Source organism: Arachis stenosperma, chromosome 3 (assembly GCF_014773155.1).
Source record: "Arachis stenosperma cultivar V10309 chromosome 3, arast.V10309.gnm1.PFL2, whole genome shotgun sequence".
Taxonomy (NCBI): Eukaryota; Viridiplantae; Streptophyta; class Magnoliopsida; order Fabales; family Fabaceae; genus Arachis; species Arachis stenosperma.
In genome coordinates this window covers 46,211,732-46,283,820 of record NC_080379.1, presented here as the reverse complement: position 1 = coordinate 46,283,820, position 72,089 = coordinate 46,211,732, and the positions used below count along the sequence as shown (strand labels likewise).

The window sequence follows — 72,089 nt, the reverse complement described above, 5'->3', positions numbered from 1 at the left end:
AAATATTTTACTACAAGCTATTAAAAATATAACTTTTTTTTACAAGTCCTATATATTGAGTACATAAAAAAAATTATTATACTATTAACATATGAGTTTAATTTTGATGCATTGACATGTAAAAAATGTTATACATTTATATAATCACATTTGTTCTTTTAGATGCCTATTCATGTGGTCAATATAAAAGATAATTATTTTTATTGATGTGATGTTATGTAATTAAATACACGTATAAAATTACTTTACACCGACGATACATTAAAATTAAATTCTTAAAATACATCTTTAAAACATAAAATAGCTAAAAATATAAAATATTTAGAAAACATACAACTTTTTAAACATTAGCTACACACTTAGTCTAAAGATTAAGTGTTTGTTTGGGCGCCATTAAATCGATAAAAAAAAAATTTTTCAATGAAAAAAGATTTTTTTTTTAGTTTTTAGTGTGTTTGGCAAATTTTTAATAGTAAAAGTAAAAGCACTAGAAAAATAAAAAATATATATTTTGAAAAGCTACAATTTACATATTTTAAAAGATATTTTTTTTAAAAAAAACATATTTTTTAACATAATAAATGAATAAAAAAGTATTTTTATCTTATTTTACCCAAACATAGTGCTTGTTTGGGCGCCATTAAATCGATAAAAAATATTTTTTTCAATGAAAAAAGATTTTTTTATTTTTTAGTGTATTTAGTAAATTTCTAATAGTAAAAATAAAAGCACTAAAAAAAATCTTTTTTGAAAAGTTATAATTTATATTTTTTTAAAAGATATTTTTCCTTAAAACAATATATTTTTCACATAATAAATGAACAAAAAAATACTTTTATCTTATTTTACTCAAATATAATTGATAGATAAAAAATCTTTTTACATGAAAAATCAAAATATAAAATTACTTTTATTTTTATAAAAGATTTTTTTTAAAAATTATTAAAAAAGATCTTTTCTAAAAATATCGTCCAAATAAGTCCATAATTGATAAATAAAAAAAATATTTTTATGTAAAATACTCAAATATAAAATTATTTTTTTATAAAAATTAAAAAAAATTTCTAAAAATGACGTTCAAAACAAACCCTAAAACATTCCTTAAAAAAGGAAACTGTTACGATATGGATGTCCATATCCATTCAATGTCTACTCAGCATTATTCTTTCTTCCATTCAGTACTATTGAAAAGTACAAACATTAAAGAATATGCGGTGCATGTTTTTCAACCTTTGAAAAAGTGAAACATTGAACGTGTATAAATAGAGGAATGGGCTTAGGCTTTTGATACAGTAACAATAAACAAAAGCAATTCTCTCTCTCTTTACTTTTAATTTACTAAATACTTCTTTCTATCTTTATATATATGAATCATTATTGAGCTAATTATATTAATACTAGAGTCTTCTATTATACATCTTTATTTTATATTTAGTATATCTTTTATTTATTTTACAACACGTTATTAGCATGAGACTCTGATCAAATTTTTAGGAAGACTCAGGTAACAAATTTTCATTATGTCAAAGCTTTCTCATCTTGAATTTAATGCTCTTGATATATCTGGAAACAATTATTTATCATGAATATTAGATGCTGAAATCCATCTTGATTCAATGGATTTTAGAGATACCATTAAGGCTGAAAATAATGCATCCCAGAAGGATAAAGCCAAAGCCATGATTTTTCTTCGTCGTCATCTTGACGAAGGATTGAAAAATGAATATCTCACATTAAAAGATCCTGCAGATCTTTGGAAAGACCTTGAAGAAAGGTATAATCATCAGAAAAAGGTGATACTTCCTCAAGCCCGATATGAATGGACGCACTTGCGTTTACAAGATTTTAAATCCATAAATGAATATAATTCTGCAATGTTTCGTATCACCTCACGAGTGAAATTATGTGGGGAAAAGATAACTGACCATGATATGTTGGAGAAAACTTTCTCAACCTTCCATGTCTCGAATGTGCTCCTGCAGCAACAGTATCGAGAAAAAAGATTTAAAAAATATTCTGAGTTATTTTCTTACCTTCTTGTTGCTGAATGCAACAATGAATTACGTTTAAAAAATCATGAAGCGCGTCCAGTTGGCGCCGCCCCATTTCCTGAAGTAAATGTGGCAAAATCATTACCCCAGAAGAGGTAAATGACAAGGTTTTAATAATAAGAAAAATTATAGAAGGAAAAGGAATTATATTCAAAAGAAAGGATCTCACCAGAAGTGGGATAAAGAAAGAAATATCGGGCAGAATAAATCAATAGAGGATAAGTGTTTCCATTGTGGTGGAAAGGGCCATTGGTCACGTACCTGCCGTACCCCAAGGCACCTAGTCGATCTTTACTAGGCATCTTTGAAAAAGGACGACAAGGGAAAAGAGTCGAATTTCGTTTCAAATGATGCTGAAAATTTCACCACTCATTATGATGTATCTGATTTTTTTGAGGATCCTAAAGGAAATATTGGTCATTTGATCAATGATGGAATAGTTTAGTCTGTGAGATTGTTAAGTATTGATGTAAATAAATAATGTAAAGAACTTATTATTAAGTTTTATTTTTTATGTATTTAAGTTTCAAATATGATGTATATAAATAATGAAATATTAATGTTTATGAATTTTGAAATCATTAAATATGTCACGTTTTAAAATAAAATTTTAGTATATGACATTATTTTTATGTGCAGTATTTCTTCGAAAAATAATTCCAATCAAGTATTCAATTTAACTGTGCATGCTACTCATTTTATTATTATTTGACTTTGAAGAGAACGGCAAGGATATGTAATGAAGATGTATGCCTTGCGGATAGTGCAAGTTCGCACACTATTCTCAAAAGTGATATATATATTTTACCCACCTTGTGCCAAAAGAACAATGTGTTAATACTATTATTGGCTCAGGCAATGTGATTGAAGGCTCCGGAAGAGCTATAATTTTGTTTCCAGGAGGAACAAAATTCATAATAAATAATGCACTATTGTCTACCAAGTCTCGAAGAAACTTGTTGAGCTTTAAAGATATTCGCCGAAATGGATATCATATTGAGACTATAAATGACAAAAATCATGAGTACTTATGTATCACAACTCATGATTCAAATAAGAAAGTTATATTAGAAAAATTACTCTCACTTTCATCTGGGTTATATTATACCAAGATTAGTACAATTGAATCACATGCCATTGTAAACCAGAAGTTTACTAGCCCAAATGAGTTCATAACTTGGCACGACCAATTGGGTCATCCGGAAACAACCATGATGAGGAAAATTATTGAAAACTCCCATGGACATTCACTAAAGAACCAGAAGATTTTTAAATTTGTGAATTTTGTTGTGCTGCATGTTCTCAGGGAAAATTAATGTTAAGGCTATCACTAGTAAAGATTGGATTTGAGTCTCCTGAATTCCTAGAAAGGATTCAAGGTGATATATGTGGACCTATTCATCCATCATGTGGATCTTTTAGATATTTTATGGTCCTAATAGACGCATTTTCAAGATGGTCAGATGTGTGCTTATTATCTTCTCACAACCTGGCGTTTGCGAGATTACTGGCTCAAATTATTCGATTAAAAGCACAATTTTCAGAAAATCCAATCAAAGCAATTCGTCTTGATAATGCTGGTGAATTTACTTCCCAAGCTTTTGATGTTTATTGTATGGCTAATGGAATAAGTGTTGAACATCCAGTAGCTTATGTTCACACACAAAATGGGTTAGCAGAATCACTTATTAAAAATCTCCAATTAATTGCTAGAACCTTGCTTATGAGAACAAGTCTCCCAACCTCTGTTTGGGGGCATGCTATTTTACATGCTGCAACACTTATTCGTTTGAGGCGAACGAGTTACCATCAGTTCTCTCCTATTGATGAGCGGATATTTTATACGCTTTTTGGGGGTAATTTCATGTATTTTTAGTATGTTTTAGTTAGTTTTTAGTATATTTTTATTAGTTTTTAGGCAAAAATCATATTTCTGGACTTTACTATAAGTTTGTGTGTTTTTCTGTGATTTCAAGTATTTTCTGGCTGAAATTGAGGGAGCTGAGCAAAAATCTGACTTAGGCTAAAAAAAGACTGCTGATGTTGTTGGATTCTGACCTTCTTACACTCGGAATGGATTTTTTGGAGCTACAGAAGTCCAATTGGCGCGCTCTTAATAGGGTTGGAAAGTAGACATCTAGGGCTTTCCAGCAATATATAATAGTCTATACTTTTTGCGAAGATAAACGATATAAACTGGTGTTAAACGCCAGTTCCATGTTGCATTCTGGCGTTCAGCGCCAGAAACAGGTTGCAAGTTGGAGTTAAACGCCAGAAACAGGTTACAACCTGGCGTTTAACTCCAGAAATAGCCCAGGCACGTGAGAAGCTCAAGTCTCAGTTCCAGCACACATCAAGTGGGCCCCAGAAGTGGATTTCTGCACCATCTATCTTAGTTTACTCATTTTCTGTAAACCTAGGTTACCAGTTTAGTATTTAAACAACTTTTAGAGACTTATTTTGTATCTCATGACATTTTAGATCTGAACTTTGTACTTTTTGACGGCATGAGTCTCTAAACTCCATTGTTGGGGGTGAGGAGCTCTGCAGCGTCTCGATGAATTAATGCAATTATGTTTGTTTTCTATTCAAACACGCTTGTTCCTATCTAAGATGTTCATTCGCGCTTCAATATGAAGAAGGTGATGATCCGTGACACTCATCACCATTCTCAACCCATGAACGTGTACCTGATAACCACCTCCGTTCTACATTAGATTGAATGAGTATCTCTTAGATTCCTTAATCAGAATCTTCGTGGTATAAGCTAGAATCCATTGGCAGCATCCTTGAGAATCCGGAAGGTCTAAACCTTATCTGTGGTATTCCGAGTAGGATTCAAGGATTGGATGACTGTAACGAGCTTCAAACTCGCGAGTATTGGGCGTAGTGACAGACGCAAAAGGATCAATGGATCCTATTCCGACATGATTGAGAACCGACAGATGATTAGCCGTGCTGTGACAGAGTATTTGGACCATTTTCACTGAGAGGATGGGAAGTAGCCATTGACAATAGTGACGCCCTTCATACAGCTTGCCATGGAAGGAGCCTTGCATGTTTGAAAGTGAGAAAGCATTATGTTACAGGGATTCAGAAGACAAAGCATCTCCAAAACCCTAACATATTCTCCATTATTGAGTAATAATTACTTATTTTATGCCCTTTCGCTTTTTACAATTGAAACTAATGAACCCTATTGATACCCTGACTAAGAATAATAAGATAACCATAGCTTGCTTCAAATCAACAATCTCCGTGGGATTCGACCCTTACTCACGTAAGGTATTACTTGGACGACCCAGTGCACTTGCTGGTTAGTTGTGCGGATTGCAAAAGTGTGATTGCAATTTCGTGCACTAAGTTTTTGGCGCCGTTGCCGGGGATTGTTTGAGTTTGAACAACTAACGGTTTATTTGTTACTTAGATTAGGAAAAATTTTTCTTTTTTTGGTTTAGAGTCACTAGAATTGCATCTTTTATTATTCCCTTTTAAAAAATTTTTCTTCAAAAATATTATTTTTCGTCATTAATTAATAGTTTTTTCTGAGTCCAGTTTCTTGATTTAAGTTTGGTGTCAATTGCATGCTTTTTGTGTTCTTTCAATTTTTCAAAAAAATAGTTTTTCTCCGTTTAGTTCATGCATTTTTTGAATGTGTCTATTTTCTTGGGAATAATTGCCCCTTTGAGTTTTCTTTGTAAAACCTTTTTCAAAAATAATTTTTCTTTGATTAAAACTTGTGCCAAACTTTAAGTTTGGTGTTTTCTTGTTAATTTTTCTTTAGTTTTCGAAAATTTATTGTGATTTTCTAAAAATTTTAAGTTTGGTGTTCTTTCTTTTGTTCTTGGTGTTCTTGTGAGTCTTCAAAGTGTTATTGAGTCTTCTTTGTGTTTTGATCTTAAAATTTTTAAGTTTGGTGTTCCTTGGTATTTTTCCTCCAAAATTTTTGAAAGCAAGAAACATTAGATCTAAATATTTTAAGTCTTGTGTCTTTTGTGTGTTTTTATCTTTCATCATAAAATTCAAAAATAAAAAATATCTTTTCTAACCATTTTTAAGCAAATTTTTTGAAATTTTCTATAAAAATTCAGATTTCAATTTCAAAAATTTTCAAAATCTTATCCTTTTAAGATTTAAAAAAAATCACATATTTTTCAAAAATATCCTAACCAATTTTTCTCTCCTCTTTTTTTTTTTGAAAATTTTTAAATTTTATTTTTATTTTTTTTAGTTTTTATTTTATTTTATTTTATTATTTCAAAAATTACTTTTTTATAATAAGATAAATAAAATAAATCCACACCATATCCCTTTCTCCATCATGGACCTAAGTGGAAATGAACAGTCCAGAAGGACTCTGGAGTCATATGCTAACCCCACTACTGCTTCATATGGGAGTAGTATCTGTGTACCCTCCATTGGAGTCAGTAGTTTTGAGTTGAATCCTCAGCTCATTATCATAGTGCAGCAAAGTTGCCAGTATTCTGGTCTTCCACAAGAAGAACCTACAGAATTTCTGGTACAGTTTTTACAAATTGCTGACACAGTACATGATATGGAAGTAGATCAGGATGTCTACAGATTATTACTGTTTTCATTTGCTGTAAAAGACCAAGCTAAGAGGTGGTTAAATAACCAACCTAAGGCTAGCATAAAGACATGGAAACAGCTGTCAGAAAAATTTCTGAATCAATATTTTCCTCCAAAACGGATGACACGGCTAAGGCTGAGCATCCAAGGCTTCAAACAAGGAGATAATGAATCCCTTTATGATGCTTGGGAGAGATACAAAGAGATGCTAAAAAAATGCCCCTCTGAAATGTTTTCAGAGTGGGTGCAGCTAGACATCTTCTATTATGGGCTTACAAAGAAAGCTCAGATTTCTCTAGACCACTCAGCTGGTGGATCTATACACACGAGAAAGACAATTGAAGAAGCTCAAGAGCTCATTGATACAGTTGCCAAAAATTAGCATCTGTACCTAAGCAGTGAACCTTCCATGAAAGAAGAGGCTAAAACAGTAACTGCTGAACTCAGTCCTACAAAACAAGTTACTGAATTCAATCAGCAATTAGATTTTCTAACAAAACAGCTAGCCGAATTCAAGGAGATATTGTAAGACACAAGACTAGCTAATATGAATATGGAGTTGCAATTAAAGCAAACAGAACAGCAATTATCAAAACAAATAACAGAAGAATGTCAAGCAGTTCAATTAAGAAGTGGAAAAACATTAAATACCTCACTTCAAGGCAGCAGGAAGCCAAGAAATAAACAAACTGCTACCCAAAATCCCTCTGAGGACAGTCAGAGCCCAGAGAGGAATAATTCTAGCACTCAAACGCCAGAAAAAGGGTGGAGAGCTGGCGTTGAACGCCCAACCTATGCTCAATCTTGGTGTTCAACGCCAGAAACAGGCAAGGAATTGGAGTTGAACGCCCAAAGGAAGCACAATTCTGGCATTCAGACGCTAGAAACAGGTAAGGAGTTGGCGTCTAACGCACTCTAGCTTCCACCCCTGGCAATCAAACGCCAGTGGGGGATCAGACAAATACAAGTGCTGATAGCAACTCCGCTAAAAAGGCTTCTCAAACCACATCTGTAGGCAGTAAACCTGCAACAACTAAGGTTGAGGAATACAAAGCCAAAATGCCTTATCCTCAGAAACTCCGCCAAGCGAAATAGGATAAGTAATTTGCCCACTTTGCAGACTATCTCAGGACTCTTGAAATAAAGATTCCGTTTGCAGAGGCACTTGAGCAAATACCCTCTTATGCTAAGTTCATGAAAGAGATCTTAAGTCATAAGAAGGATTGGAGGGGAGCTGAAAAAGTTTACCTCACTGAAGAATGCAGTGCAGTCATTCTGAAAAGCTTACCTGAGAAGCTTAAAGATCCCGGAAGCTTTACGATACCATGCACATTAGAGGGTACTTGTACCAAGCAAGCTTTATGTGATCTTGGAGCAAGTATCAACCTAATACCTGCATCTACTATCAGAAAGCTTGGTTTGATTGAAGAATTCAAACCAACCCGGATATGTCTCCAACTTGATGATGGCTCCATTAAATACCCATCAGGCGTGATTGAAGACATGATTGTCAAGGTTGGGCCATTTGCCTTTCCCACTGACTTTGTGGTGCTGGAAATGGAGGAGCACAAGAGTGCAACTCTCATTCTAGGAAGACCTTTTCTAGCAACTGGACGAACCCTCATTGACGTCTAAAAAGGGGTAGTAACCCTGAGAGTCAATGAGGACGAGTTTAAGTTGAATGTTGTTAAAGCTATGCAGCATCCAGACACCCCAAATGACTGCATGAGCATTGATATTATTGATTCTCTGGTAAAAGAGGTCAATATGACTGAGAGTCTCGAATCAGAGCTAGAGGATATCTTTAAAGATACTCAGCCTGATCTGGAGGAACCAGTGAGAATAATAGAACCTCTGAAAATCCCTCAGGAAGAGGAGAAGCCTCCCAAACCCGAACTCAAACCATTACCACCATCCCTGAAATATGCATTTCTGGGAGAAGGTGACACTTTTCCTGTAATCATAAGCTCTACCTTAGAACCACAGGAAGAGGAAGCACTAATTCAAGTGCTGAGGACACACAAGACAGCTCTTGGGTGGTCCATTAGTGATCTTAAGGGCATTAGCCCAGCTAGATGCATGCACAAGATCTTATTGGAGGGTGACGCTAAGCCAGTGGTTCAACCACAGAGGCGGCTGAATCCAGCCATAAAGGAGGTGGTGTAGAAGGAGGTCACTAAATTACTAGAGGCTAGGATTATTTATCCCATTTCTGATAGCCCCTGGGTAAGTCCTGTCCAAGTCGTCCCTAAGAAGGGTTGTATGACAGTGGTTCATAATGAAAAAAATGAACTAGTTCCTACAAGAACAGTTACAGGGTGGCGTATGTGTATTGATTATAGAAGGCTCAATACAGCTACTAGAAAGGATCATTTTCCTTTACCATTCATAGACCAAATGCTAGAAAGACTAGCAGGTCATGAATACTACTGCTTTCTGGATGGATATTCAGGTTATAATCAAATTGCAGTAGATCCCCAAGATCAAGAGAAAACAGCATTCACATGTCCATCCGGAGTATTTGCATACAGAAGGATGCCATTAGGTTTGTGCAATGCACCTGCAACCTTTCAAAGGTGCATGCTTTCTATTTTCTCTGATATGGTGAAAAAATTTCTGAAAGTCTTCATGGATGACTTTTCAGTGTTTGGAGACTCATTCAGCTCCTGTCTTGACCATCTAGCACTTGTTCTAAAGAGGTGCCAAGAGACTAACCTGGTTTTAAACTGGGAAAAATATCACTTTATGGTGACTGAAGGAATTGTCCTTGGACACAAAATTTCAAACAAGGGAATAGAAGTGGATCAAGCAAAAGTAGAGGTAATTGAGAAATTACCACCACCTGCCAATGTTAAGGCAATCAGAAGCTTTCTGGGGCATGCAAAATTCTATAGGAGGTTTATAAAAGATTTTTCAAAAATTGTCAAACCTCTGAGTAATCAGCTAGCTGCTGACACGCCATTTATCTTTGATAAGGAGTGTCTGCAGGCGTTTGAAACTCTGAAAGCTAAACTAGTCACAGCACCAGTCATCTCTGCACCAGACTGGACATTACCATTTGAACTAATTTGTGATGCCAGTCACCATGCCATTGGTGCAGTGTTGGGATAAAGGCATGACAAGCTTCTGCACATCATTTAATATGCCAGTCGTGTTTTAAATGACGCACAGAAGAACTACACAACCACAGAAAAAGAGTTACTTGCAGTGGTTTATGCCATTGACAAGTTCAGATCTTATTTAGTAGGATCAAAAGTGATTGTGTATACTGACCATGCTGCTCTTAAATATCTACTCATAAAGCAGGATTCAAAACCCAGACTCATCAGATGGGTGTTGCTTCTGCAAGAGTTTGATATAGAAATAAGAGACAGAAAAGGGACAGAGAACCAAGTAGCAGATCACCTGTCCCGAATAGAGCCAGTAGAAGGGGCGTCCCTCCGTCTTACTGAGATCTCTGAAAACTTTCCGGATGAGCAACTCTTTGCCATCCAGGAAGTGCCATGGTTTGCAGACATTACAAACTACAAGGCAGTGATATTCATACCCAAAGAGTACAGTAGGCAGCAATCAAAAAAATTGATCACGGATGCAAAGTACTATCTTTGGGATGAACCATATCTCTTCAAGAGATATGCAGACGGAGTAATCCGTAGATGTGTGCCTAAAGAAGAAGCACAGAAGATCCTCTGACACTGCCATAGATCACAGTATGGAGGACATTTTGGAATTGAGCGAACAGCCATAAGAGTCCTCCAATGTGGCTTCTACTGGCCTACTCTCTATAAAGACTCCTGAGTGTTTGTACTTAATTGTGACAGTTGCCAAAGATCTGGCAACCTGCCTCACAGTTATGCCATGCCTCAACAAGGGATCTTGGAGATTGAGTTATTTGATGTATGTGGTATTGACTTCATGGGGCCTTTCCCACCATCATACTCAAACACTTATATTCTGGTGGCAGTGGATTATGTATCCAAATGGGTGGAAGCTATTGCAACACCCACTAATGATACTAAAACAGTGCTGAAATTCCTCCAGAAACACATCTTCAGAAGATTTGGTATCCCTAGAGTACTAATCAGTGATGGGGGCACTCATTTCTGCAATAAACAGCTTTACTCTGCTTTGGTTCGATATGGAGTTAGCCACAGGGTGGCCACTCCATATCATCCACAGACAAATGGGCAAGCTGAAGTCTCTAATAGAGAACTTAAAAGAATCCTGGAACGGACTGTGATTAACCGTAGAAGGGATTGGGCAAGAAGTTTGGATGATGCTCTATGGGCATATAGAACAGCATTCAAGACTCCTATAGGGACCTCTCCATACCAGCTTGTGTATGGAAAAGCCTGTCACTTGCCAGTGGAATTGGAACATAAGGCCTACTGGGCAACCAGATTCCTAAACCTTGATGCCAAATTAGCTGGAGAAAAACGATTGCTCCAGTTAAATGAGCTAGAGGAATTCAGACTCAATGCTTTCGAAAATGCAAAAATTTACAAAGAAAAAGCAAAAAGATGGCATGACAAAAAGCTATCATCCAGAGTCTTTGAGCCAGGACAGAAAGTTCTGTTGTTTAATTCCAGGCTCAGATTATTCCCCGGGAAATTGAAATCCCTGTGGAGAGGACCATATGTGATTACAAGTGTGTCACCATATGGTTACGTAGAGCTTCAGGATAATGATTCTAACAAAAAGTTCATTGTTAATGGACAGAGAGTCAAACATTATCTTGAAAGTAATTTTGAGCAAGAACGCTCAAAACTGAGACTTGATTAAAGCTCCGTAATAGTCCAGCTAAAGACAATAAAGAAGCACTTGCTGGGAGGTAACCCAGCCATTAACAAGGCTTAACTGTTAATTAATTTATTTTTATAGGTTTATGTCAATTATCTTTAAGGTAAAATAGCAATTACTTGAGTTCACAGAGTTACAGAAGGATTCAGAGGATAAAACAGCAAAAAAGAAGCTCACTGGTGCGAAAAAGCCAGTAAGAGCTGTTTTGGGCGTTGAACGCCCAAAAGAAGCATCTACTAGGCATTCAACGTCAGTAGAGATAGCCATCAGGGCGTTAAATGCCAGAAAGAAGCATCTTCTGGGCGTTAAATGCCAGAAAGAAGCACTTTCTGGGCGTTGAACGCCAGATTTACAGCGTCCTGGGCGTTCAGAAAAACGCCCAGTGACGAAGAAATTCCTGGCGTTTAACGCCAGCCAGAAGCAACAGCTGGGCGTTAAACGCCCAGGAGAAGCTACAGATGGGCGTTAAACGCCGAAAACATGCAGCGTTTGGGCGTTTAACGCCAGGATTGTGGGGAGGAGGTGAATTCGTTTTCAACTCAAATTTTTTCCATTTTTCACGTTTCAATTCATGATTTCTTACATAATCATGTTACAAACTCCCACCTTTCAAACTTCAATTCCAAAAATTTTTAATCCTAATTTCCAAAATCCCTTTTCAAAGATATCAAATGTATCTTAATTCATAACACAAATTTTTTTTAATCCTCCTTAATTTCTTTTCAAATCTTTTTAAATTCTTTTCAAATCTTTTCAAACTCATCATATTTTCTTTTCAAAATTTAGATTTATCTTTTTCAAATATCTTTCATAACTTTTTTATTTTAAATTATATCTTTTTCCTATCATACTTATCTTTTACAAATCATATCTTCTATCTTATCTTTTTTCAAAATTTTCGAAAACCCACCCCCTCCCTTTAAATCCACAATCAGCCTCCCTCCTCTCATCCACCATTCGAAATGAGCTCTCCTTCTATCCCCCTCCTTTCCTTTCTTTTGCTTGAGGACAAGCAAACCTCTAAGTTTGGTGTGTTTATCTGTGATCACTAAGCCATACCTACTAAGATCATGGCTCCTAAAGGAAAGCAAACCACTCCAAGAGGCAAGAAAGAGAATATTCCAAAATCACTTTGGAATCAAGGGAAGTTCTTAACCAAAGAACATTCAGACCATTACCACAAAATAATGGGTCTAAGATCAGTGATCCCGGAAGTCAAATTCGATCTGAAAGAAGATGAATATCCGGAGATCCAAGAGCAAATTCGAAACAGGAGCTGGGAAATCCTAGCTAATCTTGAAACAAAGGTAGGAAGAAACATGGTTCAGGAATTCTACGCTAATCTGTGGCAAATAGACAGGCAGAGAATATCTGGAATGGCCCTCTATGACTATCAAACCTTGGTCAGAGGAAAGATTATTCACATCCACTCTAACAAAATCAGGGAGATCTTTAAGCTACCTCAGCTGAAAGATGACCCAGACTCCTTCAATAGGAGAATGATGAGAATAAATAAGGGCTTGGACAAGATTCTAGAGGACATATGCCTCCTTGGAACTAAGTGGACAACCAGCACCAATGGCGTCCCAAATCAACTTAAGAGAGAAGATCTCAAATCAGTCACCAGAGGCTGGCTGGACTTCATTGGGCATTCTATACTGCCCACTAGCAACTGCTCTGAAGTCACCATTAAAAGAGCAGTAATGATCCATTGCATTATGTTGGGAAAAGAAGTGGAAGTTCATCAGCTGATTTCGTGTGAACTTTACATAATTGCAAATAAGAACTCCAAAGATGCCAAATTGGCTTATCCAAGCTTAATCTCTATGCTATGTAAAGATGCTGGGATGAAGATGGGAGTAACTGAGTATATCTCAGTTGAGTGACCAATCACCAAAATATCAATGGAAAGACAACAAGTGCAGGACGACCCCATCAAGAGGAGAGCACAGGAATTCCTCCCGGAGATCCCTCAAATTGAATACTGGGAGCATCTTGAAGCATCTGTTGCCAAGTTGCAAGAAGCTATGGACCAAATAAAGAAAGAACAGAATAATCAAAATAGCATGCTTTGTAAACTGCTTTGGGAACAAGAAGAGCAAAGGCGTGATTTGAAGGAACTGAAGCATCAAAAGCTATCTCTTGAAGGACCAAGCACCCCACAGAATAGAGGAACATCTATTTCCCAAAATAAAGGTTGTTGAGTCCTAATCTTAGCCTTAATTATGTGATAATTGTTCTTATTAGGAATTTACCTTAGAAGTTATATATTAGTAGTAGTAATTAGTATCTCTATTTTGATTTTATCTCCAATTAAGCTATAATTTATTTTTCTCATCATCATCAAACATGAATAAAATAGCAAATTTTTAGAATAAAAAGACAATATTTTTTCGAGTTCTTAATAAGGAAAATTCTAATTATTTATATGTGTCTGTGGCATTTATGTATCCGGTGGTAATATTGGAAAACAAAGTGCTTAGGGCCACGGCCAAGACTCATAAAGTAGCTGTGTTCAAGAATCAACATACTAAACTAGGAGAAACAATAATATTATCTGAAGTCTGAGTTCCTATAGATGCCAATCATTCTGAATTTCAAAGGATAAAGTGAGATGCCAAAACTGTTCGGAAGCAAAAAGTTGCTAGTCCCGCTCATCTAATTAGAATCTGAGCTTCACTTAAAACTCTGAGATACTATTGCTTCCTGGTTTCTTTTTATCCTATTTTATTTATCTAGTTGCTTGAGGACAAGCAACAGTTTAAGTTTGGTGTTGTGATGAGCGGATATTTTATACGCTTTTTGGGGGTAATTTCATGTAGTTTTTAGTATGTTTTAGTTAGTTTTTAGTATATTTTTATTAGTTTTTAGGCAAAAATCATATTTCTGGACTTTACTATGAGTTTGTGTGTTTTTCTGTGATTTCAGGTATTTTCTGGCTGAAATTGAGGGAGCTAAGCAAAAATCTGACTCAGGCTGAAAAAGGACTGCTAATGCTGTTGGATTCTGACCTCTCTGAACTCGGAATAGATTTTTTGAAGATACAGGAGTCCAATTGGCACGCTCTCAATTGGGTTGGAAATTAGACATCCAGGGCTTTCCAGAAATATATAATAGTTCATACTTTGCGTAAAGATAAACTAAACTGGCATTAAACACCAGTTCCATGTTGCATTCTGGCGTTCAGCGCCAGAAACAGGTTGCAAGTTGGAGTTAAATGCCAGAAACAGGTTACAACCTGGCGTTTAACTCCAGAAACAGCCCAAGCACGTGAGAAGCTCAAGTCTCAGCCCCAGCACATACCAAGTGAGCCCTAGAAGTGAATTTCTGCACCATCTATCTTAGTTTACTCATTTTCTGTAAACCTAGGTTACTAGTTTAGTATTTAAACAACTTTTAGAGACTTATTTTGTATCTCATGATATTTTAGATCTGAAATTTGTACTTTTTGACGGCATGAGTCTCTAAACTCCATTGTTGGGGGTGAGGAGCTCTGCAGCGTCTCGATGAATTAATGCAATTATGTCTGTTTTCTATTCAAACACGCTTGTTCCTATCTAAGATGTTCATTCGCGCTTCAATATGAAGAAGGTGATGATCCGTGACACTCATTACCATTCTCAACCCATGAACGTGTGCCTGACAACCACCTCTGTTCTATATTAGATTGAATGAGTATCTCTTAGATTCCTTAATCAGAATCTTCGTGGTATAAGCTAGAATCAATTGGCAGCACCCTTGAGAATCCAGAAGGTCTAAACCTTGTCTGTGGTATTCCGAGTAGGATTCAAGGATTGAATGACTGTAACAAGCTTTAAACTCGCGAGTGTTGGGCATAGTGACAGACGCAAAAGAATCAATGGATCCTATTCCGACATGATCGAGAACCGACAAATGATTAGCCGTGCTGTGACAAAGCATTTGGACCATTTTCACTGAGAGGATGGGAAGTAGCCATTGACAACGGTGACGCCCTACATGCAGCTTGCCATGGAAGGAGCCTTGCATGTTTGAAAGTGAGAAAGCATTATGTTACAGGGATTCAGAAGACAAAGCATCTCCAAAACCCCAACATATTCTCCATTATTGAGTAATAATTACTTATTTTATGCCCTTTCGCTTTTTACAATTGAAACTAACGAACCCTATTGGTATCCTGACTAAGAATAATAAGATAATCATAGCTTGCTTCAAATCAACAATCTCCGTGGGATTCGACCCTTACTCACGTAAGGTATTACTTGGACGACCCAGTGCACTTGCTGATTAGTTGTGCGGATTGCAAAAGTGTGATTGCAATTTCGTGCACCACCTATGCAATTAGCATTTGGCCAGCAGCCAAATGTTTCCCATTTAAGAATATTTGGGTGTGCGATATGTGTTCCCATTGCACCACCTAATCGCACTAAAATAGGACCCCAAAGAAAATTGGGGATATATGTTGGGTATGATTCTCCCTCTATAGTGAGGTATCTTGAAATACAAACGGGAGATGTATTTAAAGCCCGGTTTGCGGATTGTCATTTGATGAATCAAAATTTCCAACATTAAGGGGTGAAAATAAGCTTCCTGAAAAGGAACTTAATTGGAATGCATCATCGTTGATGCATTTAGATCCTCGATCAGGGCAATGTGAACTAGAAGTTCAAAAGATTATACATTTGCAAAGAATAACAAATGAATTGCCTGATGCATTTTCCAATACAAAGAGGATAACCAAGTCGTATATACCAGCGAAAAATGCCCTAATTCGAATTGATGTCCCAGTCGGACAAATTGCCACCGAAGCAAATACACGCCAGAAGCGTGGCAGGCCTGTCGGTTCTAAAGACAAAAATCCTCGAAAGAGAAAAGGGGTAAATACTATTCCTGTTGAAAAAGACATAGTAGAGACACCTATAGTTGTCCAAAATTCTGATATAGTTTTAACGCCAGAAGACGTTCAGGTACCTGAAAATTGTGAAAATGATGAGATCCCGATAAATTATGTCTTTACAGGAGAGAAATGGGATCGAAATAAGATAATTTTCAATGAAATATTTACATATAATGTGGCATTGAATATCATGCATGAAAATAAGGATCTTGAGCCAAGATCAGTCGAAGAATGTCATCAAAGGAATGACTGGCAAAAATGGAAAGACGCCATGAAGGCTGAATTAGACTCACTTGCAAAACGTGAAGTCTTTGGACCTATAGTCCGTACACCTGAAGATGTAAAACCTGTTGGATACCGATGGGTATTTGTGAGAAAACGAAATAAGAAAAATAAAGTTGTGCGCTACAAAGCCCTACTTGTGGCACAAGGTTTTTCATAAAGGCCCGGTATAGATTATGTAGAAATGTATTCCCCTGTGGTGGATGCGATAACATTGCGTTATTTGGTCAGTTTATCTGTATATCATAAATTACATATGCATTTAATGGATGTGGTGACAGCCTATTTATACGGCTCATTAGATCGGGATATCTATATGAAACTCCCTGAAGGACTGAAGATATCTAAACTATCCAATGAATATTCGCAAGGGTTATACTCAGTCAAATTGCAAAGATATTTATACAGTCTAAAGCAATCTGGATGAATGTGGTATAATCGTCTTACTAAGTATCTGGCAAAAAATGGATTCAAGAATGATGATATCTGTCCATGTGTTTTCATAAAGAAATCTGCATCTGGATTCATTATAATTGCTGTGTACGTTGATGATTTAAATATCATTGGGACTTCTGAAGAGATTCCAACAATTATAAAAACTCTAAAAGAAGAGTTTGAAATGAAAGATCTTGGAAGGACTAAATTTTGTCTCGGCCTACAAATCGAGCATATAAAAAATGGGATCTTTATTCATCAAACAACATACACAGAAAAGATCTTGAAGAGATTTTATATGGATAAGTCACATCCATTAAGTACCCCAATGATCGTAAGGTCTTTGGATGTGGAAAAGGATCAATTCCGTCCTAAAGAAGAAAATGAAGATATCCTTGGTCCTGAAGTACCATATCTTAGTGCCATTGGAGTGCTAATGTATCTTGCTAATAATACAAGACCCGATATATCATTTGCTATGAATTTACTAGCAAGGTATAGTTCCTCTCCAACCAAAAGACATTGGAGTGGAATCAAGAAAATCTTTCGATATCTTCATGGAACGATTGATATGGGATTGTTTTATCCCTATGGATTCAAGTCACAACTAGTTGGCTATGCAGATGCCGGATACTTATCTGATCCACATAAAAGGAGATCACAAATAGGATACCTGTTCACATATGGTGGTACAGCTATATCATGGAGGTCCACAAAACAGACGATAGCAGCAACCTCCTCTAATCATGCCGAAATACTAGCGATTCATGAAGCAAGTCGCGAGTGTTTTTGGCTTAGGAGTTTGATTCAATATATCCTGTCATCATGTGGACTGATTGATCATAAGATAGCTCCAACTGTCCTGTTTGAAGATAATACAGCAGGCATTGCTCAACTTAAGGGTGGATACATCAAAGGTGATAGAATAAAGCATATATCTCCCAAATTCTTCTTCACTCATGATCTTCAAAATCAAGGGACAATTGATGTGCAACAGATCCGCTGACAATCTGGCAGATTTATTCACAAAGTCACTCCCAAAATCCTCCTTTGAAAGATTGGTACATGAGATTGCGATGCACCGATTTCGAGACATTAAATGATGTCGACAAGAGAGGGAGACTATACTCTTTTTTCCTTGGTCAGGTTTTTTTTCCATTGGGTTTTTCCTTGACAAGGTTTTTAATGAGGCAGTCTCTATCACAAAGGATATTGTACTCTTTTTCCTTCACTAAAGTTTTTTTTCCATTGGATTTTCTTTAGTAAGGTTTTAACGAGGCATAAGCCTAAATGGACATCTAAGGGGGAGTGTTACGATATGGATTTTCATATCCATTCAATGTCTACTCAACATTATTCTTTCTTCCATTCAAGTACTATTAGAAAGTACAAACATTAAAGAATATCCGGTGCATGTTTTCCAACATTTGAAAAAGTGAAACCTTGAACTTGTATAAATAGAGGAATGGGCTTAGGCTTTTGATACAGTAACAATAAACAAAAGTAATTCTCTCTCTCTTTACTTTTAATTTACTAAATACTTCTTTTTATCTTTATATATATACACATTACAACATATATATATATATATATATGAATTATTATTGAACTAATTATATTAATACTAGAGTCTTCTATTTATACATTTTTATTTTATATTTAATATATCTTTTATTTATTTTACAACAAAAACTATATTATTGGAAGAATAAAAAACAAGTCAACCGAGGTGTGTGTATGACTCCATAATAATTAAATTCCTCTAGCCATAACCAAATTAAAACCAAATTAAAAGAAGCACAAAAAAAAACCCCAAACAACAACAGAATGGGTTTGGCTTGAAGTTTGGAAACATGTCTTTGGGATTGTGAGAGAGAAAGAGAGCAGTGAGCAGTCAAAGCAAAGCATCAGTAACATAACATTAACACTAACACGCGAAGAGGTGTGGTACTTTGAAATTTGAATCGCTTAAAAGTCATAGTGTGTGTCTGTGTGACTGAAAAAGGAAAACGAAGATGGAGAGTCCGCCTTCAGCTGGTGCCGCCTCTCCTACGGTGGGGAAGAAGAAGGAGACAAGGGGCCGAAAGCCCAAGCCCAAGCCCAAGGACGAACAACACACCAAGACCATCAAAGAAGGCAAGAAGACCCCCCATCAGCAGCACCATCAACAACACCACCACCACCAACCTTCGGTGGACGACAAGTACACTCAGTGGAAGTCTCTTGTTCCCGTTCTCTATGACTGGCTCGCCAACCATAACCTCGTCTGGCCTTCTCTCTCTTGCCGGTCTCTCTCTCTCTCTAGGGTTTTTCCCTTCTGCTCCTTGCTGTTCTCAATTTTAGGAATTTCTAAATTCTATTTTTTTACTTTCAAATTTCGGTAATTAGGTGGGGTCCTCAGCTGGAACAAGCTACTTACAAGAATCGCCAGCGTCTATACCTCTCTGAGCAGGTAACTTTGTGTGTGTTATTTTGATTAAAAATTGTGCATTTTGTGTAATTAATTTTGATTTTGAAGGAATGATGTTATCGTAATCTTGTCTCGATGCAAAGAAAAATATTTTTTTTAAGGACACTGGTTAAGGTGCTTAAAAGAGAAAGTTTGTATGGAAAAAATAAGCAGTTCAAATTTTTCAATTCACTTGGAATGCATTTATTAAGATAAAACGTTTAAGCACTTGTTAGCAAATTTTTTTAATTTTTTATATTATGTTTGCTGAATAAAGTTATGAGAAAGATTAAACCTTTCCTTTATAAGTGGGTTTGATTTGACGACATTAATGTTATTGAGACTTGAAAGTCCCCTTATTCAGTGTTTGTTTAATGTGCTTCTTGTGCATGCTGCTGAGAGGAAATTAATGTTGTAAGAGAAATTACACCTTCTCTAAGTGATATGCATTTGATGATCTTGATGTGTATTTCATAATAACTGTGTGTCTATGTTCTTTTGAGCTGAAAGGAAAGAAATAAAAGACTCAGTGTTCTTTTTGTGTGTTGGTAGACTGATGGAAGTGTTCCAAATACACTGGTCATTGCGAATTGTGAGGTTGTTAAGCCTAGGGTCGCAGCTGCAGAGCACATTTCACAGGTTTGTTAATCATATGTGAATGTGATATATAGCTTATTATCTTTGAATGGTTTTACTTTGGTGTTTGAAATTCAATTAAGCATTTGGGAACGCCTTTTGGTATCAGTTTAATGAAGAGGCGCGCTCTCCATTCGTCAAGAAGTACAAGACCATTATACATCCAGGAGAGGTACATATTCACCTTTCATATCGATAGAAATTCAAAAGTGGATCCCTTATTTTCGCTAACAAGTTACAAGCTTATGCAATTCTGTCCGGCTTTCTTTTTTGCCTTTATTTTCTTTAGTTATGGTCATTGTTATATTTTGACTTGAACTTGATTATGTTGATAATTGATGAGATAGTGGTGGTTGATCTGATCTATGATGCATTTTATAGGTGAATAGAATTAGGGAATTGCCGCAGAACTCTAAGATAGTGGCTACTCATACAGACAGCCCTGATGTGAGAACTTTACCTTTTACTTTTGTGCATATTCTTTGGAGCTGGTTTGATTTCTTGGTTTATGGTGTCATGTTTCTAATTGGCCAAATTTCAGGTCCTCATTTGGGATGTTGAAAGTCAACCTAATCGTCATGCTGTCCTTGGAGCTACAAATTCTCGTCCAGATTTGGTATAGTTTGATGGTTATCCATTAATATTCTAGATTATCCCATCTCTAAGTGCTAAGTGTAATTTGTGACATCAGTTGATGAAGGAGATCCATGTAACATTGAGATGGTCATCTTGTTTCTTTTTTTGGGTATTTTTTTATTGAGACGGAGTTAGACACACACACACAACTTTGAATTAAGTGGCACCTCTACTCAGTTCTTTCAAACCATTGTCAATAAAGAAACTCCAATGCACTATGTTTAGCATGGTTTCTATCATGTGAGATATTGAACTATTGAGACACATTTTTCTTATTGCAGGTGTTGACTGGACACCAAGACAATGCGGAATTTGCCCTTGCAATGTGCCCAACCGAACCCTATGTGCTTTCAGGAGGTTGTCATACTTATTTTCTTAAAACAATGAGGTCAGATTTTTAAAATCCTGCTCATCTGTTATTGTGGTTGTTGCAGGAAAGGACAAAACGGTGGTGCTGTGGAGTATTGAAGACCATATAACATCTTCTGCCACAGACTCCAAATCAGGGGGATCCATTGTCAAATCAAACTCCAAATCTGGCGAAGGCAATGATAAATCTGCTGATGGCCCTTCTGTTGGACCACGAGGTATCTACTGTGGGCATGATGAAACTGTGGAGGATGTGACTTTCTGCCCTTCTAGGTAGATTTGTTAAATATTCCTTTAGTTATCCACAAGTGGCTATTCTCATTTGACTTTCCACCTTATTATGAACTCTTAGGCTGAAGTCTACGGTGTCCCCTACAGCTTTACTAGTCTTAATTTGCTTCTTGTTCCTTTATTTACCTCCATATTATTCCTTATAAATGTGGTAGCTATACCCTTTTTCAAGCATTGTTGACGATGGAAGAAAATATTCTGTGTTTTCAATTTATGATTTAGGGAGTTAGTTATTTGTACTGTAATAGCAACATATATATTGGCCTGACATTATTGTGATCATACTGAAGTGCACAGGAGTTCTGTAGTGTTGGAGATGATTCTTGCCTCATATTATGGGATGCTCGTGTTGGCTCTAGTCCTGCAGTTAAGGTATATGATCTAATATTCAGTCATGTAATTGATTTTGGTTCCCTTGATCATCTAAGTTTGAAGTTTAAAGCATGTTTTTTAGTGAACAGAACCGTGTTTTCAAATGGACTTGGAGTATATCACCCATGCCATTGATGTTTTCAAATTGAGCAAATAGCCAAATATGCAATGTACAAAAGACTTTTAATTTCAAACTAAGATATAGAATGGTAATATATCATTCTTTTATATAGATTTTTATATGAATAATTTAATTATATTCTTTTCCTGTTCTATGCATTTGGTGACAGGTTGAAAAAGCGCATAATGCTGATCTTCATTGTGTTGACTGGAATCCACATGATGTTAATTTGATTCTTACTGGGTATGGTTTGCTGTTGTATATTATTATTCTTAATAGTGGATGCAGATGAAGCACCCATCATATTTGACTTGTCATCATATTTCTCCAGGTCAGCAGATCATTCTGTTCGCATGTTTGATCGCCGCAATCTCACCTCTAATGGAGTTGGAACACCAATCCATAAATTTGAGTGTCACAAAGCTGCTGTTCTTTGTGTTCAGGTAACTGCTGACATGATTCTCTCCCCCTAGCCCCTCATACTATGGGTCCTTCATTCATTCTGGCATTATTTCTTCCTAAAGCATTATAGGTACTTAAAACAGAAAGGAGTTGCGAACACATTCATCAAGTCATAGTTTGCAGTCTAAATATGCAACCACCTTCAATATAATGCAAAAATTAACAAGTCAAATCCCAATTAAAGTTTAAGCCTAAGCCTTCGATTAACAAGAATTCAAAGGTCGAGGAATAACATTGAGAAAAGAGAGGAAGAATGGAATGGGATTATGGGAATTGATGTAATTTCAGGAAAGTGTCTCGGTGTCACGGTAATTAGAAAATAGGAGAGAATAGAGACGAGGAGCTTGGCTAAGGGATGTATCAGAGGCGATAGGAGAGAGCATCAGGTAGTGGCTGTGAGTATTAAAGGCGGATCATTCAAATTATCTAGGCTTTTGGCTTTGAAGCTTAAACGTAGTAATCAACACAAAACTAACACAATGACAACAGATCTTAAAGTTGTCGTAACAGAGCCACAACATTTATATATATATATATATATATATATAGTGAAGAGATTAGTAGTTAATTCTGAAAACAAGGAAAGTAAATCTTGATCATCAAATTTTAGGTGAATAGTTAATATTAAATATATAGTAGTAACATTTATATTCATCGCCTCTCACATAAGAGTAAACCTCTCCTGTATTGCAATTACCGTTTCTACGTCATAGGCTAATCACTAGTTGCTTAATTCAGTGGTCTCCAGACAAAGCATCTGTATTTGGAAGCTCAGCAGAAGATGGTCTCTTAAACATTTGGGACTATGAGAAGGTATAGTTTCGATTGGATTGTGCTTTGCTTCTTTGTTGCCATGAAGTCAATGTGTTGTAAAAGGGTTTCTTTCTTTCTTTCGTTTTTTTCCCCTTTTTTCCCTTTTTCTTTTGGTAATGTAGGTTGGTAAAAAAATAGAGCGCTCCGGAAAATCCGTAAGTTCTCCTCCAGGGTTGTTTTTCCAGCATGCAGGCCATAGGTATGAAACCACTATCTCTTTTACCTCTTTGGCACACTTTAATTCAATTTATTTATTTCAAACAACTAACCCTGTAGGCTGTAGTTATAGGTCAGAGATTACCTTTACTTTGATTATTTATTAAGACTTACTAAGATAAGATGTTATGAAAAATTTTCAGAATCTGAAACTATTGTTCTTCTTGAAATCTGAATCTGAATCTTTACTTTTAGGTTATCTTGGTATATGTATATCTTACCTGATTCTCTATTTTAATATGGTCATCTGCAATAGTTAATAGACGTGATATGATACCAACTTGATTATGATTTCTGAACATCACATATCGTGCAAAACATTGTGCCTGTAAAATATGCGCAAAGGATTGTGTTTAGTCACTTGCTGATCCGATCCATTCTAGATGTCATTTCTAGTAGAATTTTGGTCTCCTTTATATAATAGCTGCAGCACCAAGTTGCTTGTTTTCTTTCTTGTATGGCATTTTGTGTAATTCTGAACTGCTTCCTTTTATTTTGCTAATGAACTTCGAATTATATGCAGGGACAAAGTAGTTGACTTCCACTGGAATGCACAAGATCCATGGACAATTGTTAGCGTCTCTGATGATTGTGAAAGTACTGGTGGAGGGGGAACATTACAGGTACAGAAACATAAAACGGTTATTCAGTTGAAGAGTCTACTTGTCAAAACAACATAAAATGTTGGACACTCAAATTGTTAGTGCAGTTGAGGATGAACCTCTAGAAGGGCAATATCTCACACTTGATAATGCATGTAAAATTTTAAGATTTGACTCTCTTGAAATGTGTTGTATTTTAGAGAGTAAGTTCAGTGTCTGAATTGCTAATTAGAAAATCAATGGCTTCACACTTGATAAGAAAAAAAAAAAACATTTATAACTACCATATAATCTACAATTTTAATTTTCTCACCAATAGTTCAGACAATGCATTTTACAGGGTAAAGTGGTGATCCAAATATTTGAATATTGGAATGTGCTTGTTGGCTTGTGACAATGTTAGTTCTTTAAGCTGATGATTCAAATTCATTTTTGCAGATATGGCGCATGAGTGATTTGATCTACAGACCGGAAGAGGAGGTTTTGGCGGAGCTGGAGAAATTCAAAAGCCACGTTGTGGCGTGTGCCTCGAAGACCGAAAAATGATGATATATTCCCAATTCCTAGTCCGAGTTCGTTCCTTCCTTCCTTCCTTATGATCTGGACTATGGATATTATTTATTTTTATTTACATTTTGCCCTGGGTTTTTGGTAGCTTTATATAAATGTGGTTGTAGGGAGAAAGGATAAACTAGGAACATTAGATTGCGGCATAGAATGACTAAGGCTTTGTGACTATGTTCCTTAAATTGGAATCGGTTCTGCATAAAACTTGAATGTCATGGATCCTTGGAAATTGGAAATATTAGTACATTTCTCAGTTCTTCAACCAATGAATGGAACAGTGACACTTTTCTGGAGGTTTTTTAAGATGATGATATATATTGACTGGAGAGAGTTATCATATTGATTAGCTAGTGAGTAGTTAAGAAAATCTTATACCAAAATTCCAGAGTAAGGGAGGATGGGGCGTAAAGAGTAAGGCTTGTTTTAATAACATGTTTCTGCTTTCTTTGTCGTCGCCATTAGAGTGATGGGTATCGGGACAAGAAAGTCGGAGACCGAAAAAGTTGTGGAAACAAATTAGACGAGTACTCCTTAGCATTACCTAATAATTAAGTCTAATTAATATTTTTTAACAGTGTGTTTAAAAATTCTTTGGAATTCAATTGAATTGAATTTCTGTTTGAAAAAAAAAAATTAGTTTAGAAGGAATTTAATTCAATTCCATTATTTTTTTCATATTAATTTTCACATCAGATTTAGAATTTCATTCTATTAAGATTTTTTTAAATTATGAAATGTTTAAAATATTTTTATAATCTAATTACTTTTTTATACCCCTCACCCGCTTTTTTTCACATGGTTACACTCTTCATGCCTCCCACCCAAGGTTCAAAAAATTGGACCGGTCATCAAATTGTTCTAGTCACTGGTTTATTAGTTTATTGGTTTAACCGGTTCAATCGATGGTTCAACTAAAAAAATTGTTTTAGAATAGAATAATAAATAAATTATAAATACACCCTAAAATATAATTATAGTCTGATATAAATCTTAAAATATTTTCGAAATATAAAACACTACATAAAATATCATCAACCAAATACATATGATCTTATCAAAATCCAAAATCAAAAGTTAAATAGTAATAAAAGTATATCTAAATATTAAATCCCAACATCAATGGTTTATCAATCATCAAAATCCGTAAGAATTTATTGCAAATCTGCTTCGGTGGGATGATTTTCACCTTCATTCCCACCCTATTCAGCAGAAGAATCAAGAGATGCAGTATAAAAATCACTACTACCACCACCACTTTGATATAAATTAGCATCAATTTCACCTAATAAAATAGACATGTTATCATTATATTATAAACTAACAACATTCTAATAAATCATTATAAACTAAATATACTATACTCACGCAATAAGTCATCCACATTACTAGGAAGACCAAGCTCTTTCTCTACAACCTCTTCAGTCACCCAAAAGTCAACTTGACTGATGCTTTCATAATCAATTGGATCATATTGTGTCTTTTGCTTTCTTTTTTCTTTTTCCTTCCTAAAAAGTTAAATACAATATATGAAGATTTAATAATTTACAAATTTGTTATGATAAAGATTACAAATGAAACAATATGATATTTCATGAAACATATATTACCTGGATTTAAGACGCAAATTATATGTAACAAACAATGTCATTCAGTCTATCATGCTCCAATCTATTTCTTCTTTTTGTATGAATCTGGTCAAAAAGGCTCCAATTTCTCTCACACCCAGAAAAAGCAGATGCTTGGCTAAGAATGCGAACAACTATCTTTTGTAAACATGGAGCAGAGCCTCCGAATAACCTCCACCATTCATCTACCAATTATAAAACCATAACATATTAGAAGATATCAATTAAGAACATAGGAGCATAAAACAAGTTACTATTAATTAAACAAATATTCAGCCATATTCTTATCAGGCTTAAGTTCAGATGCAGCTCGAATAGCTTCTTGTCTATCAAAACTTTTCTTCCGATCTCTATATAAATGTATTTCTTTCATTGCTTGAACTGAATCCAAATTGTTACACTTGCAATAAAAGGTAACAAGATCAAGCAAACCTCGCATAATATCAAGTGCTTCTTTATAATTTTCATTAAAAAAGAATTTAGGATTTAGGAAGTAAGCTACCGCATGAAGATCTTTCTTCAAATGCTTGTCCCATCTTGAGTTGATAATATCTGTGTACGGCTAATATGCAGTCTTGGATTGTCTAAACATCTCCTTAATTGCATCTTCTGCCCGTAGCATTACTTTATAAACATATCCCAAAGATGGTTTGTCATCAGCATCAACAACCCTCAGCAAGTATATAAGAGGGCCCACAAGTTTACATACAGTAAAGCAATCATCCCAAAATTTGCAGTCCAGAATAATAGCACTCACAGCTCTACCAGTAGCACTCCTTCCTAATTTGTGATCAGTGAAAATTGAATCTACAACCAATTGTTGCAACTCCTTTTTACGGTCAAAGATGCTCTTCAATGTAATAAACACAGTTGCAAAACGGGTTGCACTAGGACGTACAATTTCTCTCCAATGAGGTCTTTGTCTTAGTTAAGATAAAAAAACCGTATGATTGTACACAAATACTGTGATCTTTGAAGCACATGTTGCAAGGTTAGAAATATGCGCCATGCTGCTTATATCTTTTAAAATAAGATTAAGGCAATGAGCAGCACATCGTGACCAATAGATATTATCATATTTTCTATTGATAAGCCTACCAGCAGCGACATAATTGGCCGCATTGTCAGTCACAACATGCATAATATTATTTGGGCCAATCCATTCAATCACCTCAGAAAACAAATTACACAAGTAGTGGAAGCATTTTTTTACCATACTGGAAGCATCTACTAATTTCACGAAGCACAAACCTTTAGAACAATACACCAAGAAATTGATTAACGTTCTTTGTCTTTGATCTGTCCAACCATCAGCCATGAGGGTACATCCAGTTTTCTTCCATGCACTCCTATAACTATCAACTAGCATTTGACTTTCTCTTTTAAGATCAGCCAACAAATGAACCCTTAACTTATCATAAGAAGGCCCCTTGTAACCAGGTCCAATACCAGCAACACCATCCAGCATATCTTGAAAATATGGCGACATCACAGCATTAAATGAAATTTTACAATCCAAAAGCCACCGAGCAAATCGTTTATCAACCTTGTGTATCGCCTCTTTGTTTTACAGAACACTTTTAATACTTGGTTGAGCTCCTGGAGTTGTTCTTGGTGCAAACATAGGAGGAATGACTTTGGCTTTTTTCTTTGGATCGCCTCCAACTCCTTGCTGACTCGAGGTATGCTGTTGTTCCTGTTCTTCTTGAGCTATTGCCTCATCAATTGCATCCTCTACCTCATCACCACCCTCTTCACCAAAACTTACTTTTCTTTTTTTTTTGTTGGTCTGAATATCTTTCAACAAACTTTTCATCTGTTTTTCCACATCATATGGAACTTTAGGACATTTTTTCATGTCTCCAGTAATCTTTGCTAGATGTTTCTTCATCCTGTGAATTCCACCTCCATTGAAAACTTGTAGACAAAATAAACATTGATATTGTGGTTTTCCATTCACCATTTGTAGAGAAACATATTTCCAAGCTAAATCTCTTTTTTCCCTAAGGTTAGAAGAACCTTGTGACTGACTATCGTTAGCACTACAGGAATTAGGATTAGTAGCATCATTTGGAATAGGAGTATCTACAGGCATGTTATTATTCACAGAAGCATTGTTATCAGCAGTTGCTTCTTGATTAATACTATCTTCCATAACTGAAATTAATAAAACATATATGAAATTAAAAATAGCCACAGCAATAAATATTAACAATTCTGCCTACACAATGAACATTAACAATTCTGCCTGCAGCAATTTAGCCAGTCAACAATTATGCAAAATCGAGTAAGTTTCCAACATTAACAAAGTACAAAATAGAGTAACAAATTTCAGCTTATTTAACAAAGGAACGAACATAAATTGAGCAACAAATTTCAGCTTATTTACAAAACAGAGTAACAAATTTGAGCAGAGGAACGAACAAAAATTGAGCTACAAATAGAAATTGAGCAACAAACAGAAATTGAGCTACAAAATAGAAGACCAGCCAGTTAATTTCAGATTATTCATTATTTATTTCTCATGCTAACCAACAAACAGAAATTGAGTAGAGGAACGAAGAAGGAAGAAGATGAGCAGAGGAAGTTCACATAGGAAGTTCACATAAATTGAACAGACACTCGAAGTTCACAGAGGAAGTTCATAATTAAACAGAAATCTAAGTTCATAGAGGAAGTTCACAGAGTATCAATTTCATGTTTCTTATACTAAAGAAGATGAGCAGAGGTGAAGAACAAAGAAGATGAGCAAAGGACGAGTCACTCACCTGGGGGTCGATGGAGGGCTACTGGTGTTGACTGCTGAGGACCGCACGACAATGAAGAAGATGAGAGGGCTACTGCCTGCTAGTGTTGAGAAGATGAAGACGATGGAGATGGAGGGCTACTGGGCAGGGAACTAGGCGAAGATGGAGGGTTACTGGGGCTGAGGACCAGGCGACGGTGGTGGCGCTGATGACCTGAGACTGCGACGACGAAGGAGGGCGACTGGGCGGCTAGGGTTTAGGGCGACTAGGGTTCACTCTTCACTTACTGTGAGATGATTCATAATCAGATGAATCATGAATGAATGGAGTCGGGGGAAGAAAGGGGGTGGGGTGCTCCACGAGCGGGTCGGGTCGGGTTAAGGTTTTTTTTTTTTAAAAACAATAAAACAGCGTCGTTTAGCAGAACCGGCCAGTCACCGGTTTGGCCCAATCGGCCGGTTCACCGGTTCTTCAGCGGTTCTTCCTAGCACAGTTTTTACTGGAGGGCCGGACCATTTACGTCGTCGGTTTGCGGTTAAATTGGTCGAACCGGCCGGTCCGGTCCAGTTTTCAGAACCTTTCTCCCACCCCTTCCTCCTTACATCCTTTGTGACTGTTTTCTCTCGTCATTGTTGCCGTCGAGATCGAAAGCTGCTTTTCCCCTTTGCGGTTGACTATGATGCCGTTAACATTCCTACTTTCGGATAGTATCACAAAATTCTTCACTCATACCAATTTGTTAATTTTGTTTCTTTTTTGTTTATAATATTTGAAGAGGTAAACAAAATTTGAGTATTTTAGGAAAAGAAAGAGAAAATAGGTTTTTTTAATAAAAGAAAAAACTAGGTCAAGGTTTTTGAAGTTAGAATTGAAGTTTTGATCATAGAAGAATATGTTGTGCTTTTTCTTTGTTTTAGGGAAAGAAAGTGTATTTGATTTGATCTATTGGTGTAAAATTATATCACGCTTGAAGATTCTGACTTTTTGAGCACACTCTGCAATTTTAAATGTGTTTTTTTTTCTTTTTTTTTTAGATGAAATCGTTGTTACTTGTATAAGAATTTTTATATTTATAAAGATAAAAATTTGTGAGTCTTATGTATATTTTTTTAAACCTTGAATTAAAATATTTGTGATTTATTAGTAGATAACTTACTACAAGAAAAACGTGGAGTACCATCGAATTTATCGACAGAAAAATGAATAAAATTCAACGGTACACTATTTACCACCGGATTTTGTGTCAAAATTTATCCGACGGAATAACCTCGCCGGTAACAAATTACCATTGGATTTATGCGTTCGACGGTAATTTGCATCGAATTTAGCGGCAGAATATGGATACCAAGAAAACAAAATCTGTTGCAACTTACTATTAGAAAATTTTCGACGGTAACATTGATGCCAAATTATATGACTTTGCACCACCTTACCGGCGGATTAATCCGATGGAAACAATTTTTCTAATTTTTTTGAAAAATTAGCTGGGCTGTTACCATCGGTATATTTCGACAGTAAATGCTTTTTTTTTTTTAATTTTTTTCGTCCATCTATAATGTACACCGATAATTAATAATTAAAACAGTGTTTTAAACCTAATGTAAAATATCATATATACAAATTAAAAATATGGAATGATGGTAATCAAAATATCTAAAACAATGCTAATTATATTACATTCTTCTCAAAATTTGGTAAACAAATACATAAGATAGAATTATATTTACATTAACCTATTCAGATTCATCATCTTCTTCCTCTGGTTCACCATCCTCCTCATCCGAGGTAGTTTCCTGATCTTCCTCTTCTTCGTCTCCATTGACCCTGTCTTCCTTCTGGTGGTAGTGCGTTGTCATCTATTCCAAGGTCGATGATGTCATCATCTATAATAGCTGACCTAAGGGTGATCAAATAATTGGTATCAACCCTCATTTTTAAAGGAGTTGGGTCATCAATCTGGTAAGGTTCTTGACTCTCTGTCCTGTTGGACTCAATGCGGTCTCTTGGCTTAGTCTTAACCACAACCACCTAACTACACTTGCATGAACCTGGATAAGGTAAATATTATACATACCGTGCATTTTGAGGTAGAATAAAAGGATTGTAGTGCCTATATTTCCTGGTTACATTAACTTCAATGATATCGTAGTCCTTATGCTTTCGTGTTCCCTGTCGCAAACTTGGATCATACCATTCATATTTAAACACGTACATCTTGTACGTAGTGTGACATAAGTACTCTAATTGAATTATGTTGTGCAACACACCAAACCAATCAGAATGACCACTGCCTGAATTCCCACGAACCCAAACTCCAGTGTTATCTGTTTTCTTTCCAATGGACCACTGTAAAGAATGGAACTGATATCCATTAACATTGTATATCAGGTAGCTTGTATTCTTATTCATTGGGCCCCAACTAAATGCAACTAGTTTCCAATCTGTTGTGTTAGCTAGATACAAGTTAACATATTCTCTAAACTAATGTGAAAAATTGTTCAATGAGGTATCAGAATTTGTCTCTTGGAATAACCTATATGATAAAATAGGATAAAGAAGTTTTGATTAGATTAAGAAGTTAGTATCTTACTGATTGAAATATTTACGAAGACTTAAAAAATTTACATGAGGTAGGGTGAAATCTGGTCACAGTTAAGCAACATATAAAGATGTGCGACATCGATTTCCTTCTACTTTAACCAGTAGTCACTGTCCGCACCCATTGCAGATCCTTCAGGAGCAAAGATTGGATATGTTGTTCCACTTGATGAGGATTCTCCCCTTTCATCGTTCCTTCCAACCCTTGTTCTACGTGACTCAATATGAGGCTAAAAATAGAATGAGCTAAATGCGGATGTTTCTTTAGCTAGGAATGCTTCGTAGATGCTGTCCTCAATTCGAGATCTGTTCTTCATGGTGCGCTTGAATGAACCAATCATCCTCTCAAATGGGTACATCCACCTAAATTGGATCGGCCCACATAGTATTACTTCGTACGGTAGCTGGATTGCTAAGTGTTCTATAATGTCGAAAAAGGTTGGAGGGAATATCCTTTCTAGTTTACAAAGTATGATGGAAATGTTCTTGTCCATAATTGTGAGATTATTAATGCTAAGTTTAGTAGCACAAAACTCCCTAAAGAACTCACTTATTTCTGTGAGGGGTTTCCAAATGTTGGTTGGAAGTTCTCTGAACACAACAGGAAGCAAAGACCTTATGAAAACATGACAATTATGACTCTTCAATCCAACAAGCCTACCCTGTGAGACGTTTACACACCTGCTCAAGTTAGAGGCGTAACCATCAAGAAACCTTAATTCTCTAATCCACTTACAAATATTTTGTCTCTGGTCCATCATTAGAGTAAACACCACCTTTGTTTTACCCCAACATCCTTTTTCAAGTCTCTTTAAGTTCAGATCTGGCCACCTACAAATGTCCACCAAGTCTAACCAGCCTTATCGTTATTCGTTATTTGCTCGTCGTCCATTACTGTATGCATGATATTATAAAATACATTTTTTTAAATGTGCATCACGTCAAGACAATGTCAAACCAAGTTGTCTTTCCAATAAGGCAACTCACAAAATATACTATTTTTAGTCCAATTTTATGCTCCCTGTCATATTCTGGAGGTCTTAAACATGTCCCGTTATCGACGATACTTGGAATTCTACTGACACGATGCCAAACTTGCCTGCCATCCAATATCGTGGGTGCCACTTCTTATTCGATTTTATTCTTTTTGAATGAGTCCTTGTTGTGCCGAAAAGGATGATCCATGTCGAGGAATCTTTGATGACAATCAAACTACAAATTCTTACCATCATTCGTAAATCAAAATGTCTTTGTATCCTCCATACAAATGGGACTTTTCATTCTGCCCTGAGTTGACTAACATGACAACATTCCGTATGCAGAAAAGTCATTACTGCTAAACATCAACACAACATGAAGTTGAAAGTTTGTCTTCGTTGAAATATCATTCATTTCTATACCATGGATCCACAACTCTTTTAACTCATCCACCAGGGGCTGCAAGAAGATATCTATTTTGGCCTTTGGATTATTGGGACCAGGTATGATGCAAGTTAGGAACATGTATGGGTCCTTCATGCACATTTTGGGACTCAGACTATAAGGTGTTACCACTATAGGCCAACAAGAGTACGTGTTACCAAAATTAGAATTCGGTGCAAATCCATCAGGGCACAAAGCTAGTCTAACATTTCTAGACTCGCTCACAAATGTAGGATGGACCTAATCATAATGCTTTCAAGCTTCTCCGTGTGACGGGCATGACATGATTCCATCATCTCTTTTGTTACTATGCCAGGTCATGTGAAGGGTCGAATTCAACGATGTATATAATCGTTTCAGCCTAAGGATTAAAGGCAAGTAGTGCATCTGTTTCATTGGAACTCTCTTTAACTACCGTTTACCAATCTGTTCTCTCTCTCGGCTTGAAACCTCGGTGATCCACAAAATTTACTTCAATTAGGTCTGCATCCCTCTTGTAATACAACATACAACCATTCAAACTACAATCAATTTTCATCGAATTTAGATCCAATTTCGAAACTAACTTCTTTTTCTCGTAGTGGCTCCAGGGGATGCCAGTAGTCCTGATAGGTATCAATTCATTGCAAAGTGTGGCCTACTTATCAAAAAATTCTTGGGTATGATTTGAATTCGACTTAATACTCATTATTCTAATAGATGATAAAATGTTTTTGCCTTCAGGTTGGGGTCTTGTTCAGCCTCTTCCAACTTTGTAACACCTATTGTATCAAACACCATCTCGTTGTATCTTTCTTGGTTATCCTCCCAATTTATTTCATCCATGTTTAGTTCTCTCACCACCTGAATCCTCGTTGATTGACCATCGGACCTATTCAAATTCGAGGAAGGCTGGTTAATTCGCTACTCGTTCACTTCTCTCTATTCCATCCACATCCAATATCCATCCTTGAACCCATTATGGTAGACTGATGTTATTAAAATTTTAATGTCATCATTGTTAATCTAATATTTAAAAGTATAAATTACTGAAGTATACATTATTTTTTTGACAGTTTGCCTCTCAAAAAGAATCCGTACACATCATTGTAAATGGTGATACTTTGATAGGAGAACAAAAATACCAAGAACATGTATCAATAAATAGCATGGGCACGTTAGTTCCACAGTCATGGATTGGTTTTTGGAGTTATGCATCGGGACGGGGAAGGAGAGTTATATATTTAGTTGTAGTGGTTCCAGTCTTCTCACTAATAATGAGATATTTTTTTAACTTTTATATTTTTCATTTCGAAATCACATATCTCGCATATAGCGAGATAGTTCTTTTTTAAATTAAAAATTCACATCATTAGTTGAAGAAAATTAGAAGAAAATATTTTTTCCGTGAAAAAGTGACTATGCATAGTGTTAGAAGCAAGTGATATGATATTGTCAGTAATTCATAAAGAGTGACAAGGTCTCTTTAGCAGGTCGATTTAACAATTTTAGTATCTCGTTGTATGCTAGATACTAATAATTTAGTATTATATGTAGCTAAAGTTGACTATTTTATAGTGAAAAATCCATAAAAATATATTTTTTTCTTCCTATATGATGGAGACTACCCAACTCAGATGAGAAAGATACTCGTTCTTTCTCTCCTCTCAAAATTGTGTTTTCTACTTTTCTACCATTTTTTTTCTATAATTTCAATCTCTCGTAGATTTTTAGTTTAGAGTGGTGTAACAACTTTTTTATATGAGTAATGGAAAGCAACGTGAGTTTATTAGTGCATTTTGATTGAGGTTATACCATACACAATTGAAGGTGTGAATTTTGTTTGTAAGAGTCTAACTTTTTTTATTATTCCTTGCAGAATGTTATTTGTAGAGCTACAAAATAGACTATGTCAATACATATACGGTGATATTTCAAAAAGAGTCAGAAGCATTTTATACAAGCAGTTGGTGTTATGCCTCGGTGGTGTGATACAATTTCAATTAATAAATGTGACCGACAAAGCCATTATGCTAGAGATGCTAATGCTTTATCGACATAGTCAAGCTCAGGTGCCGACACTAGAGTTGTATGATGAGTACAATTAGTTGGCTGTTAGCGTACCCACGAGTATGCTACACTAAAATATTATGTGAAATATGTCCTTTTTAAGCATTTTCGTGAAAGGCGATGGATGAGTGTATCCGGTGAAATCACATGAGTTCAAAGAAAATATGCTCTCTCATTCACACTATCGCATTTGCGATTGTCGCATACACTACCACGTGGGGGATCATCATCATCATCATCACCATCATCGTTGTCACCCATGCTTGCGTCATCGGATTTCTGCTCATCCTCTTCATTCATAGACATTCACACAAGAGACTTGCTAGCATTATTAACACCCCGACGATCATGAGCATCTAGTGTCATACGACCAAGTTCTGCTTCATGACAGACGGAACCTGCATATGATTCCTTGTTATTCTATGGTTGTTGTTGTCGAGCATAGCTTGTCATTGATGTGGCAGGATTCCAAAATAGAAATTGAAACTGGTCCGGTTCTAACTCTAACAACCAAGATATTGAAGAACTTCCAGTATTTCCTTTTTGATGTTGCTGCGAATAAGGTGGTCAAGGCAGATCCTGTGGTAGATAGTATGATGGAGGAGGATTGTTCTGTGGTGGATAGTAGAGCGGTAGTGGATGATAGTGTGGTAGATAATATGGTGGTGGAGGTGGATAGTGGGAGGTACTGCGGTGGATAATGTAGGGGTAGTAGGGCGGATAGTGCAGCTGTGGTGGTGGTAGTTGTCGTGGCCGGGGGTGGTAGTTGTCGTGGCCGGGGGTGGTTGTTACTATGGCGGGGTTGTTGTTGTGATCAAATGAATCGACCCAAACTTTGTTGCATACAGTCAAATGACCACCAAACTCTCCTCTTTTCCAATCATTGTACTCAATCGTAGGTGAATAAGGATCTGCATGAAAATTATTCGTTGTGGAATTCTCTCTAGTATGTAATTTGTTCACCATGCAACCTGACATTGTGATGCTCTTCCAAATCCTTACTATATTACTCCTCTTTTCGATGCTTATGGACGCCTCTATCTATCTAATTATCAAGTCAATTTTTAGTGGATCTCTACTAAACCAAGAAATATTCCATTTCTAAAGAATAATTCCCCACACCACCCAAGACCAAGTGTAAGAAAAGAATAAATGATGAATGATCTCGTTTCTAATTCCGCAAAGCATACACCAACCATCCTTTGGAGTAACCATTCCCAATCTTCATAGTCAACCCATAGTATTCAATCTCTTCAATATGATAAATCATATAAGTAACTCGACACAGGGTGATACAAGGCCCTTCTATAGTTTATTTGAGAATTTGTAGATATTTCATTCAATACCTCTTTCTCTATTCTTATAAACATCTAAAAATGTTTTGACTCAGGAATTACCTTTTGATTCAAGCCTCTATAACAACTTATCCACCTCATCTTTTTAATCGTCACCTTTGATAATGAGTGCATCAAACATACAAATCCTCTTCTTCTCAATCCCTTAGTTGCCTCCTCCATTCTAAACTCCAAATCCAATTTTGTCTATCCCACATATTGCAATTACTAATGCTACAATTTTTATTCTGAGCTAATCTAAATAATCGTGGATACTTCTCCCTTAGCCTACCCTTTTTGAACCACCAATCAAACTAGAATTTTTCTCTAGTACCGTCCCCAATCACAAGTTGCATCCTCCTTATACAATTTAGCTAAGTCAACATTTTTCACCTCTAGACTTTTAATATCACCACAAACACCTCCATAATGCTTGTTATCTAATTTTTCAGCTTTTCATTCACCTTTAAATTATTATATGAAGATACAACTCTCTTCTATAGTGAACAATCTTTTTTATCAAATCTCCACCACCATTTATACAATAAAGCCATATTCTTCAATTCTACATTCCTAAATCCGAGACTGCCTAACTTCTTTGTCCCCTACACAACCTCCTATTTAATGGTAGCTAATCCCTTTTTTCATCTGCATTACCCAAAAAGAAAAAAAAATTATGATTGAAGGTAGTTAATCTTGACTGCAACAGATTTTGGCATTCTAAAGAGACTTAGGTAGTATATTGGTAGGTTATTTAGCATTGATTTTATTAACAATAACTTTTCTAGTTTTGTTAAAAATTTATTCTTCCATTCCTTTAACTTCTCCTCAATCTCCATTATTACTGACTCACATGTTTTCACCTTCTTTGGATGATCTCCTAAAGGGATTTTCAAGTATTGAATAGGTAATTTTGCTTCTATACACCCAAGCACCTCACAAGCTTCCTTTATCTCCTCATTGTTACAGTTCAATCCAATAAACACAAGTTTTTCATAATTTATTTTTAAACCCGTCATTAACTCAAACCCACAAAGCACTCTCCTATAATTAAATAATATCTCAAAATCACAAGGGTTAAAAAGAATCGTGTCATCTGCAAATATAAATGTGATAATTCAATTGTTCATTTTTGTACCTCTAAAAGTTTCAGATAATTATAGCTATGCAATCTATCAAATATTCTATTCAAAACATCTCTAACAAGAACAAAAACAAAGTGGGACAATGGATCACCTTGTCGGAGGCCTCTTTGCAAGTCGAAGGGCTTGGTCGTGGTTCCATTGATGAGGACAAACATTGAAGCAGTTGTTAAGCACTTATGAATCTACTGTCTCCATTTAGATCTGAAGCCCATATTTTTTATCATTTATCCACAAAATTTCACCTTATTCTATCATATGCTTTCTGAAAGTCTAATTTTATCAACTATGTTGGACTTTTCATGCTTTCCATCCAAAGCACTGTCTCACACGCAATCAACACACCATCAACAATTTTTGTTCCACTTACAAAGGCAGTTAGGACCTCCTCAACTAGCCTAGTCATCAATAATATTGTAGCCTACTGGCTAAAATTTTTGACACAACCTTGTAGAGACAACACACCATGCCTATAGGCCTATAGTCTTTTAGGTCATTCCATCCTCCTTCTTTATGAGCAAGAGCCACCCATATCAAGTAAAAAAATCTTCTACGGACTTGTAGAAATCATCACCAATCACTTTCCACAGTCTCCTAACACTCTTGAAATTAAACCAGTCTGGCCCTGCGGCACAACTTAGTTTGCAACTCTACACTACTGCCTTTACTCATCTTTTGAGGGATTTTTTTCAATCTATTCAGCATCAATGTCACTAATATGTTCCACCAAAGACTCATTAAAGTAAATGTTTAACTTTTGGTCCTCCTTGTAAAGCTTCTTGTAAAATCTCCTAACTTCTTCTTTCACTTTTCTAACTCCTCTATAGCACTTTTCGTTAATATAGACTTCCTCCATCATATTACTCCTGTTTCTTTATTTTGTTATAGCATGAAAATACTTCATGTTTTTATCCATTTGATTAGCATATTTCGAGAGAGACAAATATTTTCAGTACAATTTCTTTCGTATTATTTTTCTACCGAATTCCTTAATGCGTTTCTCCTTGCTAACATACACTTATCGACATTTTCCTTTTCAATCTTTTCATCCACCTTTCGCATTTCTTCCTCCAACCTCTCAATGTTATTATCAATGCTCCCAAAACACTCTTTATTCGAGACTGTCAATGGCCTTCGTAGACCTTTCACTTTCTTGACCAGATCTAACCCCTTCATCTTCTTCCACTCCTCTGTCAGATAGCTCCAACCATACCTCCGGTTTTTTCTCACTAACCAATGCCCCATATACCGCACATATTATAGCTTATATTTTCACTTCTTTTATTAATCCTCTTACTGCCAATGATCTAGATCCTCTAATAACTTGATGGTTATCAAAAAAATCTAAATTTCACAAGCAAAGAAACCCATAAGAGCTACCAACAGAATTAACTGTAGCCTACTCCATCAAATCATGTCCCCAAAGCCTTAATGCTAAACTTCTACTAAAATTTTCTTTCTTTGTTTCAACCAATCCCATAAAATTAACCTTGTGTTTTAGGCCAATCTCCTCACCTATTTCAACCTTACTCTTTTTCCCCAGACCCCTAACACTCCAAAATGTAGATTTTATTTTGGAATAAGAGTATCACCTAGTTTCGGAGAATCACACCCAACTCTGCTTTTACTTGACGAAGTCTTTACCTCCTTCTGCTTTCTATCACTGACTTCATATATTGTTCGACCATTTTAACTCTTATTCTTCGCAAAGGAAGCCAACACCGAGATTAAATCTAAGTCCTCAAATCACATGCTTGCCTTTCACTAACTCCCTTAGTCTCTAACGCCTCATCAAGTTGATTGCACATATATAATCCATTTCCACTTCGTAATGACGAATCGTACACAACCATCCTCCCACCCTCATAAACCCTAAGTGGAGATGTGGTATTGCTCTCACTTTCAATTTCTTCAGTTTTATGCACATGATTTGAAGTGCAGGGTCCATACCTAGGTAGATACGAACAAGAGTTGGATAACCTACCTAACATTCCCTTCTCCAAGTTATCCAACCTATCAACCCAATTTACTCCTTCATAGCGCTCATCTAAATTTTTGCGCTCATCTAAATTTTTTCTCTATTGGGCCTTCACTGCCCCAATCCGACATCTTTTCATCATCAACAACTCTAAACTTTGGCCAAACTCCTTAGTCACCTTTTCAACATAAGCCTCTCTACCGTTAATGTTTCTGTTACAAAATGTCTCAGAAAAATACTCCCACCAACTTGATGTACTATGCCAAATATCCATATTTACTCCATTTCCTTATTTCATTGTTAATTCACCCATCAAATGATCCCTCATGCCTCCTGATACACCATCATCTTCATTCAGATTGGACTCTTGGATTACCAACTCAATTGAAGAGTCCTTCAAGCATATTCTTTGATGTATCTCCTTACACGCCCATACCTCTTATTGACTACTACTTCCAGAATTTAGCTCCTATCCATAATCACATTCACAGTCTGAACTACCCGAATGCACTTGAACACTGTATATCTCTTGATGAGCGGATAATTTATACGCTTTTTGGCATTGTTTTTAGTATGTTTTTAGTATGATTTAGTTAGTTTTTAGTATATTTTTATTAGTTTTTAATTAAAATTCGCTTTTCTGGACTTTACTATGAGTTTGTGTGTTTTTCTGTGATTTCAGGTATTTTCTGGCTGAAATTGAGGGACCTGAGCAAAAATCTGATTCAGAGGCTGAAAAGGACTGCAGATGCTGTTGGATTCTGACCTCCCTGCACTCGAAGTGGATTTTCTGGAGCTACAGAAGCCCATACTTAGGGTTTAGGGTTTAGGGTTTAGACATCCTGGGCTTTCCAGCAATGTATAATAGTTCATACTTTGCCCGAGATTTGATGGCCCAAACCGGCGTTGCAAATCAGCTTCAAAATTCCCAGCGTTTAACGCTGGAACTGGCATAAAAATTGGAGTTAAACGCCCAAACTGGCACAAAAGCTGGCGTTTAACTCCAGGAAGAGTCTCTACACGAAAATGCTTCAATGCTCAGCCCAAGCACACACCAAGTGGGCCCGGAAGTGGATTTTTCTGTCATTTACTCAATTCTGTAAACCCTAGGTTACTAGTTCACTATTAATAGGATCTTTTGACATTGTATCTGTACCTCATGACACTTTACACGTTTCTCATTGTATCTTCTACAGCATGAGTCTCTAAACCCCATGGTTGGGGGTGAGGAGCTCTGCTGTGTCTTGATGGATTAATGCAATTACTACTGTTTCTTATTCAATCATGCTTGCTTCCGTTCTAAGATATCACTTGTTCTTAACCCGGATGAATGTGATGACCCGTGACACTCATCATATTCTCAACTATGAACGCGTGCCTGACAACCACCTCCGTTCTACCTTAGATTGAGTAGATATCTCTTGGATTCCTTAATCAGAATCTTCGTGGTATAAGCTAGAATTGATGGCGGCATTCAAGAGAATTCGGAAGGTCTAAACCTTGTCTGTGGTATTCTGAGTAGGATTCAATGATTGAATGACTGTGATGAGCTTCAAACTCGCGATTGTGGGGCGTTAGTGACAGACGCAAAAGAATCACTGGATTCTATTCCGACATGATCGAGAACCGACAGCTGGATAGCCGTGCCGTGACAGGGTGCGTTGAACATTTCCACTGAGAGGATGGGAGGTAGCCATTGACAACGGTGAAACCCTACATACAGCTTGCCATGGAAGGAGCCTTGCGTGTTTGAAGAAGAAGACAGTAGGAAAGCAGAGGTTCAGAAGACAGAGCATCTCCAAAACCTCAACCTATTCTCCATCACTGCAATTCAAGTACCTGTTTTATGTTCTTTTGCCTTTTTACAATCAATCCTGATAATCTTTAATATCCTGACTAAGAGTTACAAGATAACCATAGCTTGCTTCAAGCCGACAATCTCCGTGGGATCGACCCTTACTCACGTAAGGTATTACTTGGACGACCCAGTGCACTTGCTGGTTAGTTGTGCGGGATTGCAAAAGTGTGATTGCAATTTTGTGCACCAAGTTTTTGGCGCCATTGCCGGGGATTGTTCGAGTTTGGACAACTGACGGTTTATCTTGTTGCTTAGATTAGGACTGTTTTATTTTTGTTGGTTTAGAGTCTTTTATTTGAGTTTAGTTTTATATTTTAAGTTTGGTGTCTTCTTTGTGTTTTCCTTTAAGTTTTCGAAAATTTGTGTTTGATTTTCTAAAAATTTTAAGTTTTGTGTCTTTTGTGCTTTTATTCACTTAAAAATTTTTCAAAAATTTGTTCTTGGTGTTCATCTTGATCTTCAAAGTGTTCTTGGTGTTCATCTTGACATTCAAAGTTTTCTTGTTTGTTCTCTTTGTTGTGATCTAAAATTTCTAAGTTTAGTGTCGTTCTGTTGTTTTTCTCTTTCCTCATTAAAATTTAAAAATAAAAAATATCCTTTCCTTGTTTTACTCATAATTTTCGAAATTTTGCATTAAATTAGTCAAAGATTTTCAAAATCATATCTTTTCAATCATTTTTATTTGCAATCATATCTTCTCAATCATATCTTTTTCAAAATAATTCTCAATCATATATTTTTAATTGCTAATTCCAAAATCTTTTTAATTAACTAATTGATTCAGTTTTCAATTTTGTTTTAATCTTATTTTCTGTTAATTTTCGAAATTTTATTTTATTCTCTATTTATTTTATTTTATATTTTTTCGGTCACTAAAAAAAATAAAAAAATAAAAAAATAAATAATCTACTTGCAATCCATATCATTTCCCTTTCTCCATCATGGACCTAAGTGGAATTGAGCAGTCTAGAAGGACTCTGGGGTCATATGCTAACCCCATTACAGCTGCATATGGGAGTAGCATCTGTATACCTCCCATTAAAGCAAGCAGCTTTGAGCTAAATTCTCAACTCATTATCATAGTGCAGCAAAATTGCCAGTATTCCGGTCTTCCACAGGAAGAACCTACTGAGTTTCTGGCACAATTCTTACAAATTGCTGACACAGTACGTGATAAAGAGGTGGATCAGGATGTCTACAGGCTATTACTGTTTCCATTTGCTGTAAAAGATCAAGCTAAGAGGTGGTTGAATAACCAACCTACAGCAAGCATAAAGACATGGAAACAGTTATCAGACAAATTCCTGAATCAATTTTACCCTCCAAAAAGGATGACACAGCTAAGGCTGGACATCCAAGGCTTTAAACAAGAGGATAATGAATCCCTTTATAATGCCTGGGAGAGGTATAGAGGTATGCTAAGAAAATGCCCCTCTGAAATGTTTTCAGAGTGGGTACAGTTAGACATCTTCTACTATGGGCTTACAGAAAAAGCTCAGATGTCTCTAGACCACTCAGTTGGTGGATCTATACATATGAGAAAAACGATTGAAGAAGCTCAAGAGCTTATAGACACTGTTGCTAGAAATCAACATTTGTATTCTAGCAATGAGTTTTCTACAAAAAAAGAAGAAGTTATGGCAGTAGCCACTGATCCTAGTCCTCAAGAACAGATGATTGAGCTTAATCAGCAATTACACCTGATGACAAAACAGTTAGCAGAATTTAAAGAGATGCTCCAAGAAACTAAAATTGCTAACAAGAACATAGAATCACAGTTGAATCAGGCAAAACAGCAGCTATCTAAACAGATAACAGAAGAATGCCAAGCGGTTCAACTGAAGAGTAGGAAGACAGTGAATAACACTGCTCAAAGTAGCAAAAAGCCAATAAAGGAACAATTGACAGAGGATAGCCAAACTACTATCCAAAATCCCTCTGAGGACAGTAAGAGCCCAGAGAGGAATACTCTTGGCGTTCAAACGCCAGAAAAGGGGGGAAAGCTGGCGTTAAACGCCCATTCCCTGCCCAGTTCTGGCGTTCAAACGCCAGAAAAGGGGGAAAAGTTGGCGTTAAACGCCCATTTTCCACCCAATCCTGGCGTTCAAACGCCAATAGGGAATCAGACACCTGAGAGTGCTGATAGTAACCCCTCTAAAAAGGCTTCTCCAACCACTTCTGTAAGGAATAAACCTGCAGCAACTAAGGTTGAAGAATATAAAGCCAAGATGCCTTATCCTCAGAAGCTCTGCCAAGCGGAGCAGGATAAGCAATTTGCCCGCTTTGCAGACTACCTAAGGACTCTTGAAATAAAGATTCCGTTTGCAGAGGCACTTGAGCAAATACCTTCTTATGCTAAGTTCATGAAAGAGATCTTAAGTCATAAGAAGGATTGGAGAGAAACTGAAAAAGTATTTCTCACTGAAGAATGCAGTGCAGTCATTCAGAAAAGCTTACCAGAAAAGCTTCAAGATCCAGGAAGTTTTATGATACCATGCACATTAGAAGGTGCTTGCACCAAGACAGCCCTGTGTGACCTTGGAGCAAGCATCAATCTAATGCCTGCATCCACTATCAGAAAGCTTGGGTTGACTGAAGAAGTCAAACCAACTCGGATATGCCTCCAACTTGCTGATGGCTCCATTAAATATCCATCAGGCATAATTGAGGACATGATTGTCAAGGTTGGGCCATTTGCCTTTCCAACTGACTTTGTAGTGCTGGAAATGGAGGAGCACAAGAGTGCAACTCTCATTCTAGGAAGACCTTTCCTAGCAACTGGACGAACTCTCATTGATGTACAAAAAGGGGAAATAACCCTGATAGTCAATGAGGATGAGTTCAAGTTGAATGTTGTCAAAGCTATGCAGCATCCAGACACATCAAATGACTGCATGAGCACTGATATTATTGACTCTTTGGTGGAGGAGGTCAATATGACTGAAAGTCTTGAATTAGAGCTAGATGACATCTTTAAAGATGTTCAGCCTGATCTGGAGGAACTAAAGGAAATAAAAGAAATTCTGAAAATTCCTCAGGAAGAAGATAAGCCTCCTAAACCAGAGATCAAACCACTACCACCATCCCTGAAATATGCATTTCTGGGAGAAGGTGACACTTTTCCAGTGATCATAAGCTCTACTCTAAATCCACAGGAAGAGGAAGCACTAATTCAAGTGGTAAGGACACACAAGACAGCTCTTGGGTGGTCCATAAGTGATCTTAAGGGCATTAGCCCAGCAAGATGCATGCACAAGATTCTATTGGAGGATGATGCTAAGCCAGTGGTTCAACCACAAAGGCTGCTAAATCCAGCCATGAAGGAGGTGGTGCAGAAAGAGGTCACTAAGTTACTAGAGGCTGGGATTATTTATCCTATTTCTGATAGTCCCTGGGTGAGCCCTGTCCACGTTGTCCCTAAGAAGGGAGGCATGACAGTGGTTCATAATGAAAAGAATGAACTAGTTCCTACAAGAACAGTTACAGGGTGGCGCATGTGTATTGACTACAGAAGGCTCAATACAGTCACCAGAAAGGATCATTTTCCTTTACCATTCATAGACCAGATGCTAGAGAGACTAGCAGGTCATGAATACTACTGCTTTTTGGACGGCTACTCAGGTTACAACCAAATTGCAGTAGATCCTCAGGACCAAGAGAAAACAGCATTTACATGTCCTTCTGGAGTATTTGCCTACAGAAGGATGCCTTTTGGTCTGTGCAATGCACCTGCAACCTTTCAGAGGTGCATGCTCTCTATCTTCTCAGATATGGTAGAGAAATTTCTGGAAGTCTTCATGGATGACTTTTCAGTATTTGGAGACTCATTCAGCTCCTGCCTTAACCATCTAGCACTTGTTTTGAAAAGATGCCAAGAGACCAACCTAGTTTTAAACTGGGAAAAATGTCACTTTATGGTGACTGAAGGAATTGTCCTTGGGCATAAAATTTCAAACAAAGGAATAGAGGTGGATCAAGCTAAAGTTGAAGTAATTGAAAAATTACCACCACCTACCAATGTTAAGGCAATTAGAAGCTTTCTGGGGCATGCAGGATTCTACAGAAGGTTTATAAAGGATTTTTCAAAAATTGCCAAACCTCTGAGTAATCTGCTAGCTGCTGACACTCCATTTATTATTGATAATGAGTGTCTGTAGGCATTTGAAACTCTGAAAGCTAAGCTGGTCACAGCACCAGTCATCTCTGCACCAGACTGGACATTACCATTTGAACTAATGTGTGATGCCAGTGACCATGCCATTGGTGCAGTACTTGGACAAAGGCATGGTAAGCTTCTGCATGTCATTTATTATGGCAGCCGTATTCTAAATGATGCACAGAAGAACTACACAACCACAGAAAAGGAGTTACTTGCAGTGGTTTATGCCATTGACAAGTTCAGATCTTATTTAGTAGGATCAAAAGTGATTGTGTACACTGACCATGCTGCTCTTAAATATCTACTCACAAAGCAGGATTCAAAACCCAGGCTCATAAGATGGGTGTTGCTTCTGCAAGAGTTTGATATAGAAATAAGAGACAGAAAAGGAACAGAGAATCAAGTGGCTGATCACCTATCCCGAATAGAACCAGTAGCAGGAGCATCCCTCCCTCCTACTGAGATCTCTGAAACCTTTCCGGATGAGCAATTGTTTGCTATTCAGGAAGCTCCGTGGCTTGCAGACAGTGCAAACTATAAGACTCAAGGTTCCCCTTCTGTAACCATAGAGAGGAAGCATGAAGAGCTTCTCTCAAAACAGAGTCAAACAGAGCCCCCACAGTCAAACTCTAAGTTTGGTGTTGGGAGGCCACCACCAACTTCTAAGTTTGGTGTTGAACCCCCACATTCAAACTCTAAGTTTGGTGTTGGGAGGTTCCAACATTGCTCTGAACATCTGTGAGGCTCCATGAGAGCCCACTGTCAAGCTACTGACATTAAAGAAGCGCTTGTTGGGAGGAAACCCAATGTTATATTTATTATTTTCCTTTGTTATTTTATGATTTCTATAGGTTGATGATCATGGGAAGTCACAAATTCAATTGAAAAAGCAGAAATAGAATGAAAAACAGAAAGAAAAACAGCACCCTGGAGGAAAACCTTGCTGGCGTTTAAACGCCAGTAAGGGCAGCAAATGGGCGTTTAACGCCCAGTCTGGCACCATTCTAGGCGTTTAACGCCAGAAAGGGGGCACCAGACTGGCGTTAAACGCCAGGAATGGGCACCAAGCTGGCGTTAAACGCCAGAAATGGGCACCAGCCCGGCGTTTAACGCCAGGATTGGTAGTAGGAGCATTTTTGCTCGCCACTTGGTGCAGGGATGAATTATCCTTGACACCTCAGGATCTGTGGACCCCACAGGATCCCCACCTACCCCGCCACTCTCTCTCTTCTTTCTTCTTTTGCTCGAGGACGAGCAAACCTTCTAAGTTTGGTGTGGTAAAAGCGTTGCTTTTTGTTTCTCCATAACCATTTTTGGCACCTAAGGCCGGAGAAACCTCTAGAAAGAGGAAAGGGAAGGCAAAAGCTTCCACCTCAGAGCCATGGGAGATGGAGAGATTCATCTCAAGGGATGCACTTTCCTCCACAAAACTATTGGGAGTAAATCAACACCTCCCTAGGAGAACTGAGTTCCAATATGGGACAACTAAGGGTGGAGCACCAAGAACATTTCATCCTCCTCCATGAAATTAAAGAAGATCATAGAATCATGAGAGAGGAGCAACAAAGGCAAGGAAGAGACATTGAGGAGCTCAAGCACTCCATAAGATCTTCAAGAGGAAGAACAAGCCGCCATCACTAAGGTGGACCCGTTCTTTAATCTCCTTGTTCTTTATTTTCTATTTTTCGAATTTTTATGCTTATGTTTATCTATGTTTGTGTCTTATTACATGATCATTAGTATCTTAGTGTCTATGCCTTAAAGCTATGAATGTCCTATGAATCCATCACCTCTCTTAAATGAAAAATGCTTTAATCACAAAAGAACAAGAAGTACAGGATTTTGAATTCATTTCTGAAACTAGTTGAATTAGTTTGATGTGGTGACAATACTTTTTGTTTTCTGAATGAATGCTTGAACAGTGCATATGTCTTTTGAATTTGTTGTTTTAAGAATGTTAAAATTGTTGGCTCTTGAAAGAATGATGGAAAAGGAGAACTGTTATTGAGGATCTGAAAAATCATCAAATTGATTCTTGAAGCAAGAAAAAGCAGTGAAAAAAAAAACGAAAAAATAGAAGAGAAAAAGAAAAAGCAAGCAGAAAAAGCCAATAGCCCTTTAAACCAAAAGGCAAGGGTAGAAACAAAGTTGTGATCCAAGGCAAAAGAGTGTGCTTAAGAACCCTGGACACCTCTAACTGGAGACTCTAGCAAAGCTGAGTCACAATCTGAAAAGGTTCACCCAATCATGTGTCTGTGGCATGTATGTATCCGGTGGTAATACTGGAAGACAGAGTGCTTTGGGCCACGGCCAAGACTCATAAAGTAGCTGTGTTCAAGAATCATCATACCTAACTAGGAGAATCAATAACACTATCTGAATTCTGAGTTCCTATAGATGCCAATCATTCTGAACCTCAAAGGATAAAGCGAGATGCCAAAACTGTTCGGAAGCAAAAAGCTACTAGTCCCGCTCATCTAATTGGAACTAAGTTTCTTTGATATTTTGGAGTCTATAGTATATTCTCTTCTTTTTATTCTATTTTGATTTTCAGTTGCTTGGGGACAAGCAACAATTTAAGTTTGGTGTTGTGATGAGCGGATAATTTATACGCTTTTTGGCATTATTTTTAGTATGTTTTTAGTATGATTTAGTTAGTTTTTAGTATATTTTTATTAGTTTTTAATTAAAATTTGCTTTTCTAGACTTTACTATGAGTTTGTGTGTTTTTCTGTGATTTCAGGTATTTTCTGGCTGAAATTGAGGGACCTGAGCAAAAATCTGATTCAAAGGCTGAAAAGGACTGCAGATGCTGTTGGATTCTGACCTCCCTGCACTCGAAGTGGATTTTCTAGAGCTACAGAAGCCCAATTGGCGCGCTCTCAATGGCGTTAGAAAGTAGACATCCTGGGCTTTCCAGCAATGTATAATAGTCCATACTTTGCCCGAGATTTGATGGCCCAAACCGGCGTTGCAAATCAGCTTCAAAATTCCCAGCGTTTAACGCTGGAACTGGCATAAAAATTGGAGTTAAACGCCCAAACTGGCACAAAAGCTGGCGTTTAACTCCAGGAAGAGTCTCTACACGAAAATGCTTCAATGCTCAGTCCAAGCACACACCAAGTGGACCCGGAAGTAGATTTTTCTGTCATTTACTCAATTCTGTAAACCCTAGGTTACTAGTTCACTATTAATAGGATCTTTTGACATTGTATCTGTACCTCATGACACTTTACACGTTTCTCATTGTATCTTCTACAGCATGAGTCTCTAAACCCCATGGTTGGGGGTGAGGAGCTCTGTTGTGTCTTGATGGATTAATGCAGTTACTACTGTTTCTTATTCAATCATGCTTGCTTCCGTTCTAAGATATCACTTGTTCTTAACCCGGATGAATGTGATGACCCGTGACACTCATCATATTCTCAACTATGAACGCGTGCCTGACAACCACCTCCGTTCTACCTTAGATTGAGTAGATATCTCTTGGATTCCTTAATCAGAATCTTCGTGGTATAAGCTAGAATTGATGGCGGCATTCAAGAGAATCCGGAAGGTCTAAACCTTGTCTGTGGTATTCTGAGTAGGATTCAATGATTGAATGACTGTGATGAGCTTCAAACTCGCGATTGTGGGGCGTTAGTGACAGACGCAAAAGAATCACTGGATTTTATTCCGACATGATCGAGAACCGACAGCTGGATAGCCGTGCCGTGACAGGGTGCGTTGAACATTTCCACTGAGAGGATGAGAGGTAGCCATTGACAACGGTGAAACCCTACATACAGCTTGCCATGGAAGGAGCCTTGCGTGTTTGAAGAAGAAGACAGTAGGAAAGCAGAGGTTCAGAAGACAGAGCATCTCCAAAACCTCAACCTATTCTCCATCACTGCAATTCAAGTACCTGTTTTATGTTCTTTTGCCTTTTTACAATCAATCCTGATAATCTTTGATATCCTGACTAAGAGTTACAAGATAACCATAGCTTGCTTCAAGCCGACAATCTCCGTGGGATCGACCCTTACTCACGTAAGGTATTACTTGGACGACCCAGTGCACTTGCTGGTTAGTTGTGCGGGATTGCAAAAGTGTGATTGCAATTTCGTGCACCATCTCTCTTCCAAACTCTCTTGCAAACACTTCAAACTCCAAGTTTTCATCCTTCACAGTGATCTGCTCTTGGATAGGTGAAGAGAGGATTTTTGCGTGGTCTAAGAATCTTTACAATTAAGTACTCGTTGCAAGTATAGCTCTTAAACCAACAAAAGTCCTTTCTTACAAACGTTTTAGTTGTCACAAGTAACAAACCCCATCAAAATTGATAACTGAGTATTCAAACCTCGGGTCGTCTTCTCAAGGAATTGCAGGGAAGTATGTTCTTATTATTGGTTATGGAGATTGTAAATTTGGGATTTCAAGAGTGAAGAGTGAATATGGCAATTAATTTAAATAGCAATTAGAATAAATAAATACTGTAAAGCAAACTTTTGGTAAGGTATGAGAAATTGGAAATCCAGACTTAGTTATTCTTGTCAATAATAATGAAAGTTGAATCTTAATTCCACTTAGTCAACCTTTGCTAGAGCAAAGAAAAGTCAAGGGACTAATTAGTTAGATCTTCGAATCCTATTTATTTCCTAAGAAAAGGTTGGGATTATTGAAGTTCAGTTCAATTAGCAAAGATAACAGTTATCAATTATCTTGAGCTAAGATAACTCCTGAGTTACTGATTTCTTAACCAAGACCAAAAGGAAGGAAATTAAATCTCCTGGAATAACAATATCTTCAGATTGGGGATAATAAAAAGGAACAATCATAAACTGAATTACCTCAAATATCATTAAATAAGAAAATCATCATGAAAATGGCATAGCCAAATAGGCAACATAACTAATACAAGCAAGCATTAAAGTATCTGAGAGTAAGAGATAAATATAAAGTAAAAGAACATTGAACCTGGGATCGAGAGTCACTCCTAAAACTAGGAGAAGTCCTAAATCCTAATTTCTAAAAGCTCTACCTAAATCCTAAGAGAGAGGAGAGAACCTCTCTCTCTAAAAACTACATCTAAAACATGAAAAGTGAATTATCAGAGCATGATCATGAATGGATGCATTCCCCCACTTTATAGCCTCTAATCTGTGATCTCTGGGCCGAAAACTGGGTCAAAAACAGCCCAGAAGTCACTTCCAACACTTTCTGGTCCGTACAGGTCGCGGCCAAATGACGCGGAGGCGTCGCCCACGCGGCCGCGCAGATTAAAGTTCGCAGATGCGATGCGTCCGCGTGGATCACGTCTTCGCGTCATCTAGCGTCAAGGAAACTATGGCATATTAAATATCAAATCGAAGCCCCGGACGTTAGATTTCCAACGCAACTGGAACCGCGTCGTTTGGACCTCTGTAGCTAAAGTTATAGCTGTTTGAGATTAAAGAGGTCAGGCTGGACAGCTTAACAACTTCTCCAACTTCTTGTATTCCTTCCACTTTTGCATGCTTCCTTTCCATCCTCCAAGCCATTCCTGCCCTATAATATCTGAAAACACTTAACACACATATCAAGGCATCTAATGGTAATAAGAGAGGATTAATAATAAGCAAATATAAGATCAAAGAAGCATGTTTTCAATCATAGCACAAAATCAGGAAGGGAAATGTAAAACATGCGAATTGTATGAATAAGTGAGTAAAGAGTTGATAAAAATCACTCAATTGAGCATAAGATAAACCATAAAATAGTAGTTTATCAACCTCCCCACATTTAAACAATAGCATGTCCTCATGCTAAGTGATGAGCAGATAATTTATACGCTTTTTGGCATTATTTTTAGGTAGTTTTTAGTATGATCTAGTTACTTTTAGGGATGTTTTCATTAGTTTTTATGCTAAATTCACATTTCTGGACTTTACTATGAGTTTGTGTTTTTCTATGGTTTCAGGTATTTTCTGGCCGAAATTGAGGGACTTGAGCAAAACTCTGATAGGAGGCTGACAAAGGACTGCTGATGCTGTTGGAATCTGACCTCCCTGCACTCAAAATAGATTTTCTGGAGCTACAGAATTCCAAATGGCGCGCTCTCAATGGCGTTGGAAAGTAGATATCCAGATCATTCCAGAAATATATAATAGTCCATATTTTATTTGTAATTAGACGATGTAAACTGGCACTCAACGCCAGTTCCATGCTGCATTCTGGAGTCAAACGCCAGAAGCACGTCACGAACCAGAGTTGAACGCCCAAAACACGTTACAACTTGGCGTTCAACTCCAAGAGAAGCCTCAGCTCATGGATAGAACAAGCTCAGCCCAAGCACACACCAAGTGGGCCCTGGAAGTGGATTTCTGCATCAATTACTTACTTCTGTAAACCCTAGTAGCTAGTCTAGTATAAATAGGACTTTTTACTATTATATTTTCATCTTTGGTCTCAGTTTTATTTTATTCTTCATCTTAGGAGGCCATTGATCACGTTTTGGGGGGCTGGCCATTCGGCCATGCCTGAACCTTTCACTTATGTATTTTCAACGGTGTAGTTTCCACACACCATAGATTAAGGGTGTGGAGCTCTGCTGTACCTCAAGTTTTAATGCAATTACTACTCTTTTCCTATAAATTTCATTTATTCCTGTTCTAAGATATTCGTTGCACTTCAACTTGATGAATGTGATGATCCGTGACACTCATCATCATTCTCACCTATGAACGCGCGTGACTGACAACCACTTCCGTTCTACCTTAGACCGGGCGCATATCTCTTGGATTCCTTAATCAGAATCTTCGTGGTATAAGCTAGAATTGATGGCGGCACTCATGGGAATCCGGAAGGTCTAACCTTGTCTGTGGTATTCCGAGTAGGATTCCGGGATTGAATGACTGTGACGAGCTTCAAACTCCTGAAGGCTGGGCGTTAGTGACAGACGCAAAAGAATCAAGGGATTCTATTCCAACTTGATTGAGAACCGACAGATGATTAGCCGTGCTGTGACAGAGCATTTGGACCTTTTTCACTGAGAGGATGGGATGTAGCCATTGACAACGGTGATGCCCTACATACAGCTTGCCATGGAAAGGAGTAAGAAGAATTGAAGGAAGAAGTAGGAAAGTAGAAAAAGAAAGGGCACAGTATCTCCATACGCTTATCTGAAATTCCCACTATTAATTTACATAAGTATTTCTATCCCTTTATTTTATTTATCTTTTAAATATCTAATCCAATTACATTTGACTCTACCTGACTGGGATTTACAAGATGACTATAGCTTGCTTCATACCAACAATCTCTGTGGGATCGACCCTTACTCACGTAAGGTATTACTTGGATGACCCAGTACACTTGCTGGTTAAGTTGAACGGAGTTGTGTCCACACATAGTAAAGAGCCATTATAATTATTCCATACAACAACAAAGAATACAACATTGATGAATCACAATTTCATCCACCATGTTTTTGGCGCCGTTGCCGGGAATTGTTCGAGTATGGACAACTGACGATTCATCTTGTTGCTCAGATTAGGTAATTTTCTTTTTACTTTCCTTTCAAAAAAAGTTTTCAAAAATCTTTCAAAAATTTTTTCTTTATTTTCGTTTTTCAAAAATATAATTTTCGAAAAAAAAATAAAACTACAAAAAAATAATAAAATAAAAAAATCAAAAATATTTTGTGATTCTTGTTTGAGTCTTGAGCCAATTTTTAAGTTTGGTATCAATTGCATGTTTTAAAAATTTTATGCATTTTTCGAAAATTCATGCATTCATGGTGTTCTTCATGATCTTCAAGTTGTTCTTGGCAAGTCTTCTTGTTTGATCTTGATGTTTTCTTGTTTTATGTCTTTCATTGTTTTTCATATGCATTTTTGCATTCATAGTATCCATGCATTAAAGAATTCTAAGTTTGGTGTCTTGCATATTTTCTTTGCATCAAAAATTTTTCAAAAATATGTTCTTGATGTTCATCATGATCTTCAAAGTGTTGTTGGTGTTCATCTTGACATTCATAGTGTTCTTGCATGCATCATGAGTTTTGATTCATAATTTTCATGTTGTGAGTCATTTTTGTTGTTTTTCTCTCTTCTCATTAAAAATTCAAAAATAAAAAAATATTTTTTCCTTATTTCTCTCCTAATTTTCGAAAATTTGAGTTGACTTAGTCAAAAATTTTTAAAATTAGTTGTTTCTCATAAGTCAAGTCAAAATTTCAATTTTAAAAATCCTATCTTTTAAAATTTTTTTTCAAAAATCAAATCTTTTTCATTTTTATCTTATTAATTTCGAAAATTTTAAAATTATTTTCAAAATCTCTTTCTTAATTTTATTTCAAATTTTCGAAATTACACTAACAATTAATGTGATTGATTCAAAAAATTTGAAGTTTGTTACTTTCTTGTTAAAAAAGGTTCAATCTTTAAATTCTAGAATCATATCTTTTAGTTTCTTGTTAGTCAAGTAATTAATTTTAATTTTAAAAATTAAATCTTTTCTAACCATATCTTTTTAATCATATCTTTTTATCTTATCTTTTATATCATATCTTTTTCAAAATTTTATCTTTTTTCAAAAGTTTGATTTTAAAATATCTTTTCTAACTTCTTATCTTCTTATCTTCTTATCTTTTCAAATTTGATTTTCAAATTTTTTTTTCAACTAACTATTTGACTTTTTGTTTGTTTCTTATCTTTTTCAAAACCACCTAACAACTTTTCTCTCTAATTTTCGAAAATACCTCCCTCTTTTTCAAAAATTCTTTATTTAATTAATTAATTGTTTTAAATTTTAATTTTAATTTTATTTCTTATCTTTATTTTTTGAAAATCATTTAACTCTTTTTTTAAAATTTATTTTCGAAAATTTCTCCTTCTCTCATATTATTCTATTTATTTATTCATTCACTAACACTTTTCTTCACCTCTCTTCATCTCAATTCACTACCCCTATCCTTACCCTTCTGTTTGGATTCTCCTTTCTTTATTCCCTTTCTTCTTCTACTAACAATAAGGAACCTCTTTACTGTGACATAAAGGATTCCTCTTTCTTTTCTTGTTCTCTTCTTCCCTATATGAGTAGGAACAAGGAAAAAGGCATTCTTGTTGAAGCTGACCCTGAACCTGAAAGGACTCTGAAGAGGAAATTAAGATAAGCTAAATTACAACAATCCAGAGACAACCTTACTGAAATTTTCGAACAGGAAAAAGACATGGCAGCTGAACCTAACAACAATAATGCAAGGAGGATGCTTGGTGATTATACTACACCTACTTCCAAGTTTGATGGAAGAAGCATCTCAATCCCTACCATTGGGGCAAACAATTTTGAGCTAAAACCTCAACTAGTTGCTCTAATGCAACAAAACTGTAAGTTTCATGGACTTCCATCAGAAGATCCCTATCAGTTTTTAACTGAGTTCTTGCAGATCTGTGAGACTGTAAAGATGAATAGATTAGATCCTGAAGTCTACAGGCTCATGCTTTTCCCTTTTGCTGTAAGAGACAGAGCTAGAACATGGTTGGATTCATGATGAGCGGATAATTTATACGCTTTTTGGCATTGTTTTTAGTATGTTTTTAGTATGATTTAGATAGTTTTTAGTATATTTTTATTAATTTTTAGTTAAAATTTACTTTTCTGGACTTTACTATGAGTTTGTGTGTTTTTCTGTGATTTCAGGTATTTTCTGGCTGAAATTGAGGGATCTGAGCATAAATCTGATTTAGAGGCTGAAAAGGACTGCAGATGCTGTTGGATTCTGACCTCCCTGAACTCGAAGTGGATTTTCTGGAGCTACAGAAGCCCAATTGGCGCGCTCTCAACGGTGTTGGAAAGTAGACATCCTGGGCTTTTCAGCAATATATGATAGTCCATACTTTGCCCAAGATTTGATGGCCCAAACCGGCGTTGCAAGTCAGCCTCAGAATTTCCAGCGTTTAACGCTGGAACTGGCATAAAAATTGGAGTTAAACGCCCAAACTGGCATGAAAGCTGGCGTTTAACTCCAGAAAAGGTCTCTACACATGAAAGCTTCAATGCTCAGCCCAAGCACACACCAAGTGGGCCCGGAATTGGATTTTTCTGCCATTTACTCATTTCTGTAAACCTTAGGTTACTAGTTCACTATTAATAGAATCTTTTGAGATTGTAACTGTACCTCATGACACTTTACATGTTTCTTTGTGTACATTCCACGGCATGAATCTCTAAACCCCATGGTTGGGGGTGAGGAGCTCTGCTGTGTCTTGATGGATTAATGCAATTACTACTGTTTCTTATTCAATCATGCTTGCTTCCATTCTAAGATATTACTTGTTCTTAAACCGGATGAAGGTGATGATTCGTGACACTCATCATCATTCTCAACTATGAACGTGTGCCTGACAACCACCTCCGTTCTACCTTAGATTAAGTAGATATCTCTTGGATTCTTTAATCAGAATCTTCGTGGTATAAGCTAGAACTGATGGCGGCATTCAAGAGAATCCGGAAGGTCTAAACCTTGTCTGTGGTATTCTGAGTAGGATTCAATGATTGAATGACTGTGACGAGCTTCAAACTCCTGAAGGCGGGGTGTTAGTGACAGACGCAAAAGAATCACTGGATTCTATTCCGGCCTGATCGAGAACTGACAGATGGATAGCCGTGCCGTGACAGGGTGCGTTGAACATTTCCACTGAGAGGATGGGAGGTAGCCATTGACAACAGTGAAACCCTACATACAGCTTGCCATGGAAGGAGCCTTGCGTGTTCGAAGAAGAAGACAGTAGGAAAGCAGAGATTCAGAGGATGGAGCATCTCCAAAACCTCAACCTATTCTCCATTACTGCTAAACAAGTACTTATTTCATGTTCTTTTGTTTTTCACAATCAATCCTGATAATTTCTGATATCCTGACTAAGATTTACAAGATAACCATAGCTTGCTTCAAGCTGACAATCTCCGTGGGATCGACCCTTACTCACGTAAGGTATTACTTGGACGACCCAGTGCACTTGCTGGTTAGTTGTGCGGGATTGCAGAAGTGTGATTGCAATTTCGTGCACCAAGTTTTTGGCGCCGTTGCCGGGGATTGTTCGAGTTTGGACAAATGACGGCTTATCTTGTTGCTTAGATTAGGACTGTTTTATTTTTGTTGGTTTAGAGTCTTTTAGTTGAGTCTAGTTTCACATTTTAAGTTTGGTGTCAATTGCATGCTTTTGTTTTTCTTCTAATTTTCGAATTTGCATGTCTTTAGTCCCTTTTTGATCCGTAAAAATTCTAAGTTTGGTGTCCTCTTTGTGTTTTTTTTCCTTTAAAATTTTCGAAAAAAAATTGTGTTTGATTTTCTAAAATTTTAAGTTTGGTGTCATTTTGTTGTTTTTCTCTTTCCTCTTTTCAAAAGTCAAATCTTTTTCATAAAAATTTTTTTCAATCATATCTTTCTAATTGATAATCTCAAAATCTTTTTGATTAACTAATTGATCCAGTTTTCAATTTGCTTTGATCTTATTTTCTTTTAATTTTCGAATTTTTATTTTATTTCCCTTTTATTTTATTTTATTTTATTTTTTCGGTTAATTCAAAAAAAAAACAACAAAATTTATCTATTTGCAATCCATATCATTTCCCTTTATCCATTATGAACCTAAGTGGGATTGATCAGTCCAGAAGGACTCTGGGGTCATATGCTAACCCCATTACAGCTGCATATGGGAGTAGCATTTGTACACCTCCCATCAAAGCAAGCAGCTTTGAGCTAAATCCTCAACTCATTATCATAGTGCAGCAAAATTGCCAGTATTCCGGTCTTCCACAGGAAGAACCTACTGAGTTTTTGGCACAGTTCTTACAAATTGCTGACACAGTACATGATAAAGAGGTGGATCAGGATGTCTACAGACTATTACTGTTTCCATTTGCTGTAAAAGATCAAGCTAAAAGGTGGTTGAATAACCAACCTACAGCAAGCATAAAGACATGGAAACAGTTATCAGACAAATTCCTGAATCATTTTTACCCCCCAAAGAGGATGACACAGCTAAGGCTGGACATCCAAGGCTTTAAACAAGAGGATAATGAATCCCTTTATAATTCCTGGGAGAGGTATAGAGGTATGCTAAGAAAATGCCCCTCTGAAATGTTTTCAGAGTGGGTATAATTAGACATCTTCTACTATGGGCTTACAGAAAAAGCTCAGATGTCTTTAGACCACTCATCTGGTGGATCTATACACATGAGGAAGACAATTGAAGAGGATCAAGAGCTTATAGACACTGTTGCTAGAAACCAATATTTGTACTCTAGCAATGAATTCTCTCCAAAAGAGGAAGCCATGGCAGTAGTCACTTATCCTAATCCTCAAGAACAGAGGATTGAGCTCAATCAACAATTGCTCCTGATGACAGAACAATTAGCAGAATTTAAAGAGATGCTCCATGAAACTAAAGTTGCTAACAAAAACCTGGAACTACAGTTGAATCAAGCAGAACAGCAGATATCTAAACAGATAACAGAAGAATGTCAAGCAGTTCAACTAAGGAGTGGGAGGACATTGAATGACACTGCTCAAAGTAGCAAAAAGCCAAACAAGGAACAATTGACAGAGGATAACCAAACCACTGTTCAAAATCCCTCTGAGGACAGTAAGAGCCCAGAGAGGAATGCTATTGGCGTTCAAACGCCAGAAAAGGGGGGAAAGCTGGCGTTAAATGCCCATTCCCTGCCCAGTTCTGGCGTTCAAACGCCAGAAAAGGGGGAAAAGTTGGCGTTAAACGCCCATTTTCCACCCAATCCTGGCGTTCAGACGCCAAGGGAGGATCAGACACCTGAGAGTGCTGATAGTAATCCCTCTAAAAAGGCTTCATCAACCACTTCTGTAAGGAATAAACCTGCAGCATCTAAGGTTGAAGAATATCAAGCCAAAATACCTTATCCTCAGAAACTCCGCCAAGCGGAACAGGATAAGCAATTTGCCCGCTTTGCAGACTATCTAAGGACTCTTGAAATAAAGATTCCGTTTGCAAAGGCACTTGAGCAAATACCTTCCTATGCTAAGTTCATGAAAGAGATCTTAAGTCATAAGAAGGATTGGAGAGGAACTGAAAAAATATTTCTCACTGAAGAATGCAGTGCAGTCATCCTGAAAAGCTTACCAGAAAAGCTTCAAGATCCAGGAAGCTTTATGATACCATGCACATTAGAAGGTGCTTGCACCAAGACAGCCCTATGTGATCTTGGAGCAAGCATCAATCTAATACCTGCATCCACTATCAGAAAGCTTGGGTTGACTGGAGAAGTCAAACCAACCCGGATATGCCTCCAACTTGCTGATGGCTCCATTAAACATCCATCAGGCATAATAGAGGACATGATTGTTAAGGTTGGGCCATTTGCCTTTCCAACTGACTTTGTGGTGCTGGAAATGGAAGAGCACAAAAGTGCAACTCTCATTCTAGGAAGACCTTTCCTAGCAACTGGATGAACTCTCATTGATGTACAAAAAGGGGAAGTAACCCTGAGAGTCAATGAGGACGAGTTCAAGTTGAATGCTGTAAAAGCTATGCAGCATCCAGACACACCAAATGACTGCATGGGCACTGACATTATTGACTCTCTGGTAGAAGAGATCAATATGACTGAAAGCCTAGAATCAGAGCTTGAAGACATCTTCAAGGATGTTCAACCTGATCAAGAAGAACCACAGGAAACAAAGGAATTTTCGAAAATTCCTCAGGAGGAGGATAAGCCTCCCAAACCTGAACTCAAACCACTACCACCATCCCTGAAGTATGCATTTCTGGGAGAGGGTGACACTTTTCCAGTAATTATAAGCTCTGCTTTAATTCCACATGAAGAGGAAGCACTGATTCAAGTGCTAAGGACACACAAGACAGCTCTTGGGTGGTCCATAAGTGATCTTAAGGGCATTATCCCAGCCAGATGCATGCACAAGATCCTGTTGGAGGATAATGCCAAACCAGTGGTCCAACCACAAAGGAGGCTAAATCCAGCCATGAAGGAGGTGGTGCAGAAAGAGGTCACTAAATTACCAGAGGCTGGGATTATTTATCCTATTTCTGATAGCCCCTGGGTGAGCCCTGTGCAAGTTGTCCCCAAGAAGGGAGGCATGACAGTGGTTCATAATGAAAAAAATGAACTAGTTCCTACAAGAACAGTCACAGGGTGGCGTATGTGTATTGACTACAGAAGGCTCAATACAGCCACCAGAAAGGATCATTTTCCTTTACCATTCATAGACCAAATGCTAGAAAGACTAGCTGGTCATGATTATTACTGCTTTTTGGATGGCTATTCAGGTTACAACCAAATTGCAGTAGATCCTCAGGACCAAGAGAAAACGGCATTTACTTGCCCTTCTGGCGTGTTTGCCTACAGGAGGATGCCTTTTGGTCTGTGTAATGCTCCTGCAACCTTTCAGAGATGCATGTTATCCATCTTCTCTGATATGGTGGAGAAATTCCTGGAAGTCTTCATGGATGACTTCTCAGTATATGGAGACTCATTCAGCTCCTGTCTTAATCACCTATCACTTGTCCTGAAAAGGTGCCAAGAGACTAACCTGGTTTTAAACTGGGAGAAATGTCACTTTATGGTGACTGAAGGAATTATCCTTGGGCACAAAATTTCAAGCAAGGGAATAGAGGTGGATAAGGCAAAGGTAGAGATAATTGAAAAATTACCACCACCTGCCAATGTTAAGGCAATCAGAAGCTTTCTGGGGCATGCAGGATTCTACAGAAGGTTTATAAATGATTTTTTGAAAATTGCAAAACCTTTGAGTAACCTTCTAGCTGCTGACACACCATTTGTGTTTGACACACAGTGTCTGCAAGCGTTTGAGACCTTGAAAGCTAAGCTAGTTACAGCACCAGTCATCTCTGCACCAGATTGGACATTGCCATTTGAACTAATGTGTGATGCCAGTGACCATGCCATTGGTGCAGTGTTGGGACAGAGGCATAACAAGCTTCTGCACGTCATTTATTATGCCAGCCGTGTTCTAAATGATGCACAGAAGAATTACACAACCACAGAAAAAGAATTACTTGCAGTGGTCTATGCCATTGACAAGTTTAGATCCTATCTAGTGGGATCAAAGGTGGTTGTGTACACTGACCATGCTGCTCTTAAATACTTACTCACAAAGCAGGATTCAAAACCCAGGCTTATAAGATGGGTGTTGCTTCTGCAAGAGTTTGATATAGAAATAAGAGACAGAAAAGGGACAGAGAACCAGGTAGCTGATCATCTGTCCCGAATAGAACCAGTAGCTGGGGCGTCCCTCCCTTCTACTGAGATCTCTGAGACTTTCCCAGATGAGCAACTCTTTGCCATTCAGGAAGCTCCATGGTTTGCAGATATTGCAAACTATAAAGCTGTGAGGTTCATACCCCAAGAGTACAGCAGAGTGCAAAGAAAGAAATTAATTTCAGATGCCAAGTACTACCTATGGGATGAGCCATATCTCTTTAAGAGATGTGCAGACGGAATGATCCGCAGATGTGTACCCAGAGAAGAAGCACAAAGGATCCTATGGCATTGCCATGGATCACAGTATGGAGGACATTTTGGGAGTGAGCGAACAGCCACTAAAGTCCTCCAATGTGGCTTCTACTGGCCTACTCTCTATAAAGATTCCTGAGAGTTTGTGCGTAACTGTGACAGTTGCCAAAGAGCTGGTAACTTGCCTCACGGATATGCCATGCCTCAACAAGGGATATTAGAGATAGAATTGTTTGATGTGTGGGGAATTGACTTCATGGGTCCATTCCCACCATCATACTCAAACACTTACATTCTGGTGGCAGTGGACTATGTATCTAAATGGGTAGAAGCAATTGCTACACCCACTAATGATACCAAGACCGTGCTAAAATTCCTCCAGAAACACATCTTCAGCAGGTTTGGTGTTCCCAGAGTACTAATCAGTGACGGGGGCACTCATTTCTGCAATAGACAGCTATACTCTGCTATGGTCAGATATGGAATTAGCCACAAGGTGGCAACTCCGTATCATCCACAGACAAATGGGCAAGCTGAAGTCTCTAACAGAGAACTAAAAAGAATCCTAGAACGGACTGTGATAGCCCGAAGAAAGGATTGGGAAAAGAGTTTGGATGATGCTCTGTGGGCATACAGAACAGCATTCAAGACTCCTATAGGAACCTCTCCATACCAACTGGTGTATGGGAAGGCCTGTCATCTGCCCGTGGAACTGGAACATAAAGCCTACTGGGCAACCAGATTCCTAAACATGGACGCTCAGTTAGCTGGTGAAAAAAGATTGCTCCAGCTAAATGAGCTAGAGGAGTTCAGACTCAATGCCTTTGAAAATGCAAAAATTTATAAGGAAAAGGCAAAGAAGTGGCATGACAAGAAGTTGTCAACCAGAGTCTTTGAGCCAGGACAAAAAGTTATGCTCTTCAACTCTAGGCTCAAATTGTTTCCAGGAAAACTTAAATCCCGGTGGAGGGGTCCGTATGTGATTACAGGAGTGTCACCATATGGATATGTTGAGCTTCAGGATATTGATTCTGACAAAAAGTTCATTGTTAATGGACAAAGAATCAAGCATTATCTTGAAGGCAATTTTGAGCAGGAATGCTCAAAACTGAGACTTGAGTAATTCTCAGTAAAGGTCCAGCTAAAGACAGTAAAGAAGCGCTTGCTGGGAGGCAACCCAGTCATTAGTAGGTCATATGTTTTGTTTTTACAAGGCAAGTATCAAAAATGAAGGAATTCACAGAGTTACAGAAGGATTCAGCGCAAAAAGCAGAGAAAAAGAGCTTACTGGCGAAAAAACGCCAGTAAGGGGCATTTTGGGCGTTAAACGCCAGAATGGGTACCATTCTGGGCGTTTAACGCCAGTAAAGGTGCCATTTTGGGCGTTAAACGCCAGAATGGGCACCATTCTGGGCGTTTAACGCCAGGTGTGCAGCATCTTGGGCGTTTAGCAAAACGCCCAGTGACAAAGGGGATTCTGGCGTTTAACGCCAGCCAGGGCACCTAGCTGGGCATTAAACGCCCACAATGGGCAACAAATGGGCGTTAAACGCCAGAATGGATGCCATTCTGGGCGTTTAACGCCAGAAAGGTGGGGGACCAAGATTTTGTTTTCCAATCAAATTTTTTTTCAAACTTTCCTTTTCTTACCCATACTTTTCTTCATAAACCCATCTCAACCTTTCATCATTCACTTTAAAAATCCTCACAAATCAAAATCATTCTTCAAATCCCTCTCAAATCAATCCCAAATCTTATTCAAAAACTCACCCTTTTCTCAAATTCTCTCCATATCTTCTCAAATCTCTTTTCAATTTTTTTCGAAATCTCCTTCCCCCCCTTATAAAAACACGTTCGGTCTCACCATTCCCCCACACCATTCGAATTTGCTCTTCTCCTCTCTCTCCTCCTTCCTTTCTTTTGCTTGAGGACAAGCAAACCTCTAAGTTTGATGTGCTTTTCCGTGATCACTAAAGACAAGATTCATCAAGATCATGGCTCCTAAGGGAAAACAAACCAATTTAAGAGGAAAGAAAGAGAATAATCCAAAGAATCTTTGGAATCAAGAGAAGTTCTTAACCAAAGAACATGAAGACCATTATCTCAAAATAATGGGTCTGAGGTCAGTGATCCCGGAAGTAAAATTTGATCTGAAAGAAGATGAATATCCGGGGATCCAAGAGCAAATCCGAAACAGAGGATGGGAAGTTCTAACCAATCCTGAGATAAAGGTTGGAAGGAATATGGTTCAGGAATTCTACTCAAATCTGTGGCTAACAGATAAGCAGAGAATGACTGGAACCGCTTACCATACTTACAGAACCATGGTCAGAGGGAAAGTTATGTACTTCCATCTAGACAAAATAAGAGAAATCTTCAAGTTACCTCAACTGCAAGATGATCCTGAATCCTTTAATAGGAGAATGGTGAGAGCAGATAAAGGGTTGGATCAAGTTCTAGAGGACATATGCCTCCCTGGAACTAAGTGGATAACCAATTCAAAGGGTGTCCCAAACCAACTCAAGAGGGGAGACCTCAAACCAATTGCAAGAGGTTGGCTAGACTTTATTGGGCGTTCCATATTGCCCACTAGCAACTGTTCTGAGGTCACTATCAAGAGAGCAGTGATGATTCATTGCATTATGCTTGGAAAAGAAGTGGAGGTTCACCATGTGATTGCTTGTGAGATCTACACAATTGCAAATAAAAATTCCACTGAAAACAAACTGGCTTACCCAAGCTTGATCTCCTTGCTCTGTAAAGAGGCTGGGGTAAAGATGGGAGTAGATGAATTCATACCCATTGAACATCCAATCACCAAGAAGTCAATGGAAGGACAAACACAAGACAACTCTATCAAAAGGAGGGCGCCGGATTTCCTCCCTGAATTTCCTGAAATTGGCTACTGGGCCAGCCTGGAAGCATCTATCACCAAGTTGCAAGAGACTATGGAGCAACTTAAGGAAGAACAGCAGAATCAGAACTGCATGCTCTGCAAATTGCTGAAGGAACAAGAGAAGCAGGGGCGTGAGATTCAAGAACTGAAACGCCAAAAGTTCTCCCCTCAATTTGAGGGAGCATCCACTTCTCAAAATCAAGGTTGTTGAGTCCTAACTCTGTGAAAACCTCTATCATTAGGAGCCTATTTGAATTTTTTTTATTTTCTATATTTTTTTCTCTAGTCTCATCTTATATCTATTTTTGAGTCTTGTTCTTAAGTCATAATTAATAAAATTTAAAGTTTATGCCTTAAAGCTATGAATGTCCTATGAATCCATCACCTCTCTTAAATGAAAAATGCTTTAATCACAAAAGAACAAGAAATACAGGATTTTGAATTTAGCCTTGAAACTAGTTGGATTAGTTTGATGTGGTGACAATACTTTTTGTTTTCTGAATGAATGCATGAACAGTGCATATGTCTTTTGAATTTGTTGTTTTGAGAATGTTAAAATTGTTGGCTCTTGAAAGAATGAGGGAAAAAAGGGGAACTGTTATTGAGGATCTGAAAAATCATCAAATTGATTCTTAAAGCAAGAAAAAGCAGTGTATTCAAAAAAAAAATTTCGAAAAAAAAGAAAAAAAAAAGAGAGAAGAAAAAGAAAAGGAAAGAAAAAGAAAGAAATAAAGTTGTGAACCAAGGCAAAAAAGAGTGTGCTTAAGAACCCTGGACACCTCTAATTGGGGACTCTAGCAAAGCTGAGTCACAATCTGAAAAGGTTCACCCAATTATGTGTCTATGGCATGTATGTATCCGGTGGTAATACTGGAAGACAGAGTGCTTTGGGCCACAGCCAAGACTCATACACTAGCTATGTTCAAGAATCATTATACTTAACTAGGAGAATCAATAACACTATCTGAGTTCTGAGTTCCTAAAGATGCCAATCATTCTGAACTTCAAAGGATAAAGTGAGATGCCAAAACTGTTCGGAAGCAAAAAGCTACTGGTCCCGCTCATCTAATTGGAACTATGTTTCTCTGATATTTTGGAGTCTATAGTATATTCTCTTCTTTTTATTCTATTTTGATTTTCAGTTGCTTGGGGACAAGCAACAATTTAAGTTTGGTGTTGTGATGAGCGGATAATTTATACGCTTTTTGTCATTGTTTTTAGTATGTTTTTAGTATGATTTAGTTAGTTTTTAGTATATTTTTATTAGTTTTTAGTTAAAATTCACTTTTCTGGACTTTACTATGAGTTTGTGTGTTTTTCTGTGATTTCAGGTATTTTCTGGATGAAATTGAGGGATCTGAGCATAAATCTGATTTAGAGGCTGAAAAGGACTGCAGATGCTGTTGGATTCTGACCTCCCTGCACTCGAAGTGGATTTTCTGGAGCTACAGAAGCCCAATTGGCGCGCTCTCAACGGCGTTGGAAAGTAGACATCCTGGGCTTTCCAGCAATATATAATAGTTTATACTTTGCCCGAGATTTGATTGGCCAAACCGGCGTTGCAAGTCAGCCTCAGAATTTCCAGCGTTTAACGCTGGAACTGGCATAAAAATTGGAGTTAAACGCCCAAACTGGCATGAAAGCTGGCGTTTAACTCCAGAAAAGGTCTCTACTCATGAAAGCTTCAATGCTCAGCCCAAGCACACACCAAGTGGGCCCGGAATTGGATTTTTCTGTCATTTACTCATTTCTGTAAACCTTAGGTTACTAGTTCACTATTAATAGAATCTTTTGAGATTGTAACTGTACCTCATGACACTTTACACGTTTCTTTGTGTACATTCCACGGCATGAGTCTCTAAACCCCATGGTTGGGGGTGAGGAGCTCTGCTGTGTCTTGATGGATTAATGCAATTACTACTGTTTCTTATTCAATCATGCTTGCTTCCATTCTAAGATATTACTTGTTCTTAAACCGGATGAAGGTGATGATTCGTGACACTCATCATCATTCTCAACTATGAACGTGTGCCTGACAACCACCTCCGTTCTACCTTAGATTAAGTAGATATCTCTTGGATTCTTTAATCAGAATCTTCGTGGTATAAGCTAGAACTGATGGCGGCATTCAAGAGAATCTGGAAGGTCTAAACCTTGTCTGTGGTATTCTGAGTAGGATTCAATGATTGAATGACTGTGACGAGCTTCAAACTCCTGAAGGCGGGGAGTTAGTGACAGACGCAAAAGAATCACTGGATTCTATTCCGGCCTGATCGAGAACCGACAGATGGATAGCCGTGCCGTGACAGGGTGCGTTGAACATTTCCACTGAGAGGATGGGAGGTAGCCATTGACAACGGTGAAACCCTACATACAGCTTGCCATGGAAGGAGCCTTGCGTGTTCGAAGAAGAAGACAGTAGGAAAGCAGAGATTCAGAGGATGGAGCATCTCCAAAACCTCAACCTATTCTCCATTACTGCTAAACAAGTACTTATTTCATGTTCTTTTGTTTTTCACAATCAATCCTGATAATTTCTGATATCCTGACTAAGATTTACAAGATAACCATAGCTTGCTTCAAGCCGACAATCTCCGTGGGATCGACCCTTACTCACGTAAGGTATTACTTGGACGACCCAGTGCACTTGCTGGTTAGTTGTGCGGGATTGCAGAAGTGTGATTGCAATTTCGTGCACCAAGTTTTTGGCGCCGTTGCCGGGGATTGTTCGAGTTTGGACAACTGACGGCTTATCTTGTTGCTTAGATTAGGACTGTTTTATTTTTGTTGGTTTAGAGTCTTTTAGTTGAGTCTAGTTTCACATTTTAAGTTTGGTGTCAATTGCATGCTTTTGTTTTTCTTCTAATTTTCGAATTTGCATGTCTTTAGTCCCTTTTTGATCCGTAAAAATTCTAAGTTTGGTGTCCTCTTTGTGTTTTTTTTCCTTTAAAATTTTCGAAAAAAAATTGTGTTTGATTTTCTAAAATTTTAAGTTTGGTGTCATTTTGTTGTTTTTCTCTTTCCTCTTTTCAAAAGTCAAATCTTTTTCATAAAAATTTTTTTCAATCATATCTTTCTAATTGATAATCTCAAATCTTTTTGATTAACTAATTGATCCAGTTTTCAATTTGCTTTGATCTTATTTTCTTTTAATTTTCGAATTTTTATTTTATTTCCCTTTTATTTTATTTTATTTTATTTTTTCGGTTAATTCAAAAAAAAACAACAAAATTTATCTATTTGCAATCCATATCATTTCCCTTTATCCATTATGAACCTAAGTGGGATTGATCAGTCCAGAAGGACTCTGGGGTCATATGCTAACCCCATTACAGCTGCATATGGGAGTAGCATTTGTACACCTCCCATCAAAGCAAGCAGCTTTGAGCTAAATCCTCAACTCATTATCATAGTGCAGCAAAATTGCCAGTATTCCGGTCTTACACAGGAAGAACCTACTGAGTTTCTGGCACAGTTCTTACAAATTGCTGACACAGTACATGATAAAGAGGTGGATCAGGATGTCTACAGACTATTACTGTTTCCATTTGCTGTAAAAGATCAAGCTAAAAGGTGGTTGAATAACCAACCTACAGCAAGCATAAAGACATGGAAACAGTTATCAGACAAATTCCTGAATCATTTTTACCCCCCAAAGAGGATGACACAGCTAAGGCTGGACATCCAAGGCTTTAAACAAGAGGATAATGAATCCCTTTATAATGCCTGGGAGAGGTATAGAGGTATGCTAAGAAAATGCCCCTCTGAAATGTTTTCAGAGTGGGTACAATTAGACATCTTCTACTATGGGCTTACAGAAAAAGCTCAGATGTCTTTAGACCACTCAGCTGGTGGATCTATACACATGAGGAAGACAATTGAAGAGGCTCAAGAGCTTATAGACACTCTTGCTAGAAACCAATATTTGTACTCTAACAATGAATTCTCTCCAAAAGAGGAAGCCGTGGCAGTAGTCACTGATCCTAATCCTCAAGAACAGATGATTGAGCTCAATCAACAATTGCTCCTGATGACAGAACAATTAGCAGAATTTAAAGAGATGCTCCATGAAACTAAAGTTGCTAACAAAAACCTGGAACTACAGTTGAATCAAGCAGAACAGCAGATATCTAAACAGATAATAGAAAAATGTCAAGCAGTTCAACTGAGGAGTGGGAGGACATTGAATGACACTGCTCAAAGTAGCAAAAAGCCAAACAAGGAACAATTGACAGAGGATAACCAAACCACTGTTCAAAATCCCTCTGAGGACAGTAAGAGCCCAGAGAGGAATGCTATTGGCGTTCAAACGCCAGAAAAGGGGGGAAAGCTAGCGTTAAACGCCCATTCCCTGCCCAGTTCTGGCGTTCAAACGCCAGAAAAGGGGGAAAAGTTGGCGTTAAACGCCCATTTTCCACCCAATCCTGGCGTTCAGACGCCAAGGGAGGATCAGACACCTGAGAGTGCTGATAGTAATCCCTCTAAAAAGGCTTCATCAACCACTTCTGTAAGGAATAAACCTGCAGCATCTAAGGTTGAAGAATATCAAGCCAAAATACCTTATCCTCAGAAACTCCGCCAAGCGGAACAGGATAAGCAATTTGCCCGCTTTGCAGACTATCTAAGGACTCTTGAAATAAAGATTCCGTTTGCAGAGGCACTTGAGCAAATACCTTCCTATGCTAAGTTCATGAAAGAGATCTTAAGTCATAAGAAGGATTGGAGAGGAACTGAAAAAATATTTCTCACTGAAGAATGCAGTGCAGTCATCCTGAAAAGCTTACCAGAAAAGCTTCAAGATCCAGGAAGCTTTATGATACCATGCACATTAGAAGGTGCTTGCACCAAGACAGCCCTATGTGATCTTGGAGCAAGCATCAATCTAATACCTGCATCCACTATCAGAAAGCTTGGGTTGACTGGAGAAGTCAAACCAACCCGGATATGCCTCCAACTTGCTGATGGCTCCATTAAACATCCATCAGGCATAATAGAGGACATGATTGTTAAGGTTGGGCCATTTGCCTTTCCAACTGACTTTGTGGTGCTGGAAATGGAAGAGCACAAAAGTGCAACTCTCATTCTAGGAAGACCTTTCCTAGCAACTGGACGAACTCTCATTGATGTACAAAAAGGGGAAGTAACCCTGAGAGTCAATGAGGATGAGTTCAAGTTGAATGCTGTAAAAGCTATGCAGCATCCAGACACACCAAATGACTGCATGGGCGCTGACATTATTGACTCTTTGGTAGAAGAGATCAATATGACTGAAAGCCTAGAATCAGAGCTTGAAGACATCTTCAAGGATGTTCAACCTGATCAAGAAGAACCACAGGAAACAAAGGAATTTTCGAAAATTCCTCAGGAGGAGGATAAGCCTCCCAAACCTGAACTCAAACCACTACCACCATCCCTGAAGTATGCATTTCTGGGAGAGGGTGACACTTTTCCAGTAATTATAAGCTCTGCTTTAATTCCACAGGAAGAGGAAGCACTGATTCAAGTGCTAAGGACACACAAGACAGCTCTTGGGTGGTCCATAAGTGATTTTAAGGGCATTAGCCCAGCCAGATGCATGCACAAGATCCTGTTGGAGGATAATGCCAAACCAGTGGTCCAACCACAAAGGAGGCTAAATCCAGCCATGAAGGAGGTGATGCAGAAAGAGGTCACTAAATTACTAGAGGCTGGGATTATTTATCCTATTTCTGATAGCCCCTGGGTGAGCCCTGTGCAAGTTGTCCCCAAGAAGGGAGGCATGACAGTGGTTCATAATTAAAAAAATGAACTAGTTCCTACAAGAACAGTCGCAGGGTGGCGTATGTGTATTGACTACAGAAGGCTCAATACAGCCACCAGAAAGGATCATTTTCCTTTACCATTCATAGACCAAATGCTAGAAAGACTAGCTGGTCATGATTATTACTGCTTTTTGGATGGCTATTCAGGTTACAACCAAATTGCAGTAGATCCTCAGGACCAAGAGAAAACGGCATTTACTTGCCCTTCTGGCGTGTTTGCCTACAGGAGGATGCCTTTTGGTCTGTGTAATGCTCCTGCAACCTTTCAGAGATGCATGTTATCCATCTTCTCTGATATGGTAGAGAAATTCCTGGAAGTCTTCATGGATGACTTCTCAGTATATGGAGACTCATTCAGCTCCTGTCTTAATCACCTATCACTTGTCCTGAAAAGGTGCCAAGAGACTAACCTGGTTTTAAACTGGGAGAAATGTCACTTTATGGTGACTGAAGGAATTGTCCTTGGGCACAAAATTTCAAGCAAGGGAATAGAGGTGGATAAGGCAAAGGTAGAGGTAATTGAAAAATTACCACCACCTGCCAATGTTAAGGCAATCAGAAGCTTTCTGGGGCATGCAGGATTCTACAGAAGGTTTATAAAGGATTTTTCGAAAATTGCAAAACCTTTGAGTAACCTGCTAGCTGCTGACACACCATTTGTGTTTGACACACAGTGTCTGCAAGCGTTTGAGACCCTGAAAGCTAAGCTGGTCACAGCACCAGTCATCTCTGCACCAGATTGGACATTGCCATTTGAACTAATGTGTGATGCCAGTGACCATGCCATTGGTGCAGTGTTGGGACAGAGGCATAACAAGCTTCTGCACGTCATTTATTATGCCAGCCGTGTTCTAAATGATGCACAGAAGAATTACACAACCACAGAAAAAGAATTACTTGCAGTGGTCTATGCCATTGACAAGTTTAGATCCTATCTAGTGGGATCAAAGGTGGTTGTGTACACTAACCATGCTGCTCTTAAATACTTACTCACAAAGCAGGATTCAAAACCCAGGCTTATAAGATGGGTGTTGCTTCTGCAAGAGTTTGATATAGAAATAAGAGACAGAAAAGGGACAGAGAACCAGGTAGCTGATCATCTGTCCCGAATAGAACCAGTAGCTGGGGCGTCCCTCCCTTCTACTGAGATCTCTGAGACTTTCCCAGATGAACAACTCTTTGCCATTCAGGAAGCTCCATAGTTTGCAGATATTGCAAACTATAAAGCTGTGAGGTTCATACCCCAGGAGTACAGCAGAGTGCAAAGAAAGAAATTAATTTCATATGCCAAGTACTACCTATGGGATGAGCCATATCTCTTTAAGAGATGTGCAGATGGAATGATCCGCAGATGGGACGCCTCAAAGGAAGGAAGTTCTTGAAATTGATGCTCTGAATGCCATATTGGCTCAGAACAAAGTGTTGACTCAGCAAGTCAACATGATTTCTCAAAGTCTGAATGGATGGCAAAATGCTTCCAACAGTACTAAAGATGCATCTTCTGAAGAAGAAGCTTATGATCCTGAGAACCCTGCAATGGCAGAGGTAAATTACATGGGTGAACCTTATGGAAACACCTATAATTCATCATGGAGAAATCATCCGAATTTCTCATGGAAGGATCAACAAAAGCCTCAACAAGGCTTTAATAATGGTGGAAGAAATAGGCTCAGCAATATCAAGCCTTATCCATCATCTTCTCAGCAACAGACAGAGAATTATGAACAAAATACCTCTAACTTAGAAAATTTAGTCTCTGATCTGTCTAAGGCCACTTTAAGTTTCTTGAATGAAACAAGGTCCTCCATCAGAAATCTGGAGGCACAAGTGGGCCAGCTGAGTAAGAAAATCACTGAAACCCCTCCTAATACTCTCCCAAGCAATACTGAAGAAAATCCAAAAAGAGAGTGCAAGGCCATTGATATAATCAATATGGCCGAACCTAGAGAGGAAGGAGATGACGTGAATCCCAATGAGGAAGACCTCATGGGACGTCTCTCAAGCAAGAAGGAGTTCCCTATTGAGGACCCAAAGGAATCTGAGGCTCATATAGAGACCATAGAGATTCCATTAAACCTCCTTCTGCCATTCATGAGCTCTGAAGACTATTCTTCCTCTGAAGAGGATGAAGATATAACTAGAGAGCAAGTTGCTCAATATCTAGGAGCCATCATGAAGCTAAATGCCAAGTTATTTGGTAATGAGAGGAAGCATGAACAGCTTCTCTCAATGCAGAGTCAAACAGAGCCCCCACAGTCAAACTCTAAGTTTGGTGTTGGGAGGCCATAACCAAACTCTATGTTTGGTGTTGAACCCCCACATTCAAACTCTAAGTTTGGTGTTGGGAGGTCCCAACAATGCTCTGAACATCTGTGAAGCTCCATGAGAGCTCACTGTCAAGCTATTGACATTAAAGAAGCGCTTAT

At 37.6% G+C, this 72,089-nt stretch overlaps 2 protein-coding genes across 2 annotated transcripts; one reads left to right on the top strand and one right to left on the bottom strand.

The window, feature by feature from the left end:
* The first annotated feature begins 18,823 nt into the window (after positions 1-18,823).
* On the top strand, positions 18,824-24,834 carry LOC130969525 (WD-40 repeat-containing protein MSI4-like). The gene is made up of 15 exons (XM_057895282.1): positions 18,824-19,321; positions 19,423-19,486; positions 20,036-20,122; positions 20,229-20,291; positions 20,501-20,566; positions 20,661-20,735; positions 21,037-21,112; positions 21,190-21,397; positions 21,706-21,787; positions 22,078-22,151; positions 22,240-22,351; positions 23,109-23,183; positions 23,306-23,382; positions 23,923-24,022; positions 24,440-24,834. The coding sequence occupies exons 1-15, from the start codon at positions 19,050-19,052 to the stop codon at positions 24,545-24,547; spliced, it is 1,539 nt and encodes a 512-aa protein (XP_057751265.1). The 5' UTR covers positions 18,824-19,049; the 3' UTR covers positions 24,548-24,834.
* Positions 24,835-26,755: 1,921 nt separating this feature from the next.
* Positions 26,756-27,682, bottom strand: LOC130966033 (uncharacterized). The gene is made up of 2 exons (XM_057890788.1): positions 27,137-27,682; positions 26,756-27,043 (listed from the first exon to the last, which is right to left on the bottom strand). Exons 1-2 carry the CDS (start codon positions 27,680-27,682, stop codon positions 26,756-26,758), a joined length of 834 nt encoding a protein of 277 aa, XP_057746771.1.
* Positions 27,683-72,089: the final 44,407 nt, after the last annotated feature.

Coding starts and splice junctions, on each gene's coding strand:
- LOC130969525 (XM_057895282.1), top strand. CDS start 19,050: ATGGAGAGTCCGCCTTCAGCTGGTGCCGCCTCTCCTACGGTGGGGAAG. Junction 21,398..21,705: donor GTGACTTTCTGCCCTTCTAG/GTAGATTTGTTA, acceptor ATCATACTGAAG/TGCACAGGAGTTCTGTAGTG. Junction 22,152..22,239: donor GTTAATTTGATTCTTACTGG/GTATGGTTTGCT, acceptor ATATTTCTCCAG/GTCAGCAGATCATTCTGTTC.
- LOC130966033 (XM_057890788.1), bottom strand. CDS start 27,682: ATGTCGCCATATTTTCAAGATATGCTGGATGGTGTTGCTGGTATTGGA. Junction 27,044..27,136: donor TATTTGTGTACAATCATACG/GTTTTTTTATCT, acceptor ATTACATTGAAG/AGCATCTTTGACCGTAAAAA.